Consider the following 68,845-nt stretch of genomic DNA (forward strand, 5'->3'; position numbering starts at 1 on the left):
AAATGCCCTGCAGCTAGCTTTCTGCAACTGAAATATGAATGTATGGTGCACCCAGTCACCCTCTAGTCCTAGATTAGATTTAAGAGTGTGTGTGTGTGTGTGTGTGTGTGTGTGTGTGTGTGTGTGTGGTGGTGGTGGGGGGGGGGGGCTTAGACCTGTTTAAAAATTCATTCAGTTTCTATGTATGTTACGCCAAATATTTTACAAATGACACAACAGTGTTCTCAGAGAGCTTCCAGTGCCATCGGGAGAGGGACACACACACACACACACACACACACACACACACACACACACACACACACACACACAAAGCCTCTCCTGTGTCCTGTGGGTGTTAAATGATCAAATATAGAATGGCTCTACTGTAAAGATTATAAAAAAACAGTAAGAAGTGTTGGTGGGAGCTGCTTCAGATGCAGCACTTCACTTCAGAGGGTCCTACATATGCAGCATGTGTAGCATATTTATTCAGGACACACGGCACCTGCTGATCATGGGTAATTTGGCCTTATAGGGAACAATAATTCCATTTTAGGATGATGCAAAGCTGGCGAGGCCCGCCAGGTGGAGCCCCCTACAGGCCAGATCTCTTACTGCAATTGTGCTTTTGAACATTTTGTAACCATTGTTTCTGTATAACTCACTCCTCTCCTGCATTCTATGCACATAGCGTCTCCATTGTGAGTGATGGGATTAAAGTCTATATGCCTGCTCCAGAACAAAGATGCAGCTTAACCGTCTCGTCCATGTCTCCATACCAAAAGCTTTTCATTTCAAAGACTTGCCGCATTTTTACTTTCCCACACCGAAGGCTCTGTCTGTGAGATGTGATGACCTCAGACCCCTCCTCTTTGGTCGCGTGTAATAATCTGAGCCCACAGGATAAGTCCCTATTTGACTGTCACTTTAAGAAAGGCAAATAACTGTAATTTGTTTAAGTGTCAATTAAGTGTTAATCACATTATATTTAATTAATTATATTTATATTTCCTGACCCTGCAATCTAAACCTACACCAGGTGGTAGAGTAACGCGGACACATAATTAACTTTACCATGTTTGGTCAGATAGTGTCTCTTTCATTTAAAGAGATGAAGCAAAAACTCAAATTCTACTCCGTGTGTGTAGGAAGAGGAACGTCGAGCAACAGAATCACAATACCGGTAATGACAATAAAATCGTCATTAGATAAAATCTCCGTGTGCACCAGCTCAGCCTGGGAATGTCAGGCTATGTGCTGCTGCCTGGCATACTGATTTATTCCATCTTCCCCTATCTTTGCACAGGTGACTGAACTCCTGATGTCAGGTAGACTCGGTAATATAAAGACCTTGTGTAACAAAAAAGGTCACTGCTGGGTCACTCTCAGAGCAGGTCCTCACTGCTGGCTGATGTGCTCTCCTCTCTCTTCCCGACCTTCTCCCTCGACCTGGACCCACAAAGACCCCGGTGAATGACTACAGGCCACTCCAGCATTACCATTTTGAGAGGGTGGTTCTGTCCCACATTCACCATGGACCCTCAGCAGGGCACCTACCTCTGCGTCAGATCCAAATATTAGACCATCTCCACAGCCATCCACATCAACCTCTCACTAAATCAGGTAAGAGACCTGCAGAAAACTTGGGACTGATCCCTAAAACAGAACTCTGGCTCACCTCCCATCAACCCTGAAGTTCTCTGCTGATGCCTTGGTGATGGAGCACATCTCTGGTGGTGGTGGAACATCTTCCAGGAAGGAGGTGGTTGGTGTGGTGACCTGGGAAGCCTCCGGAAATTCAGCACGCTTCGGCAAAGCTCCACAGCATGTTTCACAGCTGTATAGTTGAGAGCACCAGCGTTGGTACTGGGAGCTCCACCACAGGAGCATGACTGGTTACGATGTTTGCACAACTTTAGGACTGCATGAAACCGCTCTTTCCTTCGCATTTCCGCATTACATGAGTCTGACTGTCCACCTGACTTCACCCAGAGTGTAAAACACACCTGACGTTTCCCAATGATGCCAGTTAACGCCGGATGCTAACACTGTGTGTTAGCCTGGAGGAACTGCGGAGCCTTGGCGCCGGGGCCATGCATTAAACAACGTCTGGAATCTGTGACTTCCTCAATTTCAAAACATCGTTCTCAGCGCCACAGATGTGCAGAAACAGAAACGTAAATTTTGCATTTTGCCCTGCGCCTCGGATTTTCTCTGGAGTGCGTAGGACTAAAAGGGCCGGGGGCGTCGGCCTCAGTCCATCTGGCAAATCTCTGGCATTGAAGCCTATAAAAAATTACAGGCGTCAGGCTTTTATGAGGCATCTGGCCAATCAACATACGTTTTCCCAGCTAACTAATGCAATTATAGTTTTGAATAAGCAGCTAGAGAGATTATTGATAAGAGAGAGAGGACAGAGGCGCCTGGAGGACAAATGGAAATAAGTTAATGATCAGAATTATTGCGGGTTTAACTCTGATATTCCACCTCTGTGATCAAACTAGTAAACCTGCTTCTTCTGTTTTTATATCTCTCGCTCTCACTGTTCTGTTACCTTCTCACCCTGCACATTGTTGCTCATCTCACCCACCTTTTTTATTATTTTTTTTTAGAATGTTTTTTTTTTTTAGAAAACAAATCCTCTCTCCTTTTCCACCCCGGATGAAATATTCATGCCATCCATACCAGGAGTGTGGGAGCAGCAGTCGGAGCCACAGGAGTGGATGCTTTCAAAGATTCCAGGCCTCTGGAAAAAGGGTCGTGGGGGAGGTGGAGAGGGAGTGGGTGGAAAGTGAGGGGAGGAATAAAGAAGGAAGTGAGCAGGTGTGAGGAAAGAGAGGGAGAGACGAGCCGTGACAGAGCCTGAGACGAAGAGAGGATGGAGGAGGATCAGTGAAAGACCAGGGAGCTTTCACAACACATCAAACGCCAGGCAACACATGATGAAACCCTTCACACACACACACACACACACACACACACACACACACACACACACACACACACACACACACACACACACACACCAGTATTATAGTTGTAGATATCCCCTGTGAACAGTACTCATACTCACCCTAATTACTTAGAAATCAGTTATTAATGAGCTCATTAAAAACAAACACACAAATCACATGAGCTGGTCCAGTCACATGATCCCATCCCGGCACTAATGCGACTGAAGTGGTCCGGTAGTCACGTTCCCTCATTATCCTGAATGTGCTGAGTGTCCGTCCACCTGCGGGCTGAACGAAGGCTCACACACAAACACACACTCCAATTAGCCACCAAATTCTAGGTTGTTTCCAAGCAACCCGCATTAAAAGCTGAGAGGAAATGGAGCTTCAAAGCTTTGCTCTTGTTGCTCTGCTGTGATGTTTTATGTGCATGCGAATCACAAAGAAGGCAATAAAGAGGAGGGGAATTGGTTGCAACGTAGAGCGTGTCTTGTTATGTTTACCAATGCAATAAATTATAAATACAGAGCAAAAGTATAACAAAGTCTGGATGGACTGAGCAGCCTTTTCAACCAATAAACCTGAAAACCTGAATAACCGGGAGGAAGAAAAATACAGGTGTAGAACAAAGGATGAAATAACAAAGTCACTGATGCCAAATGGTTGGTACTTGAAATATGCAGCAGAGTGAGCGCTCTGTTGTTTGTTGTGACAGCGTAATAGTAATCAAAAAGCAACGTTAAAGGAACTCACCCACCCCCTAGTGGTAGGCTGCAGGAAATGTCATTAAACCCTCCCTCTTTAAATAAAAATAGGAAGAAATTTGAAGATTAAATGCCAATTTACTCCTCTTTTATCAGGCAGGGTCGTGATGCTGCATGAGCAGGAACCTCTGGTTTCATGATGTCACCTGTGAAACTGCTGGTGGTCACATCCCTGCACCTGCACGAGAAAAGCTCTTTATTCCCAGTAATGATCGCCTGTAGTCAGGCTGTGCCCTCTATGACTACGAATAGAATAGCCCCCCTGTTCAGAACCACCACCTAACCCCATACCATCTGTCCAAGCGTTTGCGTTTTAATCACATTTGTTGGGGAATGTTCTCGTGAGTTTGAGATCAGACCACAGCTAACAAACACTGGTGCTTTCTACTCCTACCGCGTCTGTAGTTGGTTTTTTACATTTACCGATTTTACATTACTAATTGTAAATGTAAAAAAAAAAAAACCTGTTAGGGAGAGAAAGAAAAACACTAGATTTGAAGTTACAATGGTGCGTTAGAGAAGGGGCTGGGAGAAAAGCAGGGACATATTTAAAGACAAAGCGTTGTTAACAGGAAGCGTTGATTAAACGCGGATCGATCCGTCAGGAGTGATGTGCTTTGCTGCCAGGTGCTAGCAGAACAGTAGGCAGGTGATGCTTCCTGGGGCTCATTAAAAGGAAATGAAGACAAAATCAGCTTTTAAAGCCCAAAGAGCATAAACACAACAGAAGAAAAATCTTTCAAGACAAAAAACCCCCAAAACGTCTGCTCCCCTGGCTGCACTGCACCAGTACTGTCATAAATATCAGCCGCCCGTATTGATCCGGGCAAACTAAAAGTTCATATCCTCGCTGCCTTCCTCCTCGCTGTGGGTCACGCAGACACGGGTCACCGCAACACATCAGATAACACACAAACAGGACAAACATCCAACCACACTGAAGATCTGCCTCGTTAGCTGCGGAGCACCGTGGAGACTGGTAATTAAAAGGACTTGAAGGGGAAGAGATGTAAGTAATTCCTGCCCGTCCTCACAGGGAATATGGGAGCTACTCAATAATGGATTGATTTTCTTGGTATCCTGTTCTTTGCGGCTCAGAGGAGAATGATTATGTGACAGGACTCTGATTAAGTTTGCTGCAGTGTGGCTCTGTGTTGAAAGTCTCTCACCCGCCTGAGCCCCCAGTGGCGGCAGTCGATGGTTCCCTTCGATATTTGGTTGTTGATGTGATTTACAGAGCAGGCGCATGAATGCAGCACTGCTCTGAACTGACTTTATGGTAGGTTACATACCTGTGTAGCATTTCACTGACAGTATATCCAAACACTTCTATGATGGCTCAAGTCTGCTAAAGAAGCTTCAGCATGAAAATGTTGAGCGACTCAGTTGTAGGATTGTCACGTAGAAGCTAACAGTGTGAAGCTCCTCCTCTCATTGTCGCCGGTCTCCATTTGCAGCCTGTTTCCCTCCAGAATGAGAAGGCTGAACCTGGCTAAATCCACTCGCTCCATCTACCTGAGTCTGGCCTGCCTGTCCCTCGCCCTCCACCTCCTCCTGGCCTTTTTCTGCCTCTCCATCCTCCAAACTGCATGCATCCTCCCTCCATCTTCCTCCACCCAGGACACAGATCCTGTGCAGCATGGTTCCCACCCAAGTCCCCTGGATGCAGGGCGTCCCCGAAGGAAGGTCCGGAGCTCACGTCCGGCTGGCGAAGACTCCTTCAGCGGGAGTGAAAAGAAATTAACTGGAGGTGGAAGAGCAGCGCAGGAGGTGAAGGGTCGCGCAAGGCTCGAGGCGCTGTTCAGACACCCGCTGTACAACCTGCCACGCCCCCCACTGCAGGAAGATGATTGGCTCCTTCGGGTGAGGACCAGCGAACAAACAGAGGACGGAGAACATGAAGGATATGAGGAAGAGGAGGCCATCAGTGCTGACAGTGAGTGGTGAGTGGAATGTTTTTGACAATATAAAAGGAGTTTCACACAGCAGTGCACTGTCACCATGTCACCACTAGGGAAATCTTATCAAGGCTATTACATGCTCTAACCATGCTCCACAGGAATGGAGATGTTTCTTCCAGCAGCCCCGGTTTGGGTTTTTCATAGATTGTTCTTGACATGGCAGTGTAAGATATAAAAGTTCTCAAATCCAACCCATCCATCTTCTACCGCTTATCCTGGGGAGGATCCTGAGGCTCTTCCAAGTCAGCTGGGAGACATAGTCCCTCCAGTGTGTTCTGAGTCTTCCATGGGCCCTTGTTCTGTTGGGACGTGCCTGGAAAACCTCACCAGGGAGGCGTCCTTGATGCTCAAGCACCTCAACTGGCTCCTCTCCATGAAGGGGACATCCCCCCTCTCTGAGCCCCTCCTGGACGACAAATATTTATATCTCATGGAAGGAAGTAGCTCTAAGGTTGTGCCCTCAGCAAAGATGGCCTCCTTGAGACATTTTTTTGTCCCTCTCAGAGCTTCCCAGGAGTTCTGCAGTTGATTTTGTCATTCTGAAAAATCCCGGCCAGGAACTGTGAAATCGGCTGCTAAAATGTTGCCTCGTGAGGGTTGATGTTTCGATGAAAAGAGACCGTAAACCTGGATTTGTCTCTTGTCTTTACCCTGCAGGTGGAGCACCAGTGAGGAGGAAGGCTACGACAAGATGGACTGGACGAACGACGTGGACACGCACCCTCCCTGGCTGCGCTTCCACCTGGGGATCACTCGCTGGGAGCTGTACGACAGGAGGGATCCCAACCTGGATCAGCTGACTCACTACCTGGCGACGCAGCGGATCCTCAACGCGGGTGAGCGAGTTCTCACTCTCCCACACAATCCTCAAATCCCTCTTTTGCTTATTTTACGCTCCATCCCGGCGGGTTAACAGTCTCCCACAGGTGAAATGGCACCGCCAGTGATCTGTACTCTGGATCACCGCTACAGCGCCGGTGTTTGTTCAGGTTAGATCATGTAGATCAGACACAAACGCCGATGCCAACCCTCGTCGCTTTAAAACAAACAAGCACATGTGAAAGAGAGCCAGAGGCCAGGCTCACTCCACTGTGCCAGGGTTCATATTTACAACTCCAGGGGTAGATTCATAGAAATGCAGAGCAGATGGTGGATCCTGGTGAATCTGGAGGTAAATAACCAACAGCAACAGTATGCAAAATCTAAATTAAACAGAGGTAGACGGCTCGTGCACGTTCGACACATCCCTACTGTCTCAGACAGCTCGGCTCTGGATTTGTGGTGTGTGGCGCAGATGAAGCTCTAATCCCAGTTAACACACATAAATGTCGCGACACATACGGATGATTTCTCCTTCATCAGACACCTTGAATGCCTTGAAATGAGTGTAAGTGTGTGTGGATACCACATGTTTTCCAGTCCAAAAGACAGGAGGTACCCAGCTGAAACTGCTCATGTCCTTCCCGAACCATGGACAAGCTCTGCTCAAACCCATGAAGTAGGAGCGCTTTACAACAGCAGCGTTTGCTTTTATCCCCAGGCATCCATCTGTGTCTGTGCTCATGCCTGTGTGTTTTTTCCGGAGTAGACAGTCCAGACAGGCAGAGACGGATGTAAACCTCTTCTACTTCTCCGACTTTGAAAGGCACAATGCGGAGATCGCAGCCTTTCACCTGGACAGGTAGAACGGAGGCTGGGGGGGTTAATGGATTTATAGAGCTTGAATTAAATAAAAAAACAGCCTGAGGCCTGATCCTGCACCTTCCCTTCTTTCTGCGTCAGGTTGTTGGGCTTCCACAGGGTCCCTCCGGTGGTGGGTCGACTTATCAATGTCACCACAGAGATCAGGGAGATCACCACAGACCACAAGCTGATGAAGACCTTCTTCACCTCCCCGGGTCAGTGTGTGGCTGCTCCTGCGCTCGCCTGCATGTGCACAGTGACCAAATACACCAACCCTGCCTCACACCTGCTGTTTCGCCTGTAGCGGGGAACGTGTGTTTCTACGGCCAGTGCGAATACTACTGCTCCACGGAGCACCCGGTCTGTGGCCGGCCGCACCTGCTGGAGGTCTCCCTGGCTGCCATGCTACCTGACCTCACCCTGGCTCCGCGCAGGTCCTGGAGGTCACCGTGGAAACGCTCCTACAGCCGAACCAAGCTGGCTCAGTAGGTACATCGATTGTCTTCAGTGATCTGATTAAAAATGCCAACACCAGAACTGAACGTTGTGTCAACCCGCAGGGATTATTTCATTGTCCAAGCTGCCCGCACTATGAATTCATGAACTTAATAATAATGGCAAAAATGCCGTCCTCTGGATGAACCGGCAGGGAATCTGAAGGATAATTTTTTTTTTTTGATTTAAATGTAAACAAGGAAATACTTCTGTTGCTATTGAAGTTTCTACCTTGGTTTAGTAGCAGACATCCGGGATGTGTCCGGTTATGGGCCTTTACTGCCCTCTGCTGGTAAAACCGAACAAGTGGAAGAGAACTAATACAATAGTGGGCCCATTTCAGGCATCCATCCCTCCATCTGAAGCCATGGGGCTGAAGCAATGACTACACACAGAGACAATAAACACACACACACACACACCTGTTGTCTCAGGTGGGAGAAGGTGCCAGCCTATTGTGACACAGTGAAGCAGACACCACCGTACAACCGCGGCACCAGGCTGGTGGATCTCATAGACATGGCCGTGCTGGACTTCCTCATGAGTCAGTAGCGCGCACCAACACGTGTGCTTGCTTGTCGTGATGATGGCAGAATAACAATGGTTTCCTTTTAAAGGCAACATGGACAGACATCACTATGAGACATTTGAAAAATTTGGGAACGACACCTTTCTGGTGCATCTTGATCACGGCCGCGCGTGAGTACCGTGAAGAAGTGTTGATTCTGACAGCTCAGACTCCGTTTTAACAAGGTTTACACTTACGGTGTCCTTCTTTTCAGGTTTGGCCGTCACTCTCAGGATGAGCCGTCCATACTTGCTCCTTTGCAGCAATGCTGCAGGTACATAAAGCAAGAACCGGTGTTTCCCGGTGTTTTAAAGGCAAACCCGTTAAACTTTAAACCACTTCACGCCTTCATGTGCCCTCCATGTGCCGTACAGGATCCGCCGCTCCACCCTCCTCCGCCTGCGTCTCCTGTCCCTCCCTGACTCCAGGCTGAGCGATATGATGCGGGCGTCCCTTGCTCGGGATCCTCTAGCAGCCGTGGCCCCCATCCTCTCTGAGCCACACCTGTCTGCTCTGGACCGGCGCCTGGCAACCGTCCTGCAGGTGGTGCGGACGTGTCAGCATCAGCACCAGGATGTCATTTATGATGACCTGGGAAAGTATGAAGAAGACCAAAATCAACAGCCTGACGGGAAAAACAAATGACAATAAATTATGTTTGTTTTATGCATCAGGACTGTTTGTATTTTCATTCTCAATCAACAGGAAAGGAGGAAGTGAGTAAGATTTTGTGGTGAGAATGCAGGTTCCAAGACTTCAATAGCTGACCTCAAATCTTGGTGATTAACGGCAGCTGCGAGGCAACAAGAGCAATTTTTCCACTTCCTGCCCACAAGTAGTTCAAATCCAGAGGTTACGACTGTGGAAGCTTTAGAAAGAATCACTGAGACTTGAGCATTTAGTTCTCATACTGAAAAAATGATCAATTATAGGTGAAGCTATCTATTAAACATGTAAATACTGAACCTCTCAAAATATTCAACAACAATTTTAGTTCGTCTGTAGTCTCCAAGATAAGTATTTGTGGGGGACATTAAAAAGACATTCACAGACGAATGTCTCCCCCTGTCGGCACTGATGCGAACTACCGCGACAACTATTTCACTTTCGATTTCGGAACGTCACTAAACGACAGGATGGAACATTTTTGGCGCTTCTGTGGATTCGCTAGTAGCTTCCGGTGTGGAAGAGAAATAGAGACGGACTTTGAAGTCATCTGGTGATTTCTGTTGCGCTTCTGTTGTTTGTTTTTCTCCACAATAATTTGAGGATGGACCCGATAGAAGCCTTGGGAAATGCCGATCTGCTGCAGTTTTTCCACAGTCACAAAACTGAGATGGCGTGCATGGAGAAACCGCTTACTTTCCTGACCCAGCTGAGGGACCACGACCTGCTCCCGGAGGACAGTTACCGGGTAAAGAAGGGTCGAGTTTTCTTATTACGTTTAATACGTTGGTTATAACGCATTTATGCTCCAGGGTCAGGAAGGGAACACTCGTTGCTTAATCATTGGCAGCCATGGCTTTCAATAAGAAACACTTAAGCTTGGGATTTATTGATTCTCTGTCCCTGTAGAAGATGAGTCGCATGAAGAGCAAAGATAGATTGAAGAAAGCTGTTTATGAGTTCCTGGACTGGCTGGAGGTGAATCAGCCTCAGCTGATCAGCACATTCTGGAGGGCGGCCTTCGTGGAGCTCCTCATGAACCAATACCACACCCTGAGAAAGCTGCACTACAGCCTCATGGACGGTCAGTGTTTACACTCTGCACATGATGGAACACACATTTTACAGGATGGAATTGTGGGTTCCCGACCCGGAGTTGGACCCAAACTTGTGTTTCATTGTTGAATCGTGACCCTGGCTGGTCTCACGCAAGATGAGTCTGGAGACGGGAGCTGCTAGATTTGATTGATTTGACCAGATTTGACTTTAAATTTTCGATTTATCCCAAAAACCGCTAAAATGATTTCGTTTGCTAGGTCATTAAAGTTTGCATTAGCCTCTGAAGTGACTAAAGCACCGATCAAACATGTTGGGTTTGGTCTAAAGGAGGAAAACTGTCTATTTAGAACAAATCAATGAAGAGAAATATCGTTTTACAGTTACTGACACAAGCTAATTATGAGAATAATTGCATTAAATGTCAATGAAAACAGAATCAGGTGTCCTAATGTCAATAATCAAGCAGTGGCAATAATCAAAACGGCTGTAATCGATCTGACAGGGCCAGGAAGTAACCAGTCATTAACATCTTTTCATATTGAAAACGAAGTGGAATCAGAAGCGAGAGATGGAAGATTGAAGGCGCTTTCAGGAAGTGAGGAAAACAAGGAGACTAACGCCACCCCAGCAAAAAGGAAGAGGAGAAAGCTGAAAGGAAGCAAGTGTGAGGAGGATGAAGACAAACAGACCAAAGCTTCGTGTGGGGAGACACCAGGTCAGAGGAGGAAGTCCAGGAAACTGACTTATTGTGAGTCCACTGTCAACAAACTTACCTTAATATAAAACAGGTGGCTAAAACTTGATCCTTGCTGTTCATTTTGTTGTTCTGTTTAGATTCTCCCCTAAAAAAAGGAGAGAAAACTGAAATCTGGAGGTGGCCCATCTACAAGGTGCAGCTGCCTGTGAGGTGTGGAGAGAAGAAGGGTCTTCTGAACAGAAAACGAATGGCTAAAGGTCACCGGAACTCCTCATTATGGAAATCTCTTATGGAAAACAGTGATAGTGAGAACTAAGCATGTTTCCTCTGGTCTCGGCCATCAGGGCTGAAGTGCATCATGGTCAGCGGACAGTGGTTCTCTCCCACGGAATTTGAGAGGTTTGCCGGAAAGCAGAGATGCAAGAACTGGAAGCTGACGATTCAGTGCATGGGCACCCCGCTGGGAAAACTCATCCAGGTTTACAGCTTTTCCTTTTTGAGTTTGTGGGATGGGAATTTCCACGAGTGTGTGTGCACGTGTGTGTGCCTGCTCATGCTCTCTTTGCCGCCAGAGTAAATCTACTTGTCCTTTCTTGGACTAAATCACAGGAGGGTCACCTGAAGTCCACCAGGTTCCGAGGCCGGACCGTAAAGGTCAGAATGGTGGACGTGTCAACTGGAATTTGGCTTTTTTTGTCCCCTCTGACTCTGTTTTATTTGTCCTCTCCTGTAGGCCAGGAAGTCTCTGTTCAGAATACTCTCAGGTTTGTTGAACTGATGTGAATCCTGTTTAAATATGAGGTGAAATAGCATCGGGTGCCTGCGGATGCAGCACAACTGCGATGACTGAGATCTCTCTGTTTTGTTTTGGGAGTGAAGATGATGAAGATGAAAGCGGAAGTGAAAAGTCCAACGCGGACAAACAGCCGTCAACAAGCGGAGACCCGGAATCCTCGTCCACAGGTGCTTCTGGCTGCCCTGACGGGTTGCACGCTACCTGAGATGTGGTGGTGGTACAATTGACTTCTAGAGTCTTGTTTTATGCCAAAAAACAGCCTTGGGATAATCAAAATAAATATTTCTCTTTTTTTAATAAGTAGTACTTTGAAATTTGCCTTTGATTTGCTTCTTTACTTGCTCCGACCTCCATATCGATCATGAAGCGTTGGAACCGTCACATTGTGCATCTTTATTTTGACTTTATGACTCTACAACCTGATAATGGTTTCCTGTCCCGGTAACTCACCGTGCCTCCCTTACAGAGGGCGAGCTAAATGAACAGGCGGAGCAGGAACCAGAAGGTTCCCCTGATGTTTGCAACACCGTGTTCAAAGTTGCCTGCGGAATTTCCTTTGGGGCCTTGCATAAGAAACGATTTGCCTCAGGTAAAAAAAAGAAAAGTTGTACATTGCTGCACAGGCTGTTGATCCATAAAAGCCGCTCTTGTTTGGCAGTTTTTCCCAATAGCTAATGCTAACACTAGCGGGCTCATTTAGCCACCCATTTGCTTACCACTCAGACCACTCAGGGAGAGATGAGCGGTCTGGTTGACCGTCGGGCCTCCAATATGGCGTCAGCCATAATGTTTTTCTTTCACCACCAGGGACTTGTGGGAAATGTATTCGCACTGCGACAAGCTGGATGACGCCGATAGAGTTTGTGGAGGCGTCACTGGGCCAGACAAACACATCCTGGAGGAGAGACATTCGGTGGGAGGGGAAACCGCTCGCTTACCTCATAAAGGTAACGGTGTATGCTACCACGGCATCCACGTCAATTTAGAATAATGGTTTATGTAATGTGCGTTTTAGGTTTGAAGACTACATTATTGAGGCAGTATTTGAGTTTAGTGTCCGTAGCTAACTTCAGCAAAACAAGTATTTCTACTTTTGTGTCATGTCTTTTGCTTTATTAAAAATGTCCAAATGTAAGTTTGTTCATTTCCTAATCACAGCTGTCACAGCCAATGGTGCTGCTACTATTATCGACCACATTAAGCTGGCATTTATTCTATACACTTTATAGGGACCTCCTATGACCTGGTCTCCACATTTGTGTACACTTTTGTTTGTCTGCCCCAGCATTTACTGCGCTGTGAGAAGAGACATGCAATCTCTAATAGCAGGGATAAATTAACGGGAAATATGCCGTTTTCATGCAACTTAGCATCCCTGATATCTAAATGAAATGTTAGTGATGCACTTTGTCTGAAAAGACCAGGGGCTACGCAAATGTTTTTAAAGCACTGAGTTTTGCATATGTCCCCTTTAAGTGTGCAAGTCACAAAAAAGAGGCGTGAACCTGCAAATCTGTCTCTTTCAGGACAAAACCCTGAGGATCCATTTTCTCAAGTGTAACTGCCCTCTATGCAATCCGAGTGATGATGACCTGGTAAGTGTTTTTGCGCGTTCCTTCCTGCCCCGCCTGGACAGCCAGCATTCAGAACCTGTGCCTGCTCCCTCAGGAGAATGAGAGGAACGACGACGAGTGCTGGGTGTGTAAGAGCGATGAGGACCGCTTGGTGTTGTGCGACAAATGCCCCCGCTCCTTCCACAAGACGTGTCACCTACCGTACGTGGAGGATGCAGATTGCGGGTGAGCTCTGGCCCGGTTCGTCCCGTGGACGGACCGATAAACGACCCACGTTGACTTGTCGCCTCTGAGTAAATGTGCGCGTCTACACGGCGGAGCTTTAACAGATTTGTGTTGTGTTTGTGGGAAGGGACAGAGGTCAGTGGCTGTGCACCTTCTGCGTATATAAAAGCAACGAGGAGTGCTTTTACCAGGAGGAGCAGAGCAGAGAAGAAGCCATGTCGCTCCAACTATCTCAGCACCTGCTGGTGAGGCCGCCGCCACGCTCGCTTTTGTCACAGTCCTCTTGCGGCTTCACTGTCTCCTCTGTCATCCACAGGAATGTCATTATCTCCTCCTGCGTCTGAGCTCCGCCGAAGAACTCCCGGAGGCTCCCCGCTCCAGCGCCTCCGTGAGTGTCCTTGGTTGTGTCCATCGGAGCATTAGCCCCACCTTCAGGCCTGTTTGAGTATTTCCTCGCTTTTCTCGCCCGCAGCCAGACGAGTCCGCCGTCTTCACGGAGCTAAGAAGGATGCTGGGCATCATCGCAGAGAAGCTCCAGTTTCGGTTTTACGAGACCGTCGGCCAGTTCGTGTCTGAGGTCGAGCTCATTTTCACCAACAGCGCCTCGCCACACCAGGTAGGAAAGCTGTTACCGTTCAGGGCTGTTCGGGTCTCAGAGCTGTGCTCTTGTGTTACAGGCTGACGAACTCATCGCCACGGGCAACAGACTCAAGAAAGTGTTCGATGAAGATTTTAAGAACGTGTTCCACATCGTCGGATGAACTATAACCTCAGTTTTCCAACACATTTTTCCCAGTGTGTGTGTAAAAAGTGACAAACCGTTCCACTTTAACGGAATCACGCACAAGCGTGCAGAGATGAGGTGTTAAAAAGGTGTCATGGGATTGGTCGGGAGGAGAGGTACGAAGTGGCTAGACAGCATTTTACAGTTCTCACTGGGTATTTAGCACCAAATTTAGTCACCAAATTTAGTTTTGATGTCAGGGATAATTTCATGTAATATCTTGATCCTGAACCGGCTTTTCAGTGTTGTTGTCATGTCCGTGACCATCCTTGTTTGGTTTTTAATGAATTTGTACGCATTCTGAACCAATGTAAAAGATGGAATCTGCAGTTTAATATATATATGTATATATTATCTGACTCTTTTTCATTCCTTTGATTAACTTCTTTAATCTGATTTTTACATTTAAATGTAATTTCACCAATCAGGCCATCTCCAATAGTTCTCACAAGCCCAGGCTCATAGATGTACCCTCCTGCTGATGGTAAAGACAAGAAGAGAGGAACAGACATGTGCATCACACATGCAAACCCATTTCTGATGTTTTGTTACTCTGCAGAATTAGATCTAAAACTGTTTAGTGGGGTCAGAGGTGACAGCAACTAAAGAAACAGCAAACCATACATATATAACCACATATACCACTTTAGAAACGTCAATTTCACGGTGTTTTTAGCTGTCTAACTGGTTAAAATAGCGAAGCAACAAATGAAAGATTTTATAACACGGTTCGGCTGACGTCACAGTCGCCAGCAGCAGATCTGTGCTGAGAGCTGCGCAGCCGCTCTGCGCATCCGCGGTCTGAGGTGGACAGCGCAGCCATTTCTCTGTCCTTTTGCAGCAGCGCCACAATAAAAGCAGACGGTGGGGGCGGCGGCGGGGTCGTGAAAAGTGCGGGTGGGGGCGCCATGTTTTTACTGGCGTCCGCGCTGGCTGGAAACCCAGGTTGAAGTGCTCTGCGATCTCCAAACTTTGCCCGCAGTTGTCGACGTCTGCGCTGCGCACACGGCGCACGCTCGCTCTCGTCGACTGTGCGTGCGTGCGTGTGTGACGAGCCATGGAGGAAAACCTGCAAGTCGCAATTAAGCATGTGAAGAGCGAAGCTGCGGATGAGAGCTCATCTGCGCTGGTTCTGGGCAGTCAGGACTCGCCTGCGCCCTGTGGAGATACCGCATGCAGAGGAGGAGGAGGAGGAGGAGGGGATCAGACTGCAGAGGAGCTGCAAACAGTCACAACAAGCACTCCTGTGCTGCTGTGTGAGTGTTTTGGGTTTGCTTTTCTTAATCTCTGGAGATAAGAGTCATCTGTGGTTTTATTGTGAATTAGTGCTTCCTGAATCAAAATGAACTGAGCTCAGAATGATACAAACGTGTTTTCCTGTTAGACCCCGTGAGCACCGAACGCTACTTTACAACATCTGGAGACGAGAAGACTTACCTGAAGATAGCTCCAGGTGAGTCCTTCATCAGAAGAGGATTCGGTTGAGTGTTCTCCTCGTCCGGGGCAAAATGCAAAAGCACATGTGGGCGCAATGCAAGCGTTTATATCCCAGAATGCAGTTGTCACTTTTCACCCAATTTCATTGTATTGCAAATTAAATGAATCATTAAAAATTGTCCATTATCTTCTCACAAGATTCCAAAGCACAAGAAAACAAATTTTGCTGTTTCTGGAGAAGTCCAAAGAGTCCGTCTGTTATTTAGTATTTGCCGATATCAAAGGCAGTAATCCTGGATGTTGGACATAATACGGTGGCTATCAAGAAACATAGAAGATTTTTCTACAACTGCATCCTCAAGATTTGAAATACTTAGCATAAAATAGCAAGATAACCACTATCAGGGGACATAAGACCCTATAAACAGCCAACCAGTGACCACATAGATCACCCATTATGACTTATGATAGTTGTATCATCTTGGTAACATCAGCAGACAGGTGACAGGCGTTGAAATATCTGCAGGTGTCTTAACAGGAACCTTCTTATTTGATGTCAAACTTTGATGTCAAAGATTAAGTTCCACCTGGTACAGAGAAGTTCTGTTTGCAACAGCGGGGGACTACTGTGAAAGCCTCATTAATTTAAACGTTTCATGGCTCTGACTTCTGTTTCAGCTTCAGCGGTGACCTCAGCTCACGCAGAGATGGTGCTTCCCTCTGGCCCAGACTTCTCCTCCAAGGTTGTTCTGTGTCTCATCGAGGCTGTCGGGCGCCGCTGGGGTCTGTACAAGACACGGGAGCGCTCGCAGCTCTTCCAGAGCGTCCAGGAAGAGCTGGCCTCCAAAGGGTACATGCTTCCTGTGGAGAAGATCCGTCGCAAGTGGAACAACCTCATTGTCACGTACAAGAGAGTTAAAGATCGCAGCCGTGAGACAGGCCATACCAAAACGTCCTGGGAGTTCTTTGATGTAAGGTGACATGTTTTCACCGTTAAGTGAAATGGTTTTACGTGTTCTTAGTGGCCACTTCCTCCTGTTAAAACCTGTTAACACCTGCTCATCCCGTCTCGTCTTCTCCCGCTCTGTCCGGAACCTGGTCGTGGTGGCAACAGCCTAAGCAGAGCCCCTTCCCCCGCAGATGCTTCCTCCAGTTCATTGGGGAGCATTCTGAGGTGCTTCCAGACCAGCCGAGAGACATAGTCACATAGTCTCTTCCGAGGAAACTCATTTTGGCCGCTCGTATCCATGATCTTGTTTTTTCAGTCGTTACCCAAAGTTCTTGACTAGGTGAGAGTAGGACTGTAGACTGACCGGTAAATCGAGAGCTTCGCCATGTTTGGAACACCGGCTGTATAACTGCAGAAGCTGCGCTGATCCGCCTGTCAATCTCACGCTTCCTCCTTCCCTCACTTGTGAACAAGACCTTGAGATACCTAAACTCCACCTGAGACAGAACTTCTCCACCAACCTGGAGTGGGCAATATCAAGCTCTTTTAATTGATAGGGGATGAGTATAATCAGCATTTGGACCCAAATGTACTTGCATTTGACCCACATTTATATGGGCTTTGGTTCTAATCAGCAGTGGTGAGAACTGTACATCTGGAATCCTGGTGTAGAGTCCAGTGACGACCGGTGGTATTACTGCCTTTAGGCCAACGTAATCTGCCATCTCAACAAAAAAACTCTGTCTCATTTCTGTTAGAGTAGCACTCAGCCATCGTTGAGTCTGCTTGAGTTTGGCTGCTTTGAAAGAGAATCAGGAAAATCATATATAGAAAGGTAACACTAGCACGAACAACTCAGTTGCCTATTAGCAGTTTTGCCCATGTGTAAAAAAGAAAGCCGTGTGCACACACTACTTTTACAGTGAAAGGGCGTTAGCTTCATCCTTCTAAACAATCTGACAGTCCTGACTTTGGAGACTCTTCTTTTTTGTGTCTTTTATGTTCCTGAATCTTACCTGTAGCTTATAACACTGTTACATCCATTAAGGCACCTGTCTCTGTAGAACCCTGTAAGCTCTGAAACCTGTTCTCTTCTCGTGTTTTTGCAGTTGATGGACGCCACTCTCAGTGACACGGTCGGCTCCCAGAACCTCAATGTCAAAAAAAACAAAAGTGGAACTTCTGTTTCTTCTCTGTCTGGTCCTTTGGTCAAGAAACCACCGACTCCGCAGTCCCCCTCCTTCGTCCGTCATAATGGGGACTTCACGTCAGTGGGGGTCTTGCAGACAGGCGGTCAGGGGACCTGCGGCGGTCTTGCAGTCAGCACCACTGCTGCTGTTGCCTCTGTGAACTCCACAAAGCCTTCAGAAATAAAGCCCCTGGTGGTCCTCAGCGGTGACGTCACAACCACGATTCATCCTGCCACCATTGTGCAATCGCCGTCCTTAATCTCCGAGCCCTCTTTTACAGACTCGGTTTCCACTTTGCTCAGTTTGTCCAGCAACCCTGACCTCAACACGTCACGCTACGTTGGGCGCAAAATCCCATCCTTCTCCTCCGGAGTCATCCCTTTTCACCTCAGCAACACGCTGAATTCTTCGAGCATCTCGTCATCTTTTCCAACAACTTGCTCGAGTCTCTCTACTACCTTCTCCACCTCACCGTCAACCACCGTTGCCTCTGGAGAGATCCAGAAACAAAACGAATGGCAATCCAACGCCATGTTGTTACAGGAGATTATCCAGCGACATGAGGAGGAGGCCTACATTGATCGGGTGGCTCGCCGTCGGACAGAAGCCAGAGAGAAGAGGCGCGAAAGGAGGGAAGTGCGAATGGCAGAGTCCCTCGGCAGGATAGCCACGGCCCTGGAGCTGCTCTCGTCCAAACAGGACACAATCATCGCCCTGCTGCAGAGACTGGCCGATCGCAAGTGATAGGCAGACGTAGATGTCAAAGGGGGGACAATTCTCTGTTCAACGTGAAATCATTCTTCAAGATGAACATATATACAATTCAATTCTAGATCTGGCATTTGGTTTACTGCTACTTTTCATAGAGTTGCAATAAAATGGTCCTGACACCTTTACTTTATGCTTTTAAATGACTAAGACAAATGTTCAGTGAGCAAGAGCTCAATCATCAACACGCTCCCTTTACAGGATTGACAACAAAAGACCATTAAATGTGATTTATTTGAAAGGGTTGGTCTGTGCATTTTGATAAAGCCATTTTTTCTATAATCTTCATTCGAACCTCAATCGCTCAATCTTTATTTATACAGCGTCTCATACAATCAAAATTGTTTCTAGGCGCTTTCCAGAATCCCAGGGCCTGACCCCCAACAAGCAACAGTGGCAAGGAAAAACTCCCCTTTAACAGGAGGAAACCTTGAGCAGGACCAGGCTCATGTAGGGGAACCTTCCTGCTGATGGGGGACTGGGTAGAGAGAGAGGAGAAGAGGGGACGACAGGTAGAGGATAGAATAGGTAGAGATCATAGAGATACATTGTATTAATTAAAACAAGCTGCCGGTAGAGTTTAGTTTTCATCGAATGCTCAATGCTTATTTTGAAAATGTCTTTCAATGTTCCATTTTCTGTTGTTCGATAGTCTCTTGCCACATATCAAGCACACAGGTGAACCAGCGTGTTGGAGGTGAAGGCAAATGAGGATGTTTATCCTGAATTAAGATCTCTAGTTCCTCCCGAGACTTTTCTGTTTTGTGGGGGGAGGGTGGGGGTCATGGTTATTTCAGGGTTCGCACCCTCCGCCAGCCACCAGCAGGTAAAGGCGAGGACTACTAACTTTGATATAACGTGTAAATTAAATTAGATAAAATTAGGTGGTATCAACTCAAACTCTGAGATAACTGTGCAACAAAATAAACAAATAATAATATATAAATAAAATTTAAAAAAAAAACTTTATTTCCAAGTTTTTTGGCATGGCCAGGAGGAGCCACGACAAGGAAGTTGAAGAGCCGTGTGCGGCTCCGGAGCTGCGGGTTTCCGACCAACCCTACGTCTATCAGAGATCACACTTTGGGCATCCGCGACGCTCCGCCATTATGCGTTCCAAACGTGCGGATACTGCAAAAAAAGACCCAATCCGCAAAGGGGGCAACATGGTATCACCGATGTGGCTGTCTTTCACTGTTTCTCAGCAGGATCATAGGATCGCTTCGTGCAACACTTGTGGTGCGACGTTTCCGAGATGGGGCAAAAAGCGAAAAAGTTTTTACACGATGAAGATGTTAAATCACCTGAGAGGTTTCCATGGCGTCAAGATCCGGAGGGAACGTCAAAAAGAGGTACGCACTTCATTACTTTGTTGGCATAAAGAAAGTTTCAAGCAAATGAACTTTGCATTACACAATTCAAAGTTATTTGGGGTCAGAACAATCCCCCCCCCCCCCCCCCCCCCCCCCCCCCACACACACACAGACACACAGACACACAGATCCACAAATCGAAACAAAGCATTTGTAAACACGGGAAACAGGAAGAGACACCGCAGGGTTTAATTAACATCTAAGAAAAGTAAAATAAATGCTGAATAAATCTGTTTTACAGCAGGATTATTATGCTCAGTGTTGGAGAGATTTAGTTGTTCAGTCTGGGTCAGACAACCAGAGCAGGGCCTGACTGGCGAGAACTGGGTTCCGATCTCCCATCAGCTCTGTCCTGAGGACCCCTGGGGACAGTGGAGTGACAGCAGGGCCTGCTGCTGGACTTGCTGCTCATGGTTTCATTGAGCTGTTTGTGCTTTTGTCTGTTTGGGATCATTCTAAACAAGCTGCTGGGGAAGGCCAAAGTGAGGAGCGCAAATGCAGATGAGGAGATGGCAGAGGAGAATGAAGGAAAGCAGCTGACTCCATCCATGTCCCTCAACAAAGAAGAAAAGGGTAAACAGGGCCACATTACCTCAGGATCATAAATCCACCACATTTGATATGTACCACATGTGTGTGTGTGTGCACACACATTCACACAAGGGCTCAGTTTTAAGTCATTACATCACAAGGTTATGTTACCTTACTTCTGTTGCACCACGAAACCCAAAGACATTTCTGCCAGTGGAGGATCCACATTTAACAGACTGGATCACAGGCCAGTTCACAGTGGGTGGAAAGTAGAAAGTTCATTTGAAGTGAAAGTGGGTTATTCTATCTTGAAATAACGCTACTTTAACCTAATGTGGTACTTCGTTAAATGTCTTTGCACTGTTACAACGTCTCTGTCTTCCTCTTCAACCCCGCAGAGCACTGGACTGTGACCTGTGGGGACAAAACGGGGGTTCTGCATTTATCAAAGTTAAGGAGAGGTAAGTCACACCCAGAGAATCGCACTTTTCCTTTTGAATGAACGTGTTACGCCAGAGCTCTGCTGTGCAGCCATGGAGTGCATCAGGTGCGAGGACCAGTGGTTCGCCCCCATGGCCTTCGAGGAGTTTGGCGGCAAGCGGTCTTACAAGAAGTGGAAAAGAAGCATTTTTTATGAAAACAAGCCTCTGGAGTATTGGTTTAAGGTGAGAGAGAGTGAGGAGATGTTCCACGTAGTGAGCTTGTGTTGCAGAAGCACTAATGCATGTCCTTGTTGTCCCAGCAAGGTGTTCTGGTCACCAAGGGCTTCAAGGTGACCAAAAGCTCGCTGGGCTGTCTCAAGGTATGTGAACAGTTAGGAGGGTGATTTTGATTTTAAAGTGGTGCGCGTGCGTTAATGTCCCTCTCCTCTCCAGGAGACAACAAACCTGCCATCAGATTCCAGCTCAGAGGATTTCGCCGAGGATAACTCCACAGCACCAATCGATATTCTGGACACAGAAGCGGCTGAAGCGCCCGACTGTCGCTCCCATTCCGATAGCGTCACCACAGACGCCCACAGCACACAAGGTCGAGCTGGTCATTATCTCAATATCTTTCCACTAAAAAATGTCTCAATCTTTTTATGAATTTGTATGCAAACTTTCAGAAGAGTCTTTCAAAAATTTGTAATGTATCGGTACAAACATGCCAGATGCGTCTTTGCTTGTTGTTTTTTTCTACTTGGTCAAATGTGGTTTCTTTGGTGTTTTAACATCAGTTTCATTTGGGAGCAGGTAGCTGGTGTGAGCCTTTGGACGCCGACGTGCTCATCGAAGGGGACCCCCAGCCGATCGAGGGACCCTCAAACCCGACGGCTGAGGACCTGAACTACTCTGCTCATGATGTTGCTGGAGAAGTGGAGCTGACCCACAATCCTGAAGAAGAAGATGGGGAACTGGGAGAAATCCAAGGTGCCACAGGTAGTGATCCATCGGCACCTTCCACCACAGCTCCAGAAGATCCAGGTAAACAATGTGTTGTAAAAGCAACATTGTTTTATAAATATAAAGGTGGTGCGTGTGTTGTGATTAAAAAAAATTCTTTCCTCTATCTCTGCAGATGGAATCACCACCACAAACTCGCAGGCGACCCAAGTGGAGAATGAAAACGAAGAAAGGCTAACATCACCAGAGAAAACGTAAAATCTCATCAGATCATTGGGTAAACAAGAACATTAGCTTAGCGTCACGGGCTAAAAGATGTGTTCTCTGCACAGGACTGCTTGCAACTTCCCTGAATCCCTGCAAACTGCATCCCCATCGCTCCCCACCGGCTCCGATCTGGACGCCATGGAACTTGTTCAGCTGAGGAAAGAGAGGTTAAAGTTGCAGATAAAGGTGCTGAGACTGCAGGAGCAGTACTACACTCGCAGACTCGGACCTCCCATGTGAAACGGCTTCACCATAATGCCGTGTTTTTTTTCTTTGAGAGAAGCCACCAGTTGGCAATTCAGTGTGGACCTTTCATGTTTATAACATCTTTATGAGATTTTATTTGTCTTAAAGAATCAATCTGCCTCAAAGATGCATTTTCACCCAAAGCAGTTGAACTGCAGAGGAAAAAGATCAAATCAAACTGTACGCAACAAAGTTTTATTATATTATTTACAATTCAGCCAGCACAAATAACCACTATTCTGTCATTGTCTCTTCCTCTTCATAATACTCATCATCTTCATCAAAGTATTTATCTTCTGCATCTCTGCTCACAATGTCCAAGTTGTCGTAGTCGGGGTTCTCATCCACCTCACTGCAGACACACACACAGACAGTCAGTGCCGTATGGTTTGACCATTTAGTCTTTACTGTTGCATTTTTAAGTAAAATTTCAAATGCATGCTTTTCCAAATAAAAGTTTTAAAATATGATTCTGTAGTTTTAGTATTTATCTTGAACAAAACAGTTCTGTCAATGTGTTTAGCACCCAGGAGATGATGATGATGATACAGTCAAGCATACAGAAAAGGCCTCCGTCTATGAGGCATGCAGCTCTGTGTTGCATCATGACTCGGCTAAATCAACCATCTCACCGTTATCCAAAGCTTGATCTCAACCAGCGTCTGGACTTGGTTAAGGTTCTTGAAGACACAGTCCTTTTGATCCTTTGTGAAAGATCTTGTGACTCATCACCGTGCAGACCAAAGAGCAGCTCTCGCATGCAGAACTAAGTCACTGACCCTGCTGACGACTCACAGCCGACCATTAGAGTGCTAATGGTCCACAAGGACTATATGTGCAGGCTGTGGCTCCAGCCATTTCAAAACTAAAGAAGCCTTTTGAAGAAGAGTTGACGTGTCTTCCAGATGCTTAACAAAGTCCAGTATTTAAATGAGATCAAGTTTTGTTTAACCTGGATGAGTGAGAACCTACACGGACATCTCAACGCTGCTGTTGGGACAAACCTGTAATTAAAATCCCTGTCCTTGCCGTCGAGGAAGTGCTGGTACATCTGACTGAGGAATTCCTCCCTGAGCAGAGCCTTCTCCCCCACCGTGGGCTCCTCTTCCTTCCTCTGCACAGAATCACCTGCAGCAGAACACACAGCCGACGTTAGACGTAGAAGGACGGCAGCAGGGGGGCGTCCCAGAACCTTGTCCCACCATCTTCATCTTCTTCATCCTCTTCCTCCTCCTGTGCCCCGTCCTCTCGCTCCTGCTCTTCCTGAAGACGATTCTGGATGAGATGCTCCTGGTAGGAGCTGAGGAGGAGGTGCGCGAGCCCTGCCGTGGTGCTCCCCGTTGTCTCCTCAGCATTATCTTGCATGGCTTCCTGGGAGCGCTCCACTATCTTTAAAAAAAAAAGCACAAAAATACCTTCATTTGTAAAAAAATAAAAATAAATAAACCAATGTAATGTGAGGACATGTCACCTCTTCATCAGTCAGGTACTGGCCGATGTATTGCTCATAGAGTAGAGGCTGCCTCGATCGCATCTGTTCCTCACTGAAATACTTGCCCTCTTGGAGAGGAGGCACAGTTAACACCAAAACAACATGTCTGTAGAGGTTTAACATGCTGCTATAGTTGGACCGACCTCTCTGCAGGGCTCTGAGGGCGGCGTAACGGTGGTTTCGAACCCTGGTCCTGTCGGTGTAATCTCCAGCTCGTCTCTGTATCACTTGACTGTAGTGTTGCGCCCGCGGATCTGAGCACACGTGGGCGAACGCTGACAAATCTGCTGGCTTCAGGGAGGCCTGGGAAAAAGGAAAACATTGATAATGAGTAGAGCTGACTTGTGGTTGTCGCGAGGTGAAATATGCAACGCTTCACATATACTTAGATGCTAATCACACTTTTGAGAACATTAATAGCATGGTTACTTATATCTGTCTAAATAAACAACTATAATTGTACTTTTAGAAGCTATTACGACATGCAAAATGAACGGTGTGCACGTACATGGTACCTCTCCAGGAACACCAGCGGTCTGCTCCTGTACTGACTCAGCAGCTCCTCTTTGCGCTCCTCCAGGGTCAGTTCAGGCTCTCCGATCTGTTGGCTCTTCACGGGGCTCCCACTCTGAGCAATGGCCTCCACCATGTTATTAACACAGGTAGTCTCAGCCCGGCTCACACGCTGCAGAAAACCAGAGTATTGGGAGAGCAAAGTTAAAAGAAACACATCCGTACATGCTGTTTCAACGAAACTGTTGAACTCACCGGTGTGTCCTGTCGCTGCTGCCGAGGATCTGTCGGCTGGTTGATGGTAAACTTTGGGTACGGTATCTCCACTTTAACCGGTAATTCGAATTTACCTCCATCGTGTTCTTCTTCGGTCAAAATTGGTTGGGTTTTAACAGGTTCCACAATTTCACCCCACATTATTGTTACGTAATGTTTAATCCCGCGGTTAGATTACTTTGGCTGGAATGTCAATATTAAAACGTTTAATAGGTACTAAAATGTCAGACTGTCTTCCGCATTGATTTGTTATGTTTCTACCGCCATGTTTGTCCGTCCTCAATATTGCTCCCCTTTTCTTGCTAATGAGGAAAAGGTTCCGCCAACAGTGCACTTTGGCTTTGCTTCCCTCTAGCGGTGTTTTGTCATATCACAAAATAGTAAACAGCGCGTTGTATATAGTGGAGTTTTCTGTGTTTGTTTCTGAATTTTAAAATAAAAAATTAAGCATGATTTTGGACAGTGCTAGAAAATAATATCGTTTTTCCACATTGGGAAACCGTTTAAAATCTCCACTCAAGTAAGAGATTAAATATACATACTTTGACGAATTCAGGTTCTTGGTTGGGGGATGCAGACATTGCCAGTTTAATCAGCAGTTCAACTAGAGAAAGCGCCACTATATTTCAAGCACTAACGCTAGATACGTGAACGAAGGGACGTCTTCAATCACACACACAACCTGGCTTATGGTGTGCAGGTGCAAACAGTAATTAAAACAGTAATTAAATACAACAAGAACTAGAACTCAATAAATATCAATAACATTGAAAGTTGCAAAAGATAACATTTACAACAAACAAAAACAGGGTTAACACAAACCTGAACCCCACAGACACACCGCCACAAAGCATGCTGGGAAACTCTCACACTGACCCTCCCCAACACGCTACAATAGGTTTTTTTTGTCAGTGCACCAAATACTGGATTATGTGGTTGTTTTTTGTCACAGTTAAATAAAGTTGGAAATACTGTGTGATACTGTGTCAAGGTACATCAGGGTACATACTGTGAAATAAGGTTGAAAAGTTCATTAAGTCCATGTACATCACTGTCGGTGCATTCGGTCAAAACTTCGGCTAAACACATGCAAGTGAGAAACTTCAATATTTTAATCAACCTGCCTGTTAATGTTGCATTTGAACAAGAATTTATGCTACTGTACAACTGTACTGTACAAGGCGATGTTAATTTAGGGTAGGGTCTGCCCAGCAGTGATGGGTTACAGACATACTAAAACATGAACTTTCTCACATCAATTTAAAATTGTGAGCACATGTACAGTTGAGTACTTTAAATCAAGTTATTTCAGTTCTGAGATTTAAAGGAGATAGGTCATCAGACTTTGTAAGATGGAATCTGCTGTGACAGTTAGAACACATTAAATGCATTTTTGTTTCTCCTTTCTCATTTTGGACTGATAATGTTTGCAAATAGCTGCCACAGCAAAGTGAAGGGGGTTATTTTAAAAGTGAGCCCCATTGATATGACTTCGCTCTCACCTGGTGGCCACTACTGGTATTACAACCAGGGAACTGATCACATCTGTTATTGATCATAAATAAAGCTTCTCAGCAAAGCAAATATAAATGTGACAACAAACAGTTGCATGCAAGATACAGTAGCTACACTAGAGGAGGCTGAGTGCAAAGGTCATGTAACTGAAGATTTTTTTCTTAAGTCACAGTTTGCAAATTAAAATAGGCTGACAGAGCTTTAGCTTTTCCATTTTAGACATCCAGGGAACAATTTAATAAATGGTGATGTGTGTTCCATAGTGTTTTGTATAGTACTTTTTTGATTAATGTTTTTTCCAAATGGCATTCCAATTATCACATTAACGAGAACGTGCTGGAATCATCAATCCGTCCTCAGCTCCCTCCCTGGGCCCAACAGAAGCTTCACTGGACACGTGCTGACACGTTTTTACATCTGCTGAAGCCAAGAATGACACTCAACCTCTCCGTGACATGACTGCAAATCCTTTAATAGGTCCACAGACCCCCTCCCCATGATGACAGGGAGGTCCCCACAGACAGAGAGAGAGAGACAGACAGACAGACAGACAGATAGATAGATAGATAGATAGATAGATAGATAGATAGATAGATAGATAGATAGATAGATAGATAGATAGATAGATAGATAGATAGATAGATAGATAGATAGATAGATAGATAGATAGATAGATAGATAGATAGATAGATAGATAGATAGATAGATAGATAGATCCACCTAACAATGGCAGGAACTTCTGTAAACTTTCTTCCTGAAGAACCACTTTCATTCTTCTCCCACCTTGAAGAACATTAGCATCAGCTCCCCCGGATGCAGCCAAAGAAGATTTAATGGTTTGTTACATTTTATCTCGCAGGCCAGTCTGAACCAAGTCAGCCTCAAAGATCCACAAAGAGATAGATGGCTGCTCGTTCGCATCTATATAATCACAGCGTGCTACCCAAAGTCGAACACAATGACACACACTGATAAACTGTTGCTGAGAGGTGAAAACGAGAAATGCACACCTCCAGATAAGCACGCACACACACATGCCAGGCAGAGCAGGATAATCCCTCTGCTGCTTTGGTTTGGCCCTTATCTGAAGTAATAGTGGATCAGAGTCCCGTTCGGCTTTGTCTTCTGTCGTCAGACTGATGAGTTCTTTGCCTGGGGGACACCACATTTACATACTAACAACCTCAAATACAGAAATGCACCAACGTCTCTCTCTCTCTCTCTCACCCCCCCCCCCCCCCCACACACACACATACACATCTTCCCAAGATATATATTCATCCATAAATAGGACTTTGAGCTGACTAAACTGAAGTATTTCAGCCCAGAGGTCATATATTTTGGTCATGTTTTGCGGGAAGGTCAACAGCTTTTATCCCCGGTGAGACTGCAGCTGTTGTGGGACATGTCACCTCCCTAAGAAGGTTCCTCTCTTCCTTAGGCATGGCTAATGACTGTTTCACTCTCTGTGATCGTGCTGCCATGGCCCCTGTTTGAACTTTACACACAAGGCTTTTGTGGATTTGAAGGCTGCTTCAACCTCTGCCCCGGCTTTGGGACGCAGCTTTTCCACCTGTGTGTGGGTGAAAGGAGGGCTCAGCTTCTGGCCTGAGCTCATGCAGACACCACTCGTAAATCCAGACGTCATACAGTGCACTGATGGCAGGAGTGGCACGTGGAGCAACTCATGGAAGAGGGAGGGGTAAAGGACCTAATTAGATCTCAATCACCAGGTATTTTTGACAATCTCTGGTAAACACACATATAACTTGTCAGGAGACACAAAAGGCAGGAAACATCGCCACACATGATCATCTGCCGTGGCCTTTGTAAAAAATAAAGTTTTATATTTTTATATCCCCAACCAAGGCCCAGCCTTTGCTATTAAAGTAACCCAGAGGCGCGCAGCAGTAAGGTTCCATGCTCTTTTTCATCTCCAGGCCTGAGGACAGGTGAAGAGCATGAACTCCAAAGACCATGATGCAACAGGTCTAATCTGGCCTGATGTACTGATGTGATGCTAATTTCAATCACACCAAACGCCACAAGGCTAAGCCCTGGTGGCCTCCATCCCCAGGTACTCGTGCGCCTTTGACCCCCATGCAGAGCCACCCTACTGTGGAATGATGATCATATGACTGAGGACGTGAAATGTCTGACTGAAATTGTACCTCCACAGATTTCTGACAGGCTCCTGAACACCTTGGATGGGCTCACTCATCCCTTTCAATGTGGTTAAATACTGTATATGCTAATTAGGTCCTTGGAGTCCTTTTTCTCCCTGGTGGAAGGTCTCCGACCAGATGCTGCAGGTCACCAAAACTGCTGTAAAAGTGAAGGTAGAACAACGAAATCATGTAAAGCTGTTTAAAAAGGAGGCAAATCACACAATTCCTGGTCCATGTTGTTCATGGTTTATCATTCAGTGTTTTAAGTTTTCTTTTGTTTTAAATTAACACAGCTGTCACCGTGAGATCAGATCAGATGTGTTTAATGTTCGTGTTTATGTGTGTGAGTGGGTAGGAGAGAAAGAGAGCAAGAGAGAGAGAGAGAGAGAGAGAGAGAGAGAGAGAGGGAGAGAGAGAGGGAGAGAGAGAAGTTTTTATTGCTACATCTGCACCTGGTTGTGTCTGTCAGCTGTTAAGTGACACCTGGTGGATCATTGATTCATCATTGATATTTGATACCCCCCCCCCCCCCCCCCACACACACACACACACAAACATGCTCATACAGCCATTCATTATAGTTCCTGCAGCAAATAGTGCAGACACGTTTTGAAAGCTGTGAGCTGTGAGTTCCATTCAGCAAGTTTTCTTTTAAATATGCGTCTCTCTATTGTCCCTCTTCATCTCTCTCAGGAGGATTTTATGGTTCTTTTTGCTGGATGTACCCTGACACATGTTCTGAGCTGTTTTTTAGTCTCCTTCTGACAAAGTTCCTCCCTTAAACTCTGGATAGTTGACGAGCTTCCCCCCACGTGCCTCATCTTAGGATCTCTCAGGTGTCCTCCAATCAGCAGGAACATGGAGGACGGGACCGGGAGGCTCGGGCTAAAGCGCCAGGTGTTTCAGAGTCTCCGACAAGGTGTGTTGAGGAAATTGCCCACGTCCAGGTTAGAGGTTTGCTGTGGTGGTGTGTGTCTGGTGCGTGCTGACTAAGCTGGTCCGAGCCGGTGAGGTGACCCAGAGACGTGATGTCAGGGGACCTCCAGGCACTGATCAGACTGTAGGCAAATGCAGACAAAGTCTTGATCAGAGTGAGAATTCGAGGGACGAGGACAGGAAGGGAAAGACCCACCCGACGATGTCACAGTGTGAGGCGGCAATGGATACACTTTAATCACACAACAACGCCGGCATCGGTTCTGTCCGATGTCCCTTCTGTTCCCACCCAAACCGTCTGCTGCTTCAGATGGGACAGACTCACAAATGCGACGTCCACGGTCTACTGTGGTGGACTGTTGATGGGAGAAGACGTGCAGAAGCACTTGGACCTCACTCGCATGTCATCTGGGTGGCGCCCAGCTGTTACTCTAAGAGGATCAGATGATCTGGACACGGTTGAATTACAGCTGGAGCACCAACGCAGCGGCCTGCTGACTGCAGCTGCGCTCCAGACTGTAACGTGTTGCTGGGCAGAATATGGGTTTTATAGCAATGCTGGATATGTGAAAGGTTTCAGCTTTTGGGCTTAATAAGCAGCTGAAAAGCGTCACAAATGAATCTTGTTTTCTTGCTATCGATTAAAATTTTTAAGACAGAAGTGAATCCCTTTGGGAGCTGACGTGATCTGGTCCTGAAGAATCCTTAAACCTGCGGAAGCCCACCTCTGTTCCATCCTCATGCAGTGAACGCGGTCTTCAAATCACCAACGCTTCAAAATAATGTGTTTGCATCATCTTTGCTCGCGTGTGCGTCAGAGCGTGCGTGGGCACGGTGCATCGCCTGCTTCCGTCTTCCCTGCAGGAACGTCTAGCATTTACTCAGGGTCTCGGGGAATCTCAGTACATCCACACTGAAGATACCCAAAAACCAAAACGTTTTCTGGTTCTCAGGGGGGCGGGGCTACGAGTTGAAGACAGCTGACTGGTGGACTTCGTCACTTTTCACAGGCAGCAACACTTTCCCCGTTTACGCCTCCATTTACGGAACTTAAACCTTAACCACATGAGACGGTAATAACACATAACGGTCACGCCTTGACCCAAGTGACCCCAGGGACCCTCAACTCGGCCGCCAATCACTCCAATGCGCCAACTCCGCGAGGGGTTGAGAACCCGAAAAAGTTTTGTAAACTTTGCTTTGTCAAAAGACGCTTTCTCGTCCTGCATGTGAAGTTATGAAGCACGTGCATGTGTGTTCAGCGCAGCCTTTACGTCGCAGGCGCAGCTTCGGTTACATCAGATCTTATTCTGGGAGGGGGGCGACACTTCAACCCGAAGGGCACAGCGGAGTACCGAGAACCGAGAAATGTTTCCTGGTTCCTCGTGATCCGCAGAACCTTCAGTGCTTGAACGTGACTTTTGACGCCTGCTGGTAGAGGAGCTCTTCACACACGTGTGCGTCTCTCTCTCTCTCTCTCTCACACACACACACACACACACACACACACACACACACACCCTGATCTACCACCATCTCACATGTCCGCGCCGCACCAGTGTTCTAAAACGACAATGTGAGAAATTGCACTAAGGTTTGCTCATATTGAATATACAATATAGTCTTCTGCCCGATCAGTGGTTGTTGGGTTTGCATTAAGAGTCTGTCCAGAATTCTTTTGCCAAAATACTAGTACAGGTGCAATTTTAGGCACTAAGGTCAGGTCTTTTTTTATTTTCCTAATGTCATGGTTTTAAAACCACCGAGTGCTGCTTTAACCCGATGCTTTTGTTCATACATGGATCCAGATCAGACAGGATTCCATTCAAAGCCCTGCTGCTGCTCCCCTCTCAGTCTCATTACGGGAGACAGAGCAGGTTTGCGAAGTGATTTAGGATCGTGTTTTAGACGCCGCCATCGCCAGACGGACGGCAACCTCAGAAAGAGAAGGTGGAACTCAAACTGCCATCATAAAACAGCCACTCTTATCCGGTTCCACTGGGAACCACTAGACTGTAAAACAATTTGTTGGCTCTCTCGGTACAATCTGAGCCTTTCTTTCGCTTCCAATAAATAATACTTGTAAAGGAAAGACCTTATTAAAGAGCTGGAGGTGAAACACACCGTTTCTTGCTTGAATGCTCGGATAGAACGCCCAAACAGATGACCTGCAGCCTTCTGAAGTATAATAAAAAACACTGGGGAGATGTTAAGAGGGGTTTAATGTGATTGTGGTCACATGGCTCAGTTAGGTAAATGCAGGTGTGGGTTTAATGTCACAGGGCAGATATGGCGGAGCAATTAACCACTGACATTTCAGTTACACTCGTCTGTACCATGACCTTTATATCATAACCGCCTCCAGAAACTCATCCAGTAGGATGAGCATTGAGCATTAACGTCATTATTCTGGCTCTGTTCTGAGGTACTGATACGTGCATCTTACCCTTTCTGTAGGCGCAGAGTATAAATGACCCTCTCAATCATTTCCCATGATCCTTTGCTCATCTATCTTCTGAAACTTTGAACTGGAGTGGTCATTGAATTTCATTCCTGCAAGTGAAAAAGAAGAAATCACCACATTTGTTTCTCATGACCCACACTATGAAATATTAAGGACGTAGGTAAGGATAGCTCCCCCTGGCGTTGGTCTGCAGCATGAATAAACTCAAGGTTTATGGATCAAATTGACTTCTGCACCCTCTAGTGGCGGACAGCTGTACTGATGCAAGCCTCACCTCTCAAAAAAAGAGAATTAACTAAAGAATAAGACTGTTGGCAAAATGACAAGTGTATTTGGAGGAAAGCTCTGATCAGATCTGTGGCTTCTGAAACCATTTAATCTGGTCGATAATGGATCACACTGCTCATTCTGTTGATTTGTTTCGCGTTGGCACTTCCACAGCCACTGGAAGTGAAGACAAGCAGTTAGCATTAGCAGGCTGGTGAGGAGCCGTGATGCACCCACTCATGCACATAAAGAGTCTTTTCTATCTGACCTCACACAAACACTCTTTATTCCCTCCTTTTTATTCTCCATTTTTCTTCCAGCTGCTTGTCTCCACATATCTCCTTTAATATATCCTTTAACTCCGTGATCCCGCTTCCAAAAACATATTCTATGCTCATCCACCCATTCCTCTTCTTCCCCCCTTCCAAGACTCCTTTCCTATGTATGTGACTGACAGAAGGGTTCATACAGCCTGGGGAAGAACACACAACTCCCCTCACAGATGGGCGGGAGGTCTGAGAGGGGCCCTGCCCCCCCTGGGTTTGCACGAGTGACTGTGCACCAGCAGTGCGACAGTGTTCAGCCATGTGAACTCAGGCTCGAGCAGGTACCAGCAGTCTTACCCCAGGGTGTCTAATCCACTAGTGCTACTGTGTGTGTAGCTCGTGTGTGCATCAAGTGTGTTCAGTGTACGAGGGCAACTTTTGCCCCGATGGACATCACAAGGCGAATAACTTTAAGCCTGTTTAAGCACCAGTGATGCAGGGATTAGCACGTTGGTGGATTGATTCCTCCCTTTTCTATGTGAAGTTTGCAGGTTCTTCCTGTGCCGACGTGTTTTTTTCTCTCCAGGGTGTTCAGGGTTGTATTAATGCCTCTCTCCTGACTGGGAGAGCATTGATTCCCAGCATTCCCTGGGAATCAAAGGTGGCACTTAACATGAACAGATGGGTTGATAGTGACACAGACCTTCCTGTGTGATGATGTCGTGAGAAAATAACAGAATTAAATAGCCTGGCGTGTTGATTTGACAAGTGGAGGGAAAACAACCACTTTCCTGTCATGATGATGCACTTTCAAAGGCAAATGTGTCTCCATGGGTGGGAACATTCTTATGAAAAGGATGGTTTTATTGTTGCTAGCTACAAATTGAAGGTTTAAGTCGCATAATCGAGTATCAAAGGGTTTTGTTGCTGTTTGAGCTGTTAAAGCTCTGAAGGTGTTTCTGACCAAAGTCTGTCAAAAGTTGCATGTCCGTAGATAACAGGAGGAAGAAAACCAACAGTGGTGTCCTGCGGGTGTTGTTGCTCACAGGAAATCTGGCAGCATTCAGCAGGACGTACGTCACTATTCTTGTTGGAACTGAATCAAAACTCTGGTGCCGATGTGCAGCATCTAAGAGTTTTGGTGTCATCTCAAGCCTTTGGGCTTTAGGTTTCCAGCACTGCTAATCCCTGTTTTTGTTTTTTTAGACATAATCATCGGCCCGGAGGTCTTGCTTGAGTCAATTGTGAATTTTGAACAGGCTCCATTTCTGCCTCTGCTGTGGAGAGCCCCCCTGGACTGGAATACTTCCCATTAAATCCCATTATGAGGAGTTTACCTTGGGAATTTTTGGCCCTTAAGAGAGATTTTGTTATTGCCAAGACATTCAGCGCAATCTTCACACCCTATTTCAAAACATTAACAAGAATCTATGAAACTAAGATGAAAACAACCTGTTCTCTCCTTTTGCTCCTCTTTTTTGACTCAAGCTCTGAAAACCTCTGCTGCCACTTTCAAGGAACAGAAACGTAACCAGGAATCTTCAAGGGTGTGTATGACCTGACTGGAGTTAAAGCTGGCCTGCATGCAGCGGACGCTCACCCTCTCTGTGTCCAGACTGACGACTGCCGCCGAAGCAAGACCAGCAGCGGAGCGCAGCCGTCAGACCTGACCGGGATCCTGCAGGTTGACCCGTCTCTTCAGGAGGCCCAGCTGCAGCGGAAGAGGGCTCGCCTCCCTGGAGATTTGAACAAAACCATCTCCCACCGGCCGGCCCCCATCTTCAGGCACATCCTGCCACTTCCCTCCAGAACCCAACCGGCCATCAAAGGTGATCGCAAAGATACATTTCCAACTACACTTTAAGGCCTCAGATGTCTGTAATGGACACAAATGATTCTGATTTTATCAGTGAATAATCTAAGCAACAAGTCTAAGCAGTTATCCCACGCAGAACATCTGCAATAACAGAAGACACTTAGTGAGGAGGAGTCACAATTTCAAGTTCAATCATTCTCCCTCCGTCTTCAGGCTTTCTGAGCTTGAGTCCTCATCCTTCACATTTGTTTCTGCTTCTCCTCCTTGACTTCTTCTTTTGATTTTCCAGTTCCATTGTGCAGCGGTTGTAGTCAAGTTTGACTGAAAACCATACAAACTGGTGTAATGTCAGCCAACGCTAATGCTAATGCTAATGCAGTGAAATCTCTTGGTCATAGAACATAACCTCCTGGGTGGAGGTCATAAGGTCATATAAAAACACCTCTGTAACACCTGCTGACAGAGTAACCCCAAACAACCCCGGCTGTCGTTCAGCTGCTCGTCTCTGTCACAAATGCACAATAAACGGAGCTGTGATGCAGCAGCACAGGCGAGCACGCCGATGCGGGAAATCATCCCATTATTGGATCCAAGGTTGTTAAATCAGCCCCCACGTTGTCTGGTCATCATGGCCCGCTGACAGTGGATTAAAGACTGCCAGTTTATTTTGCGTAGCTGTCGGCAGTTGATTAAATAACACACACCAGGCAGCAGAGGAAGAGTGTGTATCACCGCCCACAGAGTCCCAGCAGGAGACAGGAAGGACTCAGACGTCTGCATGCTGGCAAAGTTTGAGGAGCAGAGGTTGTATTTATATTCAGTAGGCTGTGGGGTGGGGGGTGGGGGGGGGGGCTCCAATCCATGATTAAAATCTTCTCCTTTAATTGATTTTGGTCGTTGGTGTAAGGTGCATTTTAGCAGCTTTGCAGCCCAAACTCCCCCAGGCACACCTTCTTTATTTAGACTTAACTGGCTGCACTGGAAGTGAACCTAGAGGAATGAAAGCTATCGCCTGGACGCTGCTCCAACATCCCACTCAGCCTAGAGAGGAAACATAAAGGCTGCTTTTGCCTCAAAGAGGATTTTTGAGCAGGCGGCGAGGACGGGGGCTTTGGTTCCTCAGCCGTCACATTTTACATGTTGAATGTTAAATTTGATGAATCTGAAGAAGGCGTTGGAGAATTCAACTTTGGCTGCCTTCAGGAGTGTGTGTCAGATCACCGACGTTTGGAGCGCAGAGAATCTCCCAAATGAAGGCGCGACGCGTGCTTGGCTGTCGGTTCACACATGCTGGTAGATGCCCTTTATTGGACCAAAGCGCTCATGTTTGTCTTCTGCCAATCCCTTTCCTTTCCCTCCCACCGCTGCCTTGACCCCCCCCCGTCCCCGCACACACCACAGAGATGCAGCTTCCCAAGGTTTCGGATGAGTCATGTGATGACGATAGCAGCTGCAGCCTGTCTCCTGGACCCTCAGGGAACGCAGAGTCTCCTCCGGCTCTCCTGCCTCTGCCTTCTCTGCCACAGGTCCTGGCTGGACGCAGTGGCACAACTCCAGCAATGGTAGGACACAGAAAGTCAGGGAGGGGGGGTTAGGATATCAGAACACTGATTTTCATGAGCGTATGATTAATATTTAAGGAATTATAGTGAATAGCACAACACGGGCAGCTAATGCGATCTTCAGGCGCCTCCACTCTTTGGTCCCGCCCCTTTTTAAAATTGACTAATGGGACGGAAGCACAGTCTATTCACATGGCAGGTGCTTCACAGACACAAGTAGGCACAATAAATGTGTGATAAACCACAAAATAATCAGGGGCTGCTGTGAGCTCGTGGTCTCTTTTTCAGCTGAAAGCCAAAAACAAGAAGCCAAAGGTTTATTTCTTCTTTACTGGCATTTTTTCCATGTGTTCCTACAATAATGAACCTGGAATACTAACTATTCCATGTTAATATTGTGAAATCATGAAATCTATAGATGTCTATAGTCTATTTAAATGCAGCAGGAACAGTTTTGCTGGGTCTGTTACAATTTATTATGTCGTAGGTGAAAAAGCTGAAGTACCATCAGTACGTCCATCCTGACCAGAAGAGAGATAAAGAGCTTGCTGGACATTTAAACCAGTCCTCTGGCAGCCATCTCCATCAGCAGCAGCTCCTCCTGCAGTTGAAGATCCTCAAACATCAGCAGTGGCACACCCACAACTACCCCCCCGTCCTGCCAACACGTACTAAGTAGGTGTTATAAAAGCTGCAAGAGGATTCTAGTAAAGTTGACGCTATAAACATTACAACAAGGACTCTGGATATTTACCATGTATTCCCCTCTCTTGCACCTCTGTCCTCTTCATCAGGCCTCAGAGCGGATGCAATTCCTCTTCCTCCCCTCATTCTGTGACCTCCCCATCGGTACCTCGGCCATCCACGGCTCCTTTGGCTCCATCGAGCCAATTCTGGCGGAGTTCTGCTCCTTTAGTGCTGGGAAAACCAGGAAATCTACTTCCTAACCTGGATGATATGAGGGTTAGACACACACACACACACACACACACACACACACACACACACACGCACACGCACGCACACACACGCACGCACACACACACACACACACACACACACACACGCACGCACACACACACACGCACACACACACACACACACACACACATGAACAGCAGGTCTGTGTGTTATGCATAGAAATCTATTTTTTTAGATTATATTGCTAAAGTGCTGGGGGAACTGGTGGATCAAAATCTTATTTCTCATTCTGATAACAGGATTGCCAACAGGATTATTTATTTGTACGTCTAGAATCAATTTTTTTCTTGCTGGCTACAGGCGGCGTCTGGATGGAGTAACAGGTGGATAGAAGGTGACAAATGTAAGGAATTTAACAGGATGTTGTCATCTGACCCAGCCTGCTATTTTAGAACTGATGAAGCACGGCGCCGTGATGGATTACCCTGTCGCGTGGTGTTCTTTTTTTCTTTCTTTGAGCCTTCTCAATTTCCCTTTGATATTGCATTTCCATCTAATCCGTTCGTCTTGTTGATCCTTCAAACTCGACTCCTCATGTGCTCGTCATCCGTCAGGTTGTAGAGCTGAAGTCTGAGCTGAAGCAACGTGGTCTGACAGTCTCCGGCTCCAAAAATGAACTGGTTGAAAGACTGAGGAGCTACCAGGACCTGAAAAAGGGCTGCGGCAATACCTCCTCACTGACAGCAGGGGGTACCACAGGGTCAGGGGCCGAACGAGGAGCTTCAACCACGGACAGAAGCCCACCAGAAGCACCACATCAGACCCTGCACCATCAGGCATCTCTCAACCTTCGGTCAGGTGATGGAAATAATCCCATTTTCAAGTGTAAAATTAAATAAACAGTTTCTCGCCTGCGGAGTATCCAAATATAGGACCGTTTCTTTATCTCTACCCCTGCAGCAGCCACTCAGCCGCTCGCACTCCTCAACTGTGACATCTCACCTCAGGTCAGCTCCCTCTCCACCTCGCCGGGCGCTAGAAACCCTGAAGCCACCAGTGCTGCCATTCTGGAGGACGTGGTCTGTGTCACAGGATTCTCATTGTCATTCAGTGAACCTCACACATCATCCATCTGACATCAGGCGATTAACACCAGCTCTTTCAGGGTTCATGTAGGATGATAACATTTAAACACTGCGCACATCAGAATTTATGGCATTTTACCAAATGTTAGCATATAAATGTGGAATTGTTCCCAATATATACCCATGGTTCACTCCAACATCCTCTAATTGGAAGAAACAAAACAAATAACAGGAGATGAATAAATAACTATTGTATAATTTTAATCTTAGAGAATTGACATGATCGTTTATATGGACTGCATAATAAATGATCTCAGTTAATTAGCATAAACAATTGGGTTACTTACATTAAGTGTTGGCCCTTCCTCACTTTGCATGTGAGGCACACTGTAGCGGGAAATTCAGGACGTATTTTAAATACAGACTAAATTTTCACACTGTCAGGAAATAAACAGTTTCACAATTTAAAAGCACATAAAAGCAGCGCCCCTTTTATGACTTGTGAGGCATCTTCGCTACAATTTTTGACACGGGATAAAAACAGGCTCATTTCAAAAGAGCTCTCTCTGGTGTTAAAATGATGCTGTTAGCATTCATTGTGTTGTTTAATGAGGTCTCAATCACTGTCACACATGTGGGTCATTTCCTAGCATTTTTAACATCTGTCACCCCCTCTCGCCCATCAGGACCATCAGCTGTGTGCAGCCAATCAGCCCCGGATTTATACTAAAGAAGAGCTGAGGCCCTGTCACTTCTCGCTGAGGAAGAGGAAACATTGCCAGGCCTCCTGGCTGTGCCCCTCCTCCTCCTCCTCCTCCTCCTCCTCCTCCTCCTCCTCCTCCTCCTCCACAGCTCCAGGAGTGATTGAGGATAAAGACAAGATGCTGCAGGAGAAAGACCAGCAGATCGAGAAGCTGACCAGAAAGCTGATGCAGAAAGAGCAGCTGGTGGAAATGCTCAGGCTGCAACTGGAGATTAGGACACACGGAGGGGCGAGAGTGCACGTAAAAGTGAAACAGGAGCCTCCTGACAGTTGCAGCGGCCCACCTTCACTTATCCAGCTGCCTTCACCTGCGTTTCCGCCAACAGCTGAGACGGTTGCCATCAATCAGGACGCGATCAAGGAAGAGGAAGTTGTATCCCGGACATCTCCAGGATTACTGCCTTGCGCACAGATGGAGCATACATGTCAGGTCTCTCAGCAGCAAATGATTCAGCAAAGACTGCGACCGCAAGGGTGTGAGGCCCAGAAGGAGGAGTGGGGGCCTCAGCCCAGGGGCCCGATGCTGGGAAATCTGCATAGCCATTCCGCGCAGAGAAGGAAAGGTTCCGACACACTGGAGGTGAAGCAGGAAGTTCCCCGACTGGATCGTGATGTGACTGAACAACAGCAGAGGCCGGCACATCTGGGGCAGCAGCAGCAGAGACTGGATACATCCCAGCAGACACCACAGGTCAGAACTGGCTCCAAGAGGTCCATTACAGAATGAGAATCAGCCCAAGACCCTCTCAAACGGTCTTCTCTGCCTTTTACAGGTGTATCAAATATGTCTCTACCCACTGGAAGTTTTGAAAAACAAACCCACCCCAACCCTGGTTACCAGCGGCAACGACTCCTTGATTGGACCGAGCGGTCGCCATAGCACCGACATCATGCTGGAGGACGATGCAACCGCTCAGATCATGCTGCAGGTGCGTACGCATATACAACACGCTCCTATTTATTTACTTTAATTAACACCGATTCTTCATCTAGAGGCTACAGTCCTCAGCCGGGCGCCATGGCAACAACCTGGCTGAGCGGAGGCAGAAGGTGAGGTTTAAATCAACTCACTAATGACCCGAGGGTGTGAGAAGCTAATGAAAACCCACATAAAGCAGCTTTAAAACCGCATTTAAGGGTGGTTTAATGTTTCTCACAACCTTTGCAGATGAAATACGTCTGCGGGCTCTGAAAAAGTATTTACATGACTAATGACGTCATAGAGCCCTTCCAGCTGGCCGTAGCATCAAGCTCCCCTTCCTTTTAACCACGGCATTAGCATCAATCAATAATGCCAAGGAGGGACATTAAGCCCCTCGTCAGGGGCCCCAGGAGCGCCCCTTTTGTTCCGTCACTGGTTCAATGACACCGGTACCATACAGAGAGGGCAGAGGCAGGACTGCACCGCTGCCTCCGAAAACGGAGGGAATTAATGATGTCGGCAGGATGGCGGAACAGAGACGGTCCTTGATTGGAGGTTGTGATACTATTACAATGCTGATTATTATTGCTTTGCTAATTACTCTAACGGCGTCCTCCATTACTGTGATTTATGCTGTTAATGATCCGGAGACAAAGATTCCATCTCGCCTTTGTTCATTTGCGACGTGAATGCAGGTGCACTCCGGTTCCCTGTTAGAGGCGGTTTAATGGAACACGGCGTTGCCGTTGTCAGCATTCTCTGTCTCGCCCAAAATCCAGCGTAAAGGTCACGGGGGTGTTTGTTAATCTGAGTGGGTAGCAAAATGTAATATAAAATAAAAAGGAGGTCAGGTTGAAGGAGCCTAGTGTGTGAGATTTGGCAGCCTCTAGTGGTGAGAGTTGAAATTGCTCGCGCGTGAATGTGGGAAATCTACCCACAAATTTTAATCCCAGTCAGATTATATCTGATGTGTAATACGTGTTTAGCCCTCCGCTAAGTGTGGGGACATCTGTGTCCTTGTTGGCCTCTTTATGTGATCAGAGGTTATAGAAGCGCTCTGGTGTCTGTGAGATTGACATTTTAATCTTTAACGTGCTTTTGTCTTCAGGCTGCGGAGCATGAAGGTGATTCTGTCGAGGTCGTTTTGCAGAGCGGAGGTAAGGAGTGTGTTCACGGCCTGTTTGCTCGTCGTGCCTTGGATGATTATGGAGCCATATTCTCATCCTTATTTTTGCAGAATGGCCTACCTCCAAACCCGCAACAGACCCTCTAGATTATTTAAACCCAACCTCCTCACGCGCTGCCCCTCCCCCCTCGCCGCTCCAGCACGCCCCTTCACCTCTGACCCCCCCCTGCCTGTGCCTGACCTCAACGACATCTGAGCGACAGACTGGGGTTGACACCAAAGAAGAGGGGCGGTGTCCCGGTGGCTGCTTGGAGGACTTCCTCGAAAGCACCGCTGGGGAGACTCTTCTCGGGGCGGAGCCTGACGGGTTGTTGAGCTTGATCGATGACCTGCACAGTCAGATGTGTGCCCCTCCGTCCTCCAGGGATGCCTCCAGCACGGAATCAGAGGAGGAACATGAGCTGGACCTCACCGTGGAGGGAGTGAGGTGTAACGAGAACTCTACACTGGGTCCACTGGTTCCTCCGCCCCCTTCTAGTGTGTTTTCCACAGACTTTCTGGACAACTTTGACCTGCAGACCTTGATGGTCTGAAACCCTCCATGACTGCTCCGCTGCATGATCAGAGCGCGCCACCTGTGTCTTCTCACACCCTGAAATATTCAACCCTTGAGCACTTTTATATATTTTATTTACATGCCATTATATCGATTTTCTGTGGGGAAACCTGTTAGGCGGGTCCTACGTCTGCCCCTGCTCCTTCAGAAAACCTCCATGAGAAAACACCAGGGTCCTTCGGGGGCCGGGCTCAACGAAACACTTTTATCGGCTCATTATAGGTACATTGATCTTATCTTTGCGATGGAAACCACGACAGAGGCGAGAAAAGTATCGACTTGTTTGACCCTGTCCTAATTGCGGTGTAAATCCTCGGACGCCTTGTGTTGCAAACATAATCAATATTTTATTACTGCAGAAGGTCAAAGATAGCCACATTTTAAGCATAAACGCAAAGTTAACGTCTTTGACATGGTTTACACAGTGCACAGAAAGGTTCCGAATGTTCTAGATGTGGTGGCATTAATACTAGCATGATAGCTAATGCTAAACTAGCCCGTTCCATCCCGCGACTGTTTTTTAAAAAAACGTATTTATAAAGTTGGAAAGAAATGATTGATTGACATAAGCATGTCAAACTGAAGAGAAATCAGTGGTCATAACTCTTTCAGATGAACGGTTATTACATCTTACATCATATTACATCTTATTAGGTTGCAGACCAAAGAATCGATACACAAGTTAGCGAACAACAAAGTGTTGCTCAGTGGAAACTATGGCAGATGCATTTTAAAGTTAATAGAATAAACACGGGATGATAAATTACAGTTTAAAAGCTGTCTTAGGAAAACTGTCACGATGAAGACTGCTTCTAAACCTGCTCTTGTTGCTCTAAAGAATAAATTCACATGTTATTTTTGTTGACAAGAAATTAAAGCAAGTTTGCTCACACCCAATTTATCTGGATGCAATTCATTTTGGCTCCGTCAGGGAAAATATCTGAATGCCCAGTTCCGTGATTAAATGGGAAATGGATTTTACTAATTCTGCTACCGAGGATAGAAAATCAAGCATTGTGTCAGTTTAAAAATTGAAAATGTATAGTGGATGTTTTTACATTAAACGGTGCTTGTTATTGCAAACAAAAATTAAACCTAGTTCACTTTAGGGTGATTTTAGCCTCCAACTTTTATGGTCACACTGTTGCTTTAGTTTGTCACCCAAAACTGAATTAGCACCGTGCTATGATTCCTCCTACAGCATTTGGTCCCAGTGGAGGATGGATCCTGGGACAGCCCCTCATCCAGGTCAAAGGGTCATGTGGTGTAGACACATGACCACATGACCCTTTGACCTCAGGGTCATGTGGCGTGGACTGACAGGAGCTACTGTAGGCCTGGCTCCAGGGTGGAGCCCTAACGCTCCAGCAAGGTACAATGATCCTTCTTCTTCCTCGGTTTTCTCAAAATGGTCTTCTCAAACCTGCTCTTTGTCTGGCATCTCACCAGCTAAACTACTAGGCGAATTCCCCTGGAAAACAGCTTCGGGGTTCCTTGAGCCCGTGCATGTGATGCTCCGTTGTCTTGAGATGAGCCTGTTGAGCTGCTTTGTTACGTGTTTATGTTCTGTTGGGAGAATTTCTTCTAAATCCACAGGCGAACAACATACAAGCCACAGCTCGGCTACACTAATGTGCAGAGTTTCACCTCTGGCTAGAGCATCAGACACACACACACACACACACACACACACACACACACACACACACACACACATGCATCCCCCCCCACACACACACACAGATACACACATGGGTGTAATGCTGTAGAGGGCTTAGATGCAGTGTTGCCTGAAGTTATTATGCAGACGCTTTGATGCATCTCAGTAGCCTACAGTGGGATTCTGTTTGCAGAACTATGTTGGCATGTTCCTTGCAAACAAACACACATTTACACACTCCCAGCACCAGCATCAACACTGACCCACCTGTGATCACACTTTCACACTGGTAAACACACGGGGACAATTGAGAAGGATGATTCCTCATCTTCTTCTGGGAGCCTAGAGACCAATGGAGAGCGTAGACGAGGACACCCCCTATGAAAGTGGTTTTCCGCACACTCCTTGAATACAGCATCACGGGTGACCTTTAATCTTTTGCTGGCAGCAGATTTGATTTTGATTTTCATATTTTGAGTTGGGGATGTTCTAAAATGTTTCTTGGACTGACAGGTAAAGGTTTCATCCCAGCTGGGAGGCTTTTTCCCCCCCTGTTGCTAAATGGTGTCTTCTGCCGGACTTTATTAGAACTAAAAAAAACTGTTGACAGCTTGTCCAAGACGGTTGCTGACTGAGTGAGATGAATTTTATGGTTCGGGTATACTGATGCGTATCTGCAGAGAGGGAGAAGAAAGTGGCAGCCAATTGGGGATTGGGGGGTGGTGGTGGTGGTGGGGGAAGGGGGGGGGCAGAATACAACATAAGGCCTCAGTGAGATCTCAAGGTCAAGCAGACTCAGTCAAGATGACAGATAATATGTTCAATCTGGACCAGAATCCTGCTGGGATACAGTATTTGGATTCACACACACACACACACACACACACACACACACACACACACACACACACACACACACACACACACACACACACACACACACACACATAGAGAAGTGCTATTTCAGCTCCTGTTACACACCAAACTGCTGACGGCAGCTGCCACATGTTCAAGAACAAAATTATGCACAAATCCCAAGTGGCTCGTATTTATTCTTGCATCTGTTGCGTGATCAATAGGCATAAAAGCCGGTTCCCGATCACCTCACTCATCAGCACCATCGTTGCACAATTAGAGGAAATAACGTTCCCTCGGTCTGTGTTCACGCCAGTGGCGGAGACGCAAATATTCTATTCGACATTTCAATTTTACGTTATAATCAAGATTGGAGATAGATGCTTTACAGAAATCCTGAACCTGACCCCCCCCACACACACACACACACACACACTTTAGGATGCATGTCAGAAGCAGACAGGGAAAGGACCAATTTAACATTTACTCAGGCAAATTGCTGCGAACTGATCGGAACCATCTCCACCACGTATTTAGGATTTAGTCCATGTAAAGAAACTAGTCAGAGCGACCTCTGATTGAACTGATGACCAGTGACAGGATGGAGGATTCAACTTTTACACACATGGATCGTCATCTTTGAGCTGACTCACCGCTGAATGCTCAGGGAAAACAAGATAAGGAGGGCGACAAGACCAGGGGATGAATTTACAGATGTAAATACTGACTAACTGAGCCAAATAGGATGCTAAAACTACATATAAACAAAGTGAAATTGGACTTCCTGACAGTGTTTTTAGTATTTGAGCATCGTGAATGAGCTCATTCATGCCTCATCTTTGTGCACACTCATTTATACACAGTTAGACATCAAATGGTGCCATTTTTACAGTGTGCAGCACTCCTTTATTGCAGGTATTCCTTTAGAATACCTGCATTAGAGGTATTTCACTTTTTTTCCTCCCCTGGATGGTGAAAAAAATGAAGTGTGTCGGGAACGGTTAGCAGAACAAATGCTTTAACAATGCTGCACAGCGCAGAGGAAACAGTGAGGCTAATATCAGCTGAACACACACAGGCAACAAAGGAAACACTCTAACTGAAGAAAATTAAACCATGGGAGAGGAAAGGTGTAAAAGCACAGAGAGAGAGAGAAAGGAGGAACATCTGTGTGTGTGCGTGCGTGCAGGAGACTTATTGTGCATAACATTTCACTACCGGCTCGGCTACCAGAACAAGAGAGGATGTGCGAGCCAATGTGTGTGTGTGTGTGTGTGAGAGAGAGAGAGAGAGAGAGCTACAGAAATAGCCACAGCCCATTATCATCACCTCTACCTGTCTGGCTGCAGCGCCTCTAATTACAGCCACCACATTGCTCCAAATAGCGCCCGGTGCCTGCTGGATATCATTACTGCGTTTTTGTGCCTTTTGCAGCAGGTTGTGTGCTTGTGTGGAGATTATAGGTCTCCTGTAACCACCTGCAGAGAGGCAACCTGCTGAGAGAAGCTTACGGAGAATTTAATCCCCGCCTTAATGTGGAAAAAAGCGTTCGCTGTGAAACTGCCATTACTAAACTGTTGGATCCTGGCGTCTGCATTAAGTAGACCACGTGCACAAATACGAGTGTTTCGCAGGAAAATAGGGTGTGACTCCACGTGTCGTCTTAAGCGCTCTGCGAGTAGCCGATGTAGGTCAGCCGTACTGCAAACTGAGTCCCTGGTTGTTCTCTGGCTTACTCCTGGAACCAAACCCAGCCGGGGGGATTAGACAGAGACGGTGACACGCCAGCGGCCTCCTTCCTCCATCCCCAACACACCGACTCGTGCGTCACGCAGAAACATAAAAGGCTCTTCTCCGATGTAGGTCAGCCAGACAGCGGAGACGGCGCTGACCACGAGAGAGCTTCACCTGCTGCAAACGCCAAGCGAAGGAGAGGAAAAGCCAAACAAATCCATATGAGGTTTGCTTTCATCTCTGACTGTGTGGCGGAGAGGCGGCGTCCTGTGGGAGGCTTCGTGTCCCTGTCATCAGTGTTCTCCTCTGTCTCCAGCCAGGCAGCATCATATGGCCCCTGACAGCTTCCATACTTTCTCCATGGGCTCAGCAAAACTGCTGAACTTGTGCCAGAGAGAGAGAGAGAATGTCTGTGTGTCTGTGCATGCATGAGGGGGGGGGGGGGGGGGGGGGCACGGGCAGCTGAGTATTCTTCCATTAATGCTTAAAAATAAAAGGGCCACTTCAGACTTTCATGCTGCGACCCCACAAACAGGTTGCCTTCAGGAACATCTGTCCACCTACTGCAGATTTCATGTAATAACAGGAAGACAGTTGTGTAGTTTATGTTACGATACATGGTGGTAACGGACCCGAACGCAGGCCAGGACACAATGGTGGAGAGGTCAAGGGCTTTATTTACAGGGAAGGGGAGAACACATTAACCGAAACAGTCCTCCTGGACCGCATGGGGATCGGGAGGCAGCGTCCGCCCGTCCCAGGTCCATCGGCGAGTTCCCAAACCAGACGCAGTCCCCCTGGACTGCCGGGAACTCGGAACACCGGTGAGTCCTCCACACGCTGCAGTCCTCCTGGACCGGCGAGGACTCGGGAGTCCGGCGCAACACGCTCACCTCACGAACGTGCCCCGAGACACTGGGGACAAAGCAGTCCTCCTGGACTGCTGGCGATTAGGAGGCAGCGTCTGCCCCTCCAAGGTCCATCGGCGAGTTCCCAAACCAGACGCAGTCCCCCTGGACTGCCGGGAACTCGGAACACCGGTGAGTCCTCAAACGGCTGCAGTCCTCCTGGACCGGTGAGGGCTCGGGAGTCTGGCGCAACACGCTCGCCTCACGAACGTGCCCCGAGACACTGAGGGCAGAGGCAGTCCTCCTAGACTGCAAGGGGGGCAGGAGCAGTCCTCCAGGAGACACGGAACAGCAACAGGAGAGGCCCTCCAGGAAAACCGGAAGCTCGGGGACAGGAGTGGCCCTCCAGGGCAACAGGAACACAGGAACAGGAGCGGTCCTCCAGGGAAACCGGAAGCACGGGAATAGGAGCGACCCTCCAAGGCAACAGGAACACAGGAACAGGAGCCAACACCAAGGAACCCAAACAAGCTCCCACACTAGACCAACGAACAGACTCCCAACACGAACAGGAACACTCAGGGAAGTGAACAGACACCCCGGCACTGACAGGCAGGCACAACCTGCTTAAATAGGCAGCAAGATGTAAATTGCCTACAGGTGCGCCCACCTGCAGTGCCAGCTGCACCCAATTGTGCTCCACACCACACCCTGCAGGCCAAAGACAGACACAACCCAGAAATCCCAACAGTTTATATATATTTACTTTATTAGCAGATTTTATAGCTGGTTAATTTATGTTTCCACCACACCTCTTCAGACTGATAACCTATGAGGGAGTAGCATGGTGGTCCTTACCCATCTTTTATCTTTCTTAACATTCATTTTGTTTTTGCACAATTGTGTAACACGATATAAGGAATACACAAATTAAGTGTTGTCTCAAATACGCATTGTGTTACTTGAAATTCTTTTAAGCACTGTCTGTTTGAAAGAATGAACAAATGTTCAAAGCTGTGATCTACAATTCTGAAGAGTAGGAGTAGGAGACTCCCATTAGGACTAAATGGTATTAATTGGTTGGCGTCCTTGTGGACCTGTAGCCACCTGTAGCCACTCATGACAGACAGCTGCTGATGCATGTTAGACCGACCAGACGGGTCAGGAGGGCCGGCCTCCGTGTCTTCAGGGCTGTCACGAGTTGAACGACACAAAAGTCACGATGAGTCACCCTCTGGACATGAGCGGACCCCAAAAAGAAGCTCCAAGCGGTGAGATTGTTTTGAATTAACAGGCACTCGCCCCCTACAAAGAACAGCGACACAATCATCCAATTCCTAGTGTTGACTCACGCTGACTGCGACCACAAATACCATTTTAATAACTACTGACTAAATAAACTCATCGGCTCATATCCCCATCAAATTACCAAACATTTCGGTACTCTCCTCTGCCACACACTTTTCCAAATAAAGGATGAGGGTGAGAAGGTGTGTGTGTGGAGGGGGGGTCCAGACACACACAATGTGCTGCTGTGTGTGAAAGCCTGAGACCATGAGGAAGAACATCAGCCGAGCGTGACCCATTTTCAAAATCTGGCGGGATAATAAATCCGCCGTAGTCCAAGATCAGCTTCAGGTGATAATTTTTCCAGCCTAACTCCCGCAGTAGCTGGACCGCAGTCAGGACCACCTCCATTCAATGAACGGATTGTGTCTCAAATTGGGAAAACTATTATTGTAAACTGTTCAGCTGACTGTCATCCATCTCCAGAGATTGTTTTGACGTTCCCAAATGGAACACGGTTTTCTAATAAAGCCAACCATGGCTCTCATTTCCATATATGAAAGGATGGTTCTTTAGTTAACAGGCCTGGCAAAGAGGATGCTGGAAACTACCAATGCGGTGCTAAGAATTACATGAGCTACCTAGAGAAGCTAACCATTTTAGAAGTTGGACAGAAGCCTTACATCCTGACAAGGCTGAGGGGTATCATACGGATTGTATAAGGAGAGCCTCTCTTTCTTCATTGTCTGTCTGATGAAGTCCCACACCCAAAATTTACTGGACCATTCCTGGTGGCCACAGACTGAGTCATCCTCAGATCGTTGGCCGTCATCAACAAACAGACTTAACAAACTCATTAAAAAGCCAGGGTCTGTTGGTGGCAGTAAACTTGCAGACTTGGACGAGGTGGTGAGGGACAGGATGGTGTTAAAATTGCGGACAATCATGGACAGTCCCTCCCACCACCTCCATAACACAGTGGACAAACTGAGAAGCAGCTTCAGCAACAGACTCCTGCAGCCTCGCTGCTCTAAAAAAACGGTACAGGAAGTCATTCCTGCCGTCCGCCATCAGACTGTATAATTCATCCTAACCCATTCAATAGCAATAATTGTTTAATGTTTATGTTGTAATTTTATTTCTATTTTATTCTATATTTATGTATATATGCTAATAATGCTTATAACATGTATATATTGTATGATATATTATATATATATAAAAATCTCTTCCTCGCCCTCCTGGACGGTGCCTCCTTCCTTCAGACTCGGGTCCTCTACCAGAGGCCTGGGAGTCTGAGGGTTCTGCGCAGGATCTTTGCTGTTCCTAGGACTACGCTCTTCTGGACAGAGATCTCTGGTGTGGTTCCTGGTATCTGTTGGAGCCATCTACTCAGGTTGGGTGTTACTGCCCCTAGTGTCCCGATCACCACTGGGACCACTGTTGCCTTCATCCCCCACATTCTCTCCATCTCCTCCTTCAGCCCTTGGTACTTCTCCAGCTTCTCGTGTTCCTTCTTCCTGATGTTGCTATCACTCGGGATTGCTACATCTATCACCACCACTGTCTTCCGGTGTTTATCCACCACCACTATGTCAGGCTGGTTGGCCACCACCATCTTGTCAGTCTGGATCTGGAAGTCCCACAGGATCTTGGCCTGCTCGTTCTCCACCACTTTCGGAGGTGTCTCCCACCTGGTCCCTGGGACCTCCAGTCCATACTCAGTGCAGATGTTCCTGTACACTATGCCAGCCACCTGGTTATGCCGTTCCACGTATGCCTTGCTTGCCAGCATCTTGCACCCTGCTGTGATGTGCTGGACTGTCTCAGGGGCATCTCCACACAGTCTGCACCTGGGGTCTTGTCTGGTATGGTAGACCCTGGCCTCTATTGCTCTGGTGCTCGGGGCCTGTTCTTGTGCAGCCATGATTAGTGCCTCTGTGCTGTCTTTCAGTCCGGCCTTTGTCAGCCACTGGTATGTTTTCTCGATATCAGCCACTTCCTCAATTTGTCGGTGGTACATTCCATGCATGGGCTTGTCCTTCCATGATAGCCCCTCAGGTTCCTCCTCCTTGGTGGGCTTTTGTTGCCTGAGGCATTCACTCAGCAGTGGGTCAGTGGGGGCCATCTTCTTGATGTATTCTTGGAGGCTTGTTGTTTCCTCCTGGACAGTAGTTCGGACACTTACTAGTCCTCGGCCCCCTTCCTTTCGCTTTGTGTATAGCCTCAGGACACTAGACTTAGGGTGAAACCCTCAGTGCATGGTGAGGAGCTTCCTTGTCTCGCTGGGGTCTCTCTTGCTGGGGTTACTCCCGTAGTAACACTCCATCAGTAACATGTTCTCTGCCCTGCACCATGAATGCCTTGTTCCAGTAGCCAATTTGACATCAGGCAGCCCTGGTTCCCTGACCCCTGACGCGGACCTTGTTGACCCGGGCGACGTCCGAGCCGGTATGGCTCTATCAGTTAATGTTCCGCTCATACCGAGGTGTAGGCATATATGCGAAAGGAGCCTTGCCTAAGGGCTCACCTGGATTCGAACCGACAACCTTCCGCACCAAAGTCAGCGTAAACCACTGGCCTACCCAGTCTATATATATATACACACATATATATATATATACATACATACATGGATGACATCAAGCTGTATGCCAAGAACAAGCGTGACATCGACTCCCTGATTCACCTCACTAGGATCTACAGCAAAGACATCGAGATGTCATTCGGGCTAGACAAATGTGGGCGGATGATATCTAGAAGGGGAAAGGTGATCGCAACTGACGGGGTTGAACTACCTGAAGGGAACATCACAGATGTGCAGGACAGTTACAAATACCTGGGGATCCCACAGGCAAATGGTAACCACGAGGAGGCAGCTAGGAGGTCAGCCACAGCCAAATACGTGCAGAGGTTAAGACAGGTCCTGAAAAGTCAGCTGAATGGTAAGCACAAGATCCAGGCCATAAACACCTTCGCCCTGCCAGTAATCAGATACGCTGCTGGCATAATACCCTGGCCACTGGAAGAGATACAAGCCACTGACATCAAGACAAGGAAGCTCCTCACCATGCACGGAGGGTTTCACCCTAAGTCCAGTGTCCTGAGGCTGTACACAAAGAAAAAGGAAGGGGGCCGAGGACTAGTAAGTGTCCGAACTACTGTCCAGGAGAAAACAACAAGCCTCCAAGAATACATCAAGAAGATGCGCAGAACCCTCAGACTCCCAGGCCTCTGGTAGAGGACCCGAGTCTGAAGGAAGGAGGCACCGCCCAGGAGGGCGAGGAAGAGATTTTTTATATATATGCTTATATTATATGCTGTATATATGCTTATAATGCTCTAATGTTCTAATCTTAAACCTACACTAAAATAGGCTGCTACGACAATTCAATTTCCCTACGGGGATGAATAAAGTGAATCTTGAATCAGTTAATGGTACTCTGGTGGTTGAGGAGACTACTTTGCATGATCGAGGAAACTACATATGTAGAGCTCGTAATGCTGCTGGTGAAGCTGTGATCATTGTGCCTGTTGTTATTGTTGCCTACCCTCCAAGGATCACAATAGGGCCTCCACCCAATGTCAAAGCAGCAAGGGGGACACTTCTCCAGCTTACTTGTGCTGCCATTGGTATCCCCAAGGACCCAAACTAGTTTTGCTCAACAACTTAACATGGAACAAGCAAAGCTTAAGACAATACAATAAATTTATATAAATTTATTATTGCACACGTACAAAATCGAAATAAAAAAAAACCATATCGCTGGCGTTCCTTTCTTCTCTTTTAAATTTCAACAGCAATCTTTTACTATTGTAAGTTAATGTAATGCCTTTTCAACTCTTCGACTTTCTGGTGCCTTTGATTCATTTCCAGGTGCTTGTGCTTGTCTTGGTGTTGCGTTTTATAGTGTCATCTGTTGTTGCTCTCCTTGTAATGCACATTAGCTCCACATACAAGACAGACAGGTCCGTCTTTTACATATCTATCACTTTAAGCAATAATACCGGCGGGCCAGCACTAATAGCCAATTGGTATGGCTTCGCGGGCCAACTATAATTACATTGCGGGCCAAATTTGGCCCACGGGCCAGAGTTTGACACCCATGCTCTAGTCTTTTCATGTATATCATCCCAGGTGCAGCTTTGCCCAGACTATGGTGTAACAGTGCAATCTTCTTTAATAATGAAAAATATCAAGTTAATGATGCAGATGACATAATACCAGCATTTTGTTCCTTTATTTTCTGACAGTGTAACTATACAGCTACAGGAACAACAAGAAAATGATTTAAAGCTCAGAACATATGCATGACAATTGTAATTGTTTATTAGAATGAAAGCTTAAAATCAAAGATTTTATGGCAACATTTTGGAGCTTTGATAACAAAGCAAGCAAAGGCAAACAGTACACAAAAATAAAAGTTGTCAACGTCCTTTGAACTATCAAAGTCCTAATGTTTATATTATGCCTCAAATTTATTTTAAAAAAATATAGACAGTGTGAACAAATTTATTCAACACAATGCAGCGATTCAGAACTGGGTTATTTAGCAGGCATAAAAGATCTGGGAAACCACTAAAAGGTTCGGAAGAAAAATTTGAGCAAGAAACTTTATCAAGCTCAGCTGAAGCGAGATGTTTTGCATTGGGTTCTCGGGAGAATGAAGATAGTCAATGCAGCACAGAATGCCCTGCAAATGTCATTCCAGAACTTTTGCATCGTGACACAGATCAGGAGTTGTTAAACGTGACATTACATCAGGAGCAACTTCAGCAAATGCGTTTATATAAGGAAGACATAGACAAATGTCAAGACAAAGTGAAGCAGCTCGTTTCCCTTTTGGCTCTTAAGGAAGAGGCAGAAAAAGATCTGACTGCCAGGATGACACAGCAGCAGGAAGATTTTGAAAAGGCCCGTTTGACTTGGCTTGAGGAAAAAAAAAATTTCCTTGCTCAGGTGACTGAAATGAAATCTCGTGCAGAACACCTATATGACAAATATACCAAACTCGAGGCTAAGGCTAATCGTGATAGCAACAGAGTGAAAGTGCTGAGCAGTGCTCTCAACGCTGAGCAGGCCAAAGTCGAATCTCTGAAAGAGGAACACCACAAAGAGATTGAAGCTCTGCAGGAAGTGATGAGCGGTACTGAGGTCAGTGATCTGTTATGGACAGAGAAGCTGGTGAGTCTTTCTGACGAGGTTTCCCAACTTTCAAGTCTGAAGAACAGCCTTTCAGAGGAGAATCAACAGCTCCGCCAAAAAATAGATGATGCTGAGAATTACTCTCTGAAGTTATTGAGTAAATATTGTAATTCTGACAGCACGTACAAGGAAACATTGAAAGAGACAAATATAGTGATAGGAGCCCTGCAGCACCTAGAGCAAACCAATCTCGCTCTAATGCAGAGAAATACTGTCCTAAATGATGAGAAACACCAGCTGGAGCTAGAGAAGCAGCAAATTCAGGAGGACAAAGACAGTGTGCTGCGGAAACTTTACACTCTGCAGGACAATGCCAAAAGAGTGAGGGATGAGTACTGTGGTCTGACCACTAAAGTCTCCAACTTTCAGTCTTTGACAGAAAGACAAAAACAAGAGATCGAAAGGCTGAGTGTGGAAAAGAAAACGTCTCAGACCAAAGGGAAACTTTTTATTCGTGAAATTGAAGAACTCACTGCCAAGGTAGCTGAGATTTCCTCAGTATCCGAATCAAGGAAGAAAGAGCTGGAGTATCTGAGAATTACTGTTGCAAAGTCCAAGACCAAGGAGGGCCGTCTAAATGAGACAATCGCAGGTCTGAATGAGAAACTATGCCACTTTGACTCTCTGACAAAGAAAAATGAAGAAAATCTCAATGCTCTTAACTCTTCACTGCATGTAGCTGAGTGCACCGCATCCAGGTACTCCAACAAGCTGCATGAATCTAATTGCCTGAACAAAAAATTGCATTCAGACATTAGGAGACAAACGGTCATGTTGAAGGAACTGCAGACAACGAAGAAATCCCTTCATGAGGACATCCATGGCAAAGCAGCTGAAATAGTCTCACTTCTATCTCAGGTTGAGCAAACAAAGGTCGAAAAGGAACATTTGATGCGGGAAGTTCAGGAAATGAAACAAAATCAGAAGATCTTGATGGAAAAAAATGAGGCCATGAATGCGAATATGACCCGGCTGCAGTCTTTTGAAGAACAAGCTGAAAATTTAAGGAAAGAATCAATGAAGTCTCGGGACAAGGAGAAACATCTCAGTGGACTCACCGAGACCCTCAGTGCCAAGGTGGGTGAACTTACCTCTCTGCTCGAGGCAAAAGACACAGAAATTGATAATGTGAAAACAGACCTGCAGAATTCCCGGACAAGCGTATCATACCTCAACCATATGATTGTAAACCTCACCCAGCGGGTAGCCAACTTTAACATGGCGAAACAGACAGCCGAAGAAAAGGTGCATCATCTTAGTGCTCTCGTGAAAGACAGTGAGGAGGATAAAATGAAACTGGCCACCGTGATACAGGACCTGGAGGAGGCAAACGGCTCTCTGAAAACCAATAATGCCAAGCTACAGTCTGAGCTGGAGGGAAAACTTGCCGACAATCAGAGTTTGTTGCAGGAAGTTTGCAATCTCCGCAAGACTGAAAAACAACTGGCTGGACAGAACAAAATGCTTAATGATCAGCTGACCAAGCTGCAGTCTCTGGACAATGTACGAAGCCAAAATTCCGAATTACTGCTCAAATCATTTCAAGAGTGTCAGGCCAGCAAGAAGGTTCTACAGGAACGGATTAGGGATCTTGAGAAACAACTGAAAGAGGAAAGACAAAAGAAGAGGAAATCAGACCAGGAATCTCAACGAAGGATGTTTGACAGTTTTGCTGAAAGTAGCTTGATGATCCCGCCGGAAAAAGTGCAGCAAGACCAGTCTGATATGAGTCAGGACGATGACTTAATAAGAGTTACAACTTTGGACTCAACTGAGGAACAAAGAGCAGAAACATGCAATGAGTTAAGAGCTTTAGAACACACTGATATCACCCTCTGTGACATTACTTTGAAGCAGGATACAGAGCAAAGCATTTGGGAGATATCACCTGAGGAACAGGCACTGGTGAATCTCACCGAGATGCTTAATGAGCAATTAGAGCAGAAGCACTCCAAAGACCTTACATTTAATAAGAAAACAGAAAACAATCTCCCAAATATTACATCTTATGAGAAGACACAGGAGTGCCTTCAAAACTTTACATTTGATGGGGAAACATCTGATGACCAAACAAAGGAGTATCTCCAAGACATTAGCCTAGAAGAGCAGGTCTCGACCATTACATCGGAGGAAAAGGCTAAGGAGTCCCCCCAAGACATTACATTTTCCATGAAGATAAGAATGATTTTCCAAGTCATTATATTTGGATGGATGTTTAATTGGATTAAAAGTCAAATCCGAGGCATCTGTCATGATATGCAGAAAGAGGAGCGCCTCCAAGATATTAGCATTGATGATCGCACAGAGGAGCATCTCCCAAACATATCATGTAATTTCACGACAGCGAGGCGTTTCCTAAACAGTACAAATACAGATCACGTTCAAGACTTTAACCTCCAGCAACTGACAGAGGGGCAATTCTGTCTTGGATTGCAGCTCACAGAAAATGTACAACTCACATATGATGAGCGGACAATTGAAAGGCTCCCACAGTTTAGACTGGAACAGCAGACGGAGCTGCGTGTCCAGGATTCATCTGTACAACTTTTAGAACGTCGCTCTGAAAGACGACTAATGACAGTACTTCTAGTTTTTAAGAAACTGCTTATCCTAATCTATCACTTTTCCCTAACTCTTAGTGTACTTCTATTTTTTTTGCCCTGAAGTTAAAAGCAGATGAGCCTTGATGATGACACAGAAAGTCATTATCTATATTAAAATATATAAACCTTCTGAGGTAACAGTACAAAACTTTGCTTCTTACCAATATTTCTGTTTATGTTGCTGCTGATATATGATTAAAGCCTAAAGCCTATATATGATTAAAATATATTCTTAAAGCCTATTCTCCTGATGCTTTGGTTTTTCTCCCAGAATTTGTTAAATCAGATTTAACTACAGATTTACCCATTATTTTCAAACTCGATAGACGTGACAATGATGGAGCTACCACTTCTATGGGTTTGTTAGTCCGTGCCAAGTGAAACAACAATGCAAATATATATATATATATATTTTATCCACTCAGTAGTTATAGCTGAAAGCATTGGATCCATCCATTTACTAAAATGTGACCAAGACAAATGTGCGAAAAGATGGAATTGGTATAAATGTTGGACAGTCTCAGAGAAAAGTGCTCACGAAGTGAAGTCTTTGTCACAATTCCTGCTGGGCATTGTATGGCCTGTTGCATATAAATAGAAATAATCAGATTGTCACCATATTTGCAAAGATGTTGTTACGATACATGGTGGTAGCGGACCCGAACGCAGGCCAGGACACAGTGGTGGAGAGGTCAACAGGCTTTATTTACAAGGAAGGGGAGCACACATTAACAGAAACCGTCCTCCTGGACCGCATGGGGATCGGGAGGCAGCGTCCGCCCGTCCCAGGTCCATCGTCGAGTCCCCGAACCAGACGCAGTCCCCCTGGACTGCCGGGAACTCGGAACACCGGTGAGTCCTCCACACGCTGCAGTCCTCCTGGACCGGCGAGGACTCGGGAGTCCGGCGCAACACGCTTGCCTCACGAACGTGCCCCGAGACACTGGGGACAAAGCAGTCCTCCTGGACTGCCGGCGATTAGGAGGCAGCGTCTGCCCCTCCAAGGCCCATCGGCGAGTTCCCAAACCAGACGCAGTCCCCCTGGACTGCCGGGAACTCGGAACACCGGTGAGTCCTCAAACGGCTGCAGTCCTCCTGGACCGGCGAGGACTCAGGAGTCCGGCGCAACACGCTCGCCTCACAAACGTGCCCCGAGACACTGAGGGCAGAGGCAGTCCTCCTAGACTGCAGGGGAGCAGGAGCGGTCCTCCAGGAGACATGGAACAGCAACAGGAGCAGCCCTCCAGGAAAACCAGGAATAGGAGCGGCCCTCCAAGGCAACAGGAACACAGGAACAGGAGCCAACACCAAGGAACCCAAACAAGCTCCCACACTAGACCAACGAACAGACTCCCAACACGAACAGACACCCCGGCGCTGATAGGCAGGCACAACCTGCTTAAATAGGCAGCAAGATGTAAATTGCCTACAGGTGCGCCCACCTGCAGTGCCAGCTGCACCCAATTGTGCTCAACACCACACCCTGCAGGCCAAAGACAGACACAACCCAGAAATCCCAACAGATGTGTTTACTTTCACCCAAACCGGGTTATAAAGATGTTTGCATTTGGAGTTTATTATGCTATTTCTTGTATTATTGAATCAGAAATGAGGACATGCAAATCAAAAACATAATATTTTTTAAAAAGTGCAGAAAGACAGACTACCGTAGCCTGTGCAGTCATGGACAAATCATTTGCAAGATGAATATGACAATTTATGTACCTTGTTTTTAAGAATACTTTATTTATTTATATTATTTTATTAAAACTTCATTTCCTTCTATATGGAAAGGCTAAAGGCCTTACAGAACACTCCATGTAGTTACTCCTACCGTAGAAAATAATTTTTCAGTTTTCTGTGCCGATGATGGAATTTCACACAGATGTAGTGAAATTCACACTCCCATCTTTTAGCCACATGTAAAATGGCTTGGTCTTTATACTTTTATTTATAAAATGGTTTGGTTCTTATACTTTTATTTATAAAATGGCTTAGTCTTTATACTTTTATTTATATAATGGCTTGGTCTTTATACTTTTATTTATAAAATGGTTTGGTTCTTATACTTTTATTTATAAAATGGCTTGGTCCATTTCCATTAATTGCTAAAACAGCTTGGTCTTTATACTTTTATTTATATAATGGCTTGGTCTTTATACTTTTATTTATAAAATGGTTTGGTTCTTATACTTTTATTTATAAAATGGCTTGGTCCATTTCCATTAATTGCTAAAACAGCTTGGTCTTTATACTTTTATTTATAAAATGGTTTGGTCCTTATACTTTTATTTATAAAATGGCTTGGTCTTTATACTTTTATTTATAAAATGGCTTGGTCTTTATACTTTTATTTATAAAATGGCTTGGTCTTTATACTTTTATTTATAAAATGGTTTGGTTCTTATACTTTTATTTATAAAATGGCTTGGTCTTTATACTTTTATTTATAAAATGGCTTGGTCTTTATACTTTTATTTATAAAATGGTTTGGTTCTTATACTTTTATTTATAAAATGGCTTGGTCTTTATACTTTTATTCATAAAATGGTTTGGTCTTTATACTTTTCCGTCAGTCTGGACTGCTCACGATGTGAGGATGCTTTCAGGTTTTATCATCAAATCTTCATATTTTTAAAAGCCAGAATTTCAAGTTGCTTAACAAAACCAACAAAAATAGCAAATGTTTGCATAAAAGCCACATAAAAGAATTCTGTCACTGACAAACTCTGTCTCCTCATGGTGGTCATTCCAAGCTCTAGGGGTCCTAATGCCAGGTCACCTTTACTCGTCTACCTCACCAGTCCTCAACACCAACTTCTAAACAACCAGAAAGAGAACATCTGTGGATCTCAGGCAGTTAGATAATGGGCCAGACCCACGTGTGATTTTAACATTATCAGTAAAAAATGAAAATCAGTCTCCGGTGGAAGAAGGCCAGTCTGAGGATGATGTGATGACTGTACCAGTGTGTTGACTGTGTCAAAAATATAAAACATATATCCGCCCTCATAACTGGCACGCAAAACCCACCATGGCTGCTAACGCTTAAATGTTCCTTCTAGTCCAGAGGTGTCAAACTCAAATACCCAGTGGGCCAAAATTCAAAACTGGGATAAAGTCACCAGCCTATGTTGATATTTATTGAAAAAACTCTTCCACCGGCTATAACACGGAACCTTTTGGTATGGAACCAAACTAGTTTTGCTCAACAACTTAACATGGAACAAGTAAAGCTTAAGACAATGCAATATATAATTTATTATTGCACACGTGCAAAATGGAAATAAAAAAACAACAACAACATATCAGTGGCGTTCATTTCTTCTCTTTTAAATTTCAACAGCAATCTTTTATTATTGTAAGTTAATGTAATGCCTTTTCGTCTCTTCTACTTTCTGGTGCCTTTGATTCATTTCTAGGTGCTTGTGCTTGTCTTGGTGTTGCGTTTTATAGTGTCATCTGTTGTTGCTCTCCTTGTAATGCACATTGGCTCCACATACAAGACAGACAGGTCCGTCTTTTACATATCTATCGCTTTAAGCGATAATACCGGCGGGCCAGCACTAATAGCCAATTGGTATGGCTTCGCGGGCCAACTATAATTACATTGCGGTCCAAATTTGGCCCACGGGCCAGAGTTTGACACCTATGCTCTAGTCTTTTCATGTATAACATCCCAGGAGCAGCTTTGCCCAGACTATGGCGTAACAGTGCAATCTGTAATAATGACAAAGATCAAGTTAATGATGCAGATGACATAATACCAGCATTTTGTTCCTTTATTTTCTGACAGTGTAACTATACAGCTACAGGAACAACAAGAAAATGATTTAAAGCTCAGAACATATGCATGACAATTGTAATTGTTTAATAGAATGAAAGCTTAAAATCAAAGGTTTTATGGCAACATTTTGGAGCTTTGATAACAAAGCAAGCAAAGGCAAACAGTACACAAAAATAAAAGTCGTCAGCGTCCTTTGAACTATCAAAGTCCTAATGTTTATATTATGCCTCAAATTTATTTAAAAAAATATAGACAGTGTGAACAAATTTATTCAACACAATGCAGCGATTCAGAACTGGGCTATTTAGCAGGCATAAAAGATCTGGGAAACCTCTAAAAGGTTCGGAAGAAGAATTTGAGCAAAAAACTTTATCAAGCTCAGCTGAAGAGAGATGTTTTGCATTGGGTTTTCGGGAGAATGAAGATAGTCAATGCAGCACAGAATGCCCTGCAAATGCCATTCCAGAACGTTTGCACAGTGACACAGATCAGGAGTTGTTAAACGTGACATTACATCAGGAGCAACTTCAGCAAATGCGTTTATATAAGGAAGACATAGACAAATGTCAAGACAAAGTGAAGCAGCTCATTAACCTTTTGGCTCTTAAGGAAGAGGCAGAAAAAGATCTGACTGCCAGGATGACACAGCAGCAGGAAGATTTTGAAAAGGCCCGTTTGACTTGGCTTGAGGAGAAAAAAAATGTCCTTGTTCAGGTGACAGAAATGAAATCTCGTGCAGAACACCTATATGACAAATATACCAAACTCGAGGCTAAGGCTAATCGTGATAGCAACAGAGTGAAAGTGCTGAGCAGTGCTCTCAACGCTGAGCAGGCCAAAGTCGAATCTCTGAAAGAGGAACACCACAAAGAGATTGAAGCTCTGCAGGAAGTGATGAGCGGTACTGAGGTCAGTGATCTGTTACGGACAGAGAAGCTGGTGAGTCTTTCTGATGAGGTTTCCCAACTTTTAAGTCTGAAGAACAGCCTTTCAGAGGAGAATCAACAGCTCCGCCAAAAAATAGATGATGCTGAGAATTACTCTCTGAAGTTATTGAGTAAATATTGTAATTCTGACAGCACGTACAAGGAAACATGGAAAGAGACAAATATAGTGATAGGAGCCCTGCAGCACCTAGAGCAAACCAATCTCGCTCTAATGCAGAGAAATACTGTCCTAAATGATGAGAAACACCAGCTGGAGCTAGAGAAGCAGCAAATTCAGGAGGACAAAGACAGTGTGCTGCGGAAACTTTACACTCTGCAGGACAATGCCAAAAGAGTGAGGGATGAGTACTGTGGTCTGACCACTAAAGTCTCCAACTTTCAGTCTTTGACAGAAAGACAAAAACAAGAGATCGAAAGGCTGAGTGTGGAAAAGAAAACGTCTCAGACCAAAGGGAAACTTTTGATTCGTGAAATTGAAGAACTCACTGCCAAGGTAGCTGAGATTTCCTCAGTATCCGAATCAAGAAAGAAAGAGCTGGAGTATCTGAGAATTACTGTTGCAAAGTCCAAGACCAAGGAGGGCCGTCTAAATGAGACAATCGCAGGTCTGAATGAGAAACTATGCCACTTTGACTCTCTGACAAAGAAAAATGAAGAAAATCTCAATGCTCTTAACTCTTCACTGCATGTAGCTGAGTGCGCCGCATCCAGGTACTCCAACAAGCTGCATGAATCTAATTGCCTGAACAAAAAATTGCATTCAGACATTAGGAGACAAACGGTCATGTTGAAGGAACTGCAGACAACGAAGAAATCCCTTCATGAGGACATCCATCGCAAAGCAGCTGAAATGGCCTCACTTCTATCTCAGGTTGAGCAAACAAAGGCCGAAAAGGAACATTTGATGCAGGAAGTTCAGGAAATGAAACAAAATCAGAAGATCTTGATGGAAAAAAATGAGGCCATGAATGCGAATATGACCCGGCTGCAGTCTTTTGAAGAACAAGCTGAAAATTTAAGGAAAGAATCAATGAAGTCTCGGGACAAGGAGAAACATCTCAGTGGACTCACCGAGACCCTCAGTGCCAAGGTGGGTGAACTTACCTCTCTGCTCGAGGCAAAAGACACAGAAATTGATAATGTGAAAACAGACCTGCAGAATTCCCGGACAAGCATATCATACCTCAACCATATGATTGTAAACCTCACCCAGCGGGTAGCCAACTTTAACATAGCGAAACAGACAGCCGAAGAAAAGGTGCATCATCTTAGTGCTCTCGTGAAAGACAGTGAGGAGGATAAAATGAAACTGGCCACCGTGATACAGGACCTGGAGGAGGCAAACGGCTCTCTGAAAACCAATAATGCCAAGCTACAGTCTGAGCTGGAGGGAAAACTTGCCGACAATCAGAGTTTGTTGCAGGAAGTTTGCAATCTCCGCAAGACTGAAAAACAACTGGCTGGACAGAACAAAATGCTTAATGATCAGCTGACCAAGCTGCAGTCTCTGGACAATGTACGAAGCCAAAATTCCGAATTACTGCTCAAATCATTTCAAGAGTGTCAGGCCAGCAAGAAGGTTCTACAGGAACGGATTAAGGATCTTGAGAAACAACTGAAAGAGGAAAGACAAAAGAAGAGGAAATCAGACCAGGAATCTCAACGAAGGATGTTTGACAGTTTTGCTGAAAGTAGCTTGATGATCCCGCCGGAAAAAGTGCAGCAAGACCAGTCTGATATGAGTCAGGACGATGACTTAATAAGAGTTACAACTTTGGACTCAACTGAGGAACAAAGAGCAGAAACATGCAATGAGATAAGAGCTTTAGAACACACTGATATCACCCTCTGTGACATTACTGTGAAGCAGGATACAGAGCAAAGCATTTGGGAGATATCACCTGAGGAACAGGCACTGGTGAATCTCACCGAGATGCTTAATGAGCAGTTACAGCAGAAGCACTCCAAAGACCTTACATTTAATAAGAAAACAGAAAACAATCTCCCAAATATTACATCTTATGAGAAGACACAGGAGTGCCTTCAAAACTTTACATTTGATGGGGAAACATCTGATGACCAAACAAAGGAGTATCTCCAAGACATTAGCCTAGAAGAGCAGGTCTCGACCATTACATCGCAGGAAAAGGCTAAGGAGTCCCCCCAAGACATTACATTTTCCATGAAGATAAGAATGATTTTCCAAGTCATTATATTTGGATGGATGTTTAATTGGATTAAAAGTCAAATCCGAGGCATCTGTCATGATATGCAGAAAGAGGAGCGCCTCCAAGATATTAGCATTGATGATCGCACAGAGGAGCATCTCCCAAACATATCATGTAATTTCACGACAGCGAGGCGTTTCCTAAACAGTACAAATACAGATCACGTTCAAGACTTTAACCTCCAGCAACTGACAGAGGGGCAATTCTGTCTTGGATTGCAGCTCACAGAAAATGTACAACTCACATATGATGAGCGGACAATTGAAAGGCTCCCACAGTTTAGACTGGAACAGCAGACGGAGCTGCGTGTCCAGGATTCGTCTGTACAACTTTTAGAACGTCGCTCTGAAAGACGACTAATGACAGTACTTCTAGTTTTTAAGAAACTGCTTATCCTAATCTATCACTTTTCCCTAACTTTTAGTGTACTTCTAATTTTTTTTGCCCTGAAGTCAAAAGCAGATGAGGCTTGACGATGACACAGGAAGTCATTATCTATATTAAAATATATAAACCTTTTGAGGTAACAGTACAAAACATTGCTTCTTACGAATATTTCTGTTTATGTTGCTGCTGATATATGATTAAAGCCTAAAGCTTATATATGATTAAAATATATTCTTAAAGCCTATTCTCCTGATGCTTTGGTTTTTCTCCCAGAATTTGTTAAATCAGATTTAACTACAGATTTACCCATTATTTTCAAACTTGATAGACGTGACAATGATGGAGCTACCACTTCTATGGGTTTGTTAGTCCGTGCCAAGTGAAACAGCAATGCAAATTTAGTTCTTAGCATTATCAGAGCACAGATTCACGTACATCTTTCACCATCAGAAACGGGGCTATTGGACAAAAAAATTGTCCTTGCATCAGCAGTTGCCATGAGTCTAGCAAGAGAGCTAAAACTAGTAGATTTAGTGCGATTAACTCACACTTTTGGAGGGTTTAAGCTGTTGAATGTTACATTCAACAACTTGAAGATGCTACATACGGAATACACTTTTATCAGATCTCACCCTGAACTGCACACAAGAGGGCACCAGTGGGGAAAGAAACTCAACACTGTGAAAACAAAGAAAAGCACGCCTGTAATTAATGACAGTGACAGCCAGAAGCAAACCACTGAAAGGGACCTCCCTGAAGGTCCTTTTTCCTTTCTACCTGTCACTGACTGACTGTGAGGGTCAGAGGTCACCACACCATCACACCAAGCCCTCACTAGACTACACGTTCCTGACAAGATACTGTTTAGACAAATTTAGCTTTGCTAGCTTTGTCCTTGCTTTAGTGAGGAATTTTTGCAACGGTAGCATGGTTACAGCACAGGACACACTCCATGATCACGCACGGGAGTGTGTCGACCGTGCGTGGATGTGTGTAAGTTGAGGGAGCTTGCTGGGATTTAAATAGGGAATTCAGTCAAATATTAAGTTACTTTCTTTGCTCCTGTCTCTCATTTCCGTCTTCCTGTCTGTCTGAAAGGAAAATGATGAGGATGACTCTGTTTTTGAATAGGGTACCTCGAAGTTTATCCAGGTGCGTGCACGTGCACATGTGTGTGTGTGTAAGAGAGCGAGAGCGAGAGAGAGTTAGGGACATCTGTTTATGTTGATGTGTTTTTTGCCTTTCAGAGTCCGTGTCGGTTTCATACCTCTGATCTCATAGGCGTCCACGTCCGTCTGTCCTTCAGCTGTCGGGTCAGTGAGGATCAACTGGATCGCTGGTGTGTGCCGACCTGTTTGTGTAGCCCTGATGTGAACATAAAACAATAAATAAAAGCTGTCGGCAATCGTGTCACTCACAAAATGATGAACATGAAATTTTTGTTTTTTCCCCTGTGAAGAGTCATTATAGTGTTGTCACCTAGCAACCATTAGATGTTCCAAACTGGCCATTCTGAGCTGCTGTAAGAGCTCTGTGTACAGAAACTACACTTAGGGGAGGGTCAGACCTCACTATGGTTTTCAGGTGGCAAATGGGGCCATTTGGGCAGATTCATGTGAGAACACCCCCGAATCATCCCATCATGGTGACGAACAGCACCAGTCGCCCAGATATCTGCCAAACATTTAGAATGTTGACTGATGGGAAAATAAGACATTCCATGTGGTTGTTTTTGAAGTAAATGTGAACTTGATCCTTGAAAAAGGTGTAAACACGTGGAGAGACGGCACAATGAGCTACTTCATGTTCAATATAAATACAGGCAAAAACAGCTAAAAACGCATTCAAACTGTACCAAATGTTGCCCATAAAGACTTCATTTCACTGAAAACCCGCAACAAAAATCCCCAGTTTGGAGTTTTGCATGAAAAATAGAGCAGTTCCAAATCCGCAGTTTTTTAAAAATTGATGGTGCCCCAAATAAATGCTGCTATACATTTTTTTGTACCAAGCAGAATAAATTCATATATTTCTTACAGAGAAGGGGGAATGATATATGCCTCCGACACAGGTGTCACCACGTGACCCGTTTTTTTGTGTTTTTTAAAGATATTTGGCCCTTAAAAACATTAGGAGGCACCAAATCCTGCGGAAACGGTGGATAACGTTGATATTTCTTTCTTTCGGTGGTGGAAGGAGTGCGAGCGGGAGAGAGAGAGAACGAATGAGAGATTGTGCAAAAACGCGTTTCCTATTTCTGTCTTTTTCTGTGTGAGTGTGAATGTTAGTGAATATAGTTTTATTTTCTGTGTGCTTTGTATTCATTTATTAGTTTAGCGAGTGTGTGTGTGTGAGTTTGGGGGGCGGCCGACCGCGTGCGGCCGTCATGGCGGCGAACGCCAAACTGAACGGGTTGAGCCGGAGACACGGGGTGAAGGTGGGAGCGGGCTCCGTGCTCAGTGTGGAGGAGGTGGCTCTGGCTGTGGGCCAGGAAATCGGTCACAGCGCCGTGAAGTCCGCCGCCCGCATGAACAGGGCGGTGGTGCTGTTCGTAGAGAACGTGGATCAGGCGAACAGGTTGGTGGAGACGGGGATCACCGAGGGACAATGTTTTTTGGTTTTTTTTGTGTGTGTGTTTGAATGTTGTAAAGGACACTTTTGGACCAATCGGACAGTGGACAAACTCCTTGTGGAGTAACTGTTTTTTGTTGATTCTATTTATTTTGTTGTCAGCACTGGTTTTTTAACAGAGTGTGAATTTGTGTAAATAAAGTGGTTGTGTAAAATCTAAAAAAAAAATCTCTTTCTTTCTTTCTTTCTTTCTTTCTTTCTTTCTTTCTTTCTTTCTTTCTTTCTTTCAGGTGTGACGGTTGCAGCACACTCTGTCCACACTCAGCTCCGTTAATTCTCCACCTACTGTATTCTCTGTCAAGCATATTAGGAGGCATTTGTGATATCCCCACAGAGTGAAGATCAAGGCTGAGAGCTTATCCACTTCCTGTTCAGCAACCACACGTTTGACGGACGGGAGATCTTATTTGAATCTTATTATTCTGTCTCTGATCTTTCCTCAGCAGATCCGGGTTTTCGGTCCCACCGACATGACGGGTGGCGGCGCGATGGCTTCATTTGTTTGGCGGACTTGGGCTGTTTGGGTTCGGGCACTGAAAACTGCGCCGGGTCCAAACATCTGACCTTTGACCCCCGTTCTAATTTTACCTCTCCGTTACTCTGTTCCTTTGCCAGATTCCGCACATCCTCTCCTCTTCCTCTGCCTCGCTCGCTTTTGCACATCCTGACTGAACCTTTTTCCCTACAAAGCCACTGGAGGATTCCTTTACAGGAAGTAGCGGAGAGAGATTCAGAGGCAGCGGTGGTGGCTGAGATCCATCTGAACCGCCAGCTCTTCATCTCGGCTCTTAACTTTCAAACTCGGCTCTCGCTCTCCGTTGAAGGGAAAACAAAGCTGCCTGATGCGGCTTCCCGACTGGATTTTGCGCATTCAGTCTGCAGCTAATGAGCTCCAGCATCATATGCCAAATATGGCAGTTTGATCACTGCCTCTATTTTTGTCGGGATGCTACGCCGCTGGGGCTGCACTCCGCCAGTTTCAAGTTCAAGTCCTGCATGTTTTTGTGCTCGCGTTGACCTGATGTGTCACATCGATTAAAGTTGGCCTACATCGACTCCAGTGCTGGATTTATATACTAACGTCCTGTCAGCTAGCCTTGAGCCGGCTAGTGCCAAGGTTCATTCACGTGCTGCGACCTTGTCCTGGTCAAGGTCAGCTAAACACTCAGCATTCTTTAGCCTCATCCCAGATCCAGAGAGGGGGATGTTCATGATGCTTTGTCTAATGTTAAAGGCTTCCCGTTGAGTTTGAACAGAAAGTCCGAGAGTTTTAGTTTGTTTTTAGTTCAGTAGCATTGAAAGAACATGGCTGCATCATTAGCCTGATTATTGTACAGATGTACAGAAGGAAAAAAACACTCTTTTAAAAGGAAGAAACCTTGAGGAGTACCAGCCACAAAAAGGGAGAGACCCTCCCCTCATAAGGAGAGGAGAGGAGAGGAGAGGAGAGGAGAGGAGAGGAGAGGAGAGGAGAGGAGAGGAGAGGAGAGGAGAGGAGGGGAGAGGAGGGGAGGGGAGGGGAGAGGAGGGGAGGGGAGGAGAGGGGAAGACGTGCACTGTTGATCCAATAGTCATGTCTCATGTTTCTGTGTTCTGGCAGCCTCAGCCTCAAGCAGCATAACTGAGATGATGCTAAAGGTTAGCTGACCCTGTTGTAACTATGAGTGTTATCTTAGCTGGAACAATGACTGTAGCTATAGAATTACTGCCTATAACCTCTGAAAGAGGAAAAGGTTTCAGCCTAATCTTACAAGTAGAGAGGGAGTAGGAATCTGATTGCACAAATAGCATGATCCCAACATGCTCCCACACGAGACTGTCGGGACACAGATCTTCTTACGGCCTCCGCTGATACGGAAACTATCCGGGTCAACAAGTAAGATCGGCTAACAGAGAATCTCAGCGCACTAATTATAACTGTTGGTGTAATTATAAGCCCAAGATCGCTGATCTCAAAGATCAGAAGAAACCCCAGACACACACACACACACACACCGAGTCAGACACCGCAGCAAGGACGCGCTGTTTCCTTCTGACATCTGCTGTTTGACAAACTCAGAGTGACTGATGGAGCAAAGAGGTTTCTTCTCACACGTTGCCCAGCAGCAGACTCTCCTCTAAATAATCTACACCACAGGATGCTTTTTGTTGTCTGTGATTTCGGGGAGACAAACGCTCTCCCTTTGCTTGGACCCAGGGCTCCCCCAGCGATGGAGGGGATAACAGTGTGAAAGCAGAGTCACAAGAGGACAGTAATGATGTTTTGGTCCGGTTGTCACCCAGCACCGGTGACACTGGTAATGTTGCTGTCATTCACCTGCATTTTCAGTCAACCCATCCGGTTCTGCCCACGAGGTCTGACACAGAAGGAAAGTTGCTATCTTGTGTGTGGCGCACATCAATCCCAAAGAAAACTCTGTCATTGCTACTAAGCTAACTGATACTTACTGGTTGATGTGCACATGTTCCTCTGATATACTGCTGTCAAACATATTGCAAAGTGCACATGAAGCTTTTCCTGGATTGTTCTGCAGATAGGCGCTTTTCCACTGGCATGGGTGAGAGGCGGGTTTGTGGCGCTGCTTTAGACGCCTCGCGCCATTGTTCCGATGTCAGGAGCTGTGTAATTAGTCTTTTTTCTCTCTCTCAACTTTCTTCTGTGTTCAGCTGCACAATGATCCCGTTTGTTATAGGGACCGCAGTCATTCGGTCGGCACATTTAAATCCTTCTCAGTGTCATCAGTAAACCAGGGTTCCGATCGTGTCTAAGGGGGAGCCTTGAATCCTGAGGAAATGACTTACTGTTGGGAGAGAATGGTCTCATTAGCCAAGTTTTGTGTTTCCGCCTCTTCAGCCCTTTTGTAACATGATGTATGCCCCGGAATAATTAGATAAATGGATGTTGCATCACTGTTGTGTACGCACAACAGATTACGCACAGTTATTGTAATCTGCTGAAATTCCGCTCATTGATTACAATCAGTGTAATTTCCTAACACGAGGGGCCATTGCGGGCGTGTCTGTGGGAGCCAATCGATTGCTGGTCTGGACAGGGAGCAGATGAGATGATGCCGAGCGTTATTCGGTCAAACAGACAGAGCCAGGAGGTGTAAGGACTCCCCTGAAGAGGCTACCACGTTAGAAGCTCATTATGACTATTTATGCAGCGAAGAGGCTTTATAAGGCGGTGAAGGCGCAGCTGTGGTTGGAGTGGGGTGTGCAGCGCTGCAGCAGCGTGTCCTCACCTCATGTGGATCTCCCAAACCCAAACACCATGACTGCGGAACTCCAAGGGTCAGAGGAGCCGAAGGTTTGGTTTTGGCTTTAGAAATTGGAGAAATCTTTAAATATTTGGACGCTGCATCATCTCTGGGGTTTTGGAAGCACAAATGGAACTCACTTAACTCGTATTTAAAAATGCATTGGCTTCCTCCAGCCCAGCCGCTGACCCTGGGTCAGCAGATATCCGGCGTCCTAACAACTGGAAGTGTTGGGACCGAGGCAGCCATCTCACTCTAGTCGCATCACAATCAACATCAGCTCCTTTATGTCAAATTGTGGCCCTCGGGACGAATGATCAGGTTCCTACCTCGTCTAGGGGACGCTAATT

The 68,845-nt window shown here is 45.9% G+C and overlaps 6 protein-coding genes and 2 long non-coding RNA genes across 13 annotated transcripts; 6 read left to right on the top strand and 2 right to left on the bottom strand.

The window, feature by feature from the left end:
- Nucleotides 1-4,585: 4,585 nt before the first annotated feature.
- On the top strand, nucleotides 4,586-9,077 carry fam20c3 (extracellular serine/threonine protein kinase Fam20C-like). 3 transcript variants are annotated; one of them, XM_011603703.2, is made up of 11 exons: nucleotides 4,586-4,709; nucleotides 5,158-5,643; nucleotides 6,319-6,497; nucleotides 7,081-7,159; nucleotides 7,250-7,342; nucleotides 7,444-7,559; nucleotides 7,649-7,829; nucleotides 8,274-8,383; nucleotides 8,457-8,538; nucleotides 8,622-8,681; nucleotides 8,782-9,077. In XM_011603703.2, exons 2-11 carry the CDS (start codon nucleotides 5,174-5,176, stop codon nucleotides 9,050-9,052), a joined length of 1,641 nt encoding a protein of 546 aa, XP_011602005.2. In that variant the 5' UTR covers nucleotides 4,586-4,709; nucleotides 5,158-5,173; the 3' UTR covers nucleotides 9,053-9,077.
- Nucleotides 9,078-9,529: 452 nt separating this feature from the next.
- Nucleotides 9,530-14,560, top strand: LOC105416416 (nuclear body protein SP140-like protein). 3 transcript variants are annotated; one of them, XM_011603710.2, is made up of 16 exons: nucleotides 9,530-9,821; nucleotides 9,983-10,157; nucleotides 10,635-10,880; nucleotides 10,967-11,086; nucleotides 11,174-11,307; nucleotides 11,439-11,483; nucleotides 11,563-11,593; nucleotides 11,709-11,792; nucleotides 12,092-12,214; nucleotides 12,433-12,572; nucleotides 13,152-13,220; nucleotides 13,294-13,424; nucleotides 13,552-13,669; nucleotides 13,741-13,812; nucleotides 13,897-14,040; nucleotides 14,102-14,560. In XM_011603710.2, the coding sequence occupies exons 1-16, from the start codon at nucleotides 9,678-9,680 to the stop codon at nucleotides 14,183-14,185; spliced, it is 1,860 nt and encodes a 619-aa protein (XP_011602012.2). In that variant the 5' UTR covers nucleotides 9,530-9,677; the 3' UTR covers nucleotides 14,186-14,560. The 3 variants fall into 3 exon arrangements, with proteins under 3 accessions (XP_011602012.2, XP_011602013.2, XP_011602015.2); XM_011603711.2 differs by having other exon boundaries at nucleotides 13,558-13,669; XM_011603713.2 differs by having other exon boundaries at nucleotides 10,683-10,880.
- A 421-nt stretch (nucleotides 14,561-14,981) lies between these two features.
- On the top strand, nucleotides 14,982-18,793 carry LOC105416415 (uncharacterized). The gene is made up of 4 exons (XM_011603708.2): nucleotides 14,982-15,464; nucleotides 15,593-15,661; nucleotides 16,324-16,616; nucleotides 17,704-18,793. Exons 1-4 carry the CDS (start codon nucleotides 15,266-15,268, stop codon nucleotides 18,526-18,528), a joined length of 1,386 nt encoding a protein of 461 aa, XP_011602010.1. The 5' UTR covers nucleotides 14,982-15,265; the 3' UTR covers nucleotides 18,529-18,793.
- A 771-nt stretch (nucleotides 18,794-19,564) lies between these two features.
- On the top strand, nucleotides 19,565-22,824 carry LOC105416414 (uncharacterized). The gene is made up of 9 exons (XM_011603707.2): nucleotides 19,565-19,904; nucleotides 20,390-20,498; nucleotides 20,855-20,917; nucleotides 20,988-21,121; nucleotides 21,199-21,258; nucleotides 21,332-21,485; nucleotides 21,692-21,922; nucleotides 22,017-22,095; nucleotides 22,174-22,824. Exons 1-9 carry the CDS (start codon nucleotides 19,662-19,664, stop codon nucleotides 22,346-22,348), a joined length of 1,248 nt encoding a protein of 415 aa, XP_011602009.1. The 5' UTR covers nucleotides 19,565-19,661; the 3' UTR covers nucleotides 22,349-22,824.
- ccdc97 (coiled-coil domain containing 97) lies at nucleotides 22,535-25,220 on the bottom strand. Its single transcript, XM_011603706.2, has 7 exons — nucleotides 24,615-25,220; nucleotides 24,355-24,531; nucleotides 23,990-24,149; nucleotides 23,826-23,914; nucleotides 23,557-23,743; nucleotides 23,359-23,482; nucleotides 22,535-22,706 (listed from the first exon to the last, which is right to left on the bottom strand). The coding sequence occupies exons 1-7, from the start codon at nucleotides 24,774-24,776 to the stop codon at nucleotides 22,589-22,591; spliced, it is 1,017 nt and encodes a 338-aa protein (XP_011602008.2). The 5' UTR covers nucleotides 24,777-25,220; the 3' UTR covers nucleotides 22,535-22,588.
- A 3,767-nt stretch (nucleotides 25,221-28,987) lies between these two features.
- LOC115250051 (myocardin-related transcription factor A-like) lies at nucleotides 28,988-41,951 on the top strand. The gene is made up of 13 exons (XM_029837011.1): nucleotides 28,988-29,237; nucleotides 33,740-33,798; nucleotides 33,867-34,080; nucleotides 35,469-35,629; nucleotides 36,117-36,304; nucleotides 36,424-36,592; nucleotides 37,165-37,408; nucleotides 37,511-37,629; nucleotides 38,322-39,089; nucleotides 39,172-39,327; nucleotides 39,392-39,448; nucleotides 40,429-40,477; nucleotides 40,558-41,951. Exons 1-13 carry the CDS (start codon nucleotides 29,177-29,179, stop codon nucleotides 41,037-41,039), a joined length of 2,727 nt encoding a protein of 908 aa, XP_029692871.1. The 5' UTR covers nucleotides 28,988-29,176; the 3' UTR covers nucleotides 41,040-41,951.
- On the bottom strand, nucleotides 36,105-37,317 carry LOC115250052 (uncharacterized). Of its 2 annotated transcripts, none has more exons than XR_003888631.1 (3): nucleotides 37,035-37,317; nucleotides 36,406-36,577; nucleotides 36,105-36,287 (listed from the first exon to the last, which is right to left on the bottom strand). It is a non-coding gene; the product is annotated as an uncharacterized lncRNA (long non-coding RNA). The 2 variants fall into 2 exon arrangements; XR_003888630.1 differs by having other exon boundaries at nucleotides 36,125-36,230.
- Nucleotides 41,952-63,530: 21,579 nt separating the features above from the next.
- On the top strand, nucleotides 63,531-63,996 carry LOC115250024 (uncharacterized). The gene is made up of 3 exons (XR_003888605.1): nucleotides 63,531-63,597; nucleotides 63,703-63,756; nucleotides 63,852-63,996. It is a non-coding gene; the product is annotated as an uncharacterized lncRNA (long non-coding RNA).
- The last annotated feature ends 4,849 nt before the right edge of the window (nucleotides 63,997-68,845 follow it).

Source organism: Takifugu rubripes, chromosome 5, assembly GCF_901000725.2.
Source record: "Takifugu rubripes chromosome 5, fTakRub1.2, whole genome shotgun sequence".
NCBI lineage: Eukaryota > Metazoa > Chordata > Actinopteri > Tetraodontiformes > Tetraodontidae > Takifugu > Takifugu rubripes.

Coding starts and splice junctions, on each gene's coding strand:
- fam20c3 (XM_011603703.2), top strand. CDS start 5,174: ATGAGAAGGCTGAACCTGGCTAAATCCACTCGCTCCATCTACCTGAGT. Junction 7,160..7,249: donor GCTCTGCTCAAACCCATGAA/GTAGGAGCGCTT, acceptor TTTCCGGAGTAG/ACAGTCCAGACAGGCAGAGA. Junction 7,560..7,648: donor GACCTTCTTCACCTCCCCGG/GTCAGTGTGTGG, acceptor TTTCGCCTGTAG/CGGGGAACGTGTGTTTCTAC.
- LOC105416416 (XM_011603710.2), top strand. CDS start 9,678: ATGGACCCGATAGAAGCCTTGGGAAATGCCGATCTGCTGCAGTTTTTC. Junction 10,881..10,966: donor GTCCAGGAAACTGACTTATT/GTGAGTCCACTG, acceptor TGTTCTGTTTAG/ATTCTCCCCTAAAAAAAGGA. Junction 13,221..13,293: donor ATCCGAGTGATGATGACCTG/GTAAGTGTTTTT, acceptor CTGCTCCCTCAG/GAGAATGAGAGGAACGACGA.
- LOC105416415 (XM_011603708.2), top strand. CDS start 15,266: ATGGAGGAAAACCTGCAAGTCGCAATTAAGCATGTGAAGAGCGAAGCT. Junction 15,662..16,323: donor TTACCTGAAGATAGCTCCAG/GTGAGTCCTTCA, acceptor CTTCTGTTTCAG/CTTCAGCGGTGACCTCAGCT. Junction 16,617..17,703: donor CGTCCTGGGAGTTCTTTGAT/GTAAGGTGACAT, acceptor GTGTTTTTGCAG/TTGATGGACGCCACTCTCAG.
- LOC105416414 (XM_011603707.2), top strand. CDS start 19,662: ATGCGTTCCAAACGTGCGGATACTGCAAAAAAAGACCCAATCCGCAAA. Junction 20,918..20,987: donor TTTATCAAAGTTAAGGAGAG/GTAAGTCACACC, acceptor TCTGCTGTGCAG/CCATGGAGTGCATCAGGTGC. Junction 21,259..21,331: donor GCTCGCTGGGCTGTCTCAAG/GTATGTGAACAG, acceptor TCTCCTCTCCAG/GAGACAACAAACCTGCCATC.
- ccdc97 (XM_011603706.2), bottom strand. CDS start 24,776: ATGTGGGGTGAAATTGTGGAACCTGTTAAAACCCAACCAATTTTGACC. Junction 23,915..23,989: donor CCTCAGAGCCCTGCAGAGAG/GTCGGTCCAACT, acceptor CTCCTCTCCAAG/AGGGCAAGTATTTCAGTGAG. Junction 23,744..23,825: donor AGTACCTGACTGATGAAGAG/GTGACATGTCCT, acceptor TTTTTTTTAAAG/ATAGTGGAGCGCTCCCAGGA.
- LOC115250051 (XM_029837011.1), top strand. CDS start 29,177: ATGGAGGACGGGACCGGGAGGCTCGGGCTAAAGCGCCAGGTGTTTCAG. Junction 36,305..36,423: donor GTCCTGCCAACACGTACTAA/GTAGGTGTTATA, acceptor CCTCTTCATCAG/GCCTCAGAGCGGATGCAATT. Junction 36,593..37,164: donor CTAACCTGGATGATATGAGG/GTTAGACACACA, acceptor GTCATCCGTCAG/GTTGTAGAGCTGAAGTCTGA.